This window comes from Megalobrama amblycephala, linkage group LG17 (assembly GCF_018812025.1).
Source record: "Megalobrama amblycephala isolate DHTTF-2021 linkage group LG17, ASM1881202v1, whole genome shotgun sequence".
NCBI lineage: Eukaryota > Metazoa > Chordata > Actinopteri > Cypriniformes > Xenocyprididae > Megalobrama > Megalobrama amblycephala.
The window spans coordinates 33652228-33724316 of record NC_063060.1 but is presented as its reverse complement, the minus strand read 5'-3'; the positions used below and the strand labels follow the sequence as shown (position 1 = coordinate 33724316).

Here is a 72089-nt window from a genome sequence, read left to right as displayed (position 1 = left end):
GAATTAATGAAACAGAGTTATCATAATATCACCACCATATTGAGAAAGCACATGAAATCTAAACACCGGAGAGGAAAGACAGCTGTCCATCACTGCATTCACGACAGGTAAGCGCAACTGTAAGTTATCCCAGAGTGAGCCGAGATGTTAACTTATCTGATAGCAAAATTATTTTGAGACATATGTTTCCTTTAAGTTTCGTCGAGGGAAACATATTTACGAACAGAAAACATAGTGCTGCTGTTAGAAACTTAGCTTAGCACACAGTTATGTATTATTGTTAACTTTGTCTCTGCAACGTCTGTCAGCGCAGCTCGTTTTCTCACCCGAACATGTGGATATTATTGTTTTTCTCAACATGAACATGTGAAAAAATATAAACACGATAACCATATACTGACTCGAGGGTATAATGTACGTTACGTTTTGTACGATAACTGGCGCTGTCTGCTTTATAAGCGTTTTTCCCATTCACGCTGCTTGAGCTTAAATGCTTTTGTTCTTAATATTTTCTGTTTAAACATATTGTTTAATGCTTTCAACTAAAAGAAAACCTTAACATATAATGTAAGCTTGTTGTGTATATTGCCTAATCTTAAGCTTGTTCAGAAATGGTTACAAAATATTGATGAATATAAAACAATAACGTCCTTCTCGTTTAACCTCATTTAAATAAACGAATATTCGAATATTCGTTTTTTACGAGCCCAAATATTCGAATACAATATTTTGGAAAAATGCCCATCCCTAATTGACAGCAAGATAATTAACACTTTCAAATGCCCAGAAAGGTACTAAAGACATATTTAAAACAGATCATGTGACTACAGTGGTTCAACCTTAAAGGGCACCTATTATGCCCCTTTTTACAAGATGTAATATTGGTCTTGGGTGTCCCCAGAATGTATTTGTGAAGTTTCAGCACAAAATACCCCACAGTTAATTTATTATAACCATTTGAAAATGTCATTTTTGGGGCCTGTTTTAAATAGAGCTGTTTTGGTGTGTACCACCTTAAATATAAATGAGCTGCATATCCCCGCCCTGCCTTTGGATGAGGGCGTAACTTGCATACCTATGGCAATAAACAGAGGGTAGAAGCAGAATGGCTGAGAGTGAGAGACCCGCTGTTTTGTATGGCATTCAGCCGTACATGTTTGAACCGGAATCAGACCCAGATGATTAAGAGACTCCGGCAGAAGAAACACAATTGAGAATGGAGCAGGACGTCTCTGAATGGTTATTTGATACATTTATGTACTTATAGAGTTTTAATCGCGTCCCCTTTGCAATTATGGATGTGCAACACACACACACACACTGTGATAACGTTCACACAATTTTTTGAAACTACAAACACAAATACTGTGATAACGTTTACCTAAGTACAAACGAAATTATATTTACACACTATACAAACAAGGTTTAAATTATATACACAGACATTCTACGACGACGACGACGCTTTAGACGCATTTGTTATTGAATTGGCTGACATCGACTGAAATGACTATTTGCTCAAAAAACATTAAATACACTTACTTCTTCTGGAGGTGACGTTGGATCGCGAACAGTAGGCAACGATCCACACTTGAGGATTAACTTTGAAGCAAGACCTGCTTTGAATTGACCCTCGTTCTCAAAACAGTCAGTCAAAAAATGATTCGCGCAAACATAAACGTATTTTGGAATTTTGAGTGGCGCCTTTCTTTCGTAAATAAAATCCATCCACTGCGTTTTCAGTGGCTCTGATGTCGGAAGTAAGTGAAAACTACTATGTTCATTATTACATCCCACAACAGAACACTTATGTTTCTTAGGAGACATTACCGGCTGTCGTTGAAACAATGGAGGATGGTTGACAGATCACCGAGGGCGGGGTCTATGCCAAAACCAGATTGTCAATCAAACCACGTGGGTGGGGCTTAGCGCAATTCTACGTCACAGTGAGAGCAATCTTAGAACAGGGCGTTCTGAGACAGTGCTTATGAATTATTGAGATTGTAAAAAAACCACTGGGTGGATTTTTCTCATTCTAGGGTGGTTTTGCTCACACACTGCCAACACACATTTATGGTCAAACACCATGTAAAAGTGAATTTTGCATAATAGGTGCCCTTTAATGTTCAAAGCTTTAAGAATCTTTTATTTTGAATCAGTGGTTCAGAACAAGCATCAAGCTGCCAAAGTCACATGATTTCAGTAAACAAGGCTTTGTTACATTATAAGTGTTTCAAAATGTTTTTTTTTATATTTTTTAGTACCTTTCAGGGCAATTGAAAGTGTTAATTATCTTGCTGTCAGTGGAGGCCTCACTCAGCCATCGGATTTTATCAAAAATTCAGAAGATCTTACGGGTGTGGAACGACATGAGGGTGAGCAAATAATGACAATTTTAATTTTACTTTTAAAGGTGCTTCATACACAATATTTTAAAGATGACTTGGACTGACTTCAGTCTTTATAGTAACCAGCAGTGACCATAAAGCCATTTTTAGAGGGGGAAAAAAGAAAAAGAAAGAAAGAAAACACCCCTCTCTATAGGCAATGAATGAAATGTTGATTCACAAATATGTAGCATGATAGAAGACGCTTTTTGGATTGGTTACATATTAAAGCATGAGAAATGAACTGTGTGAGAGAAGAGCTGCTGGAGCAGAACAAATTAGGCTATTTGAAGTTCACTTGTCATGAAATTTTCTCAGGTTCACATGTCATTTTATAGATATATTTGGTAATTTGCACAGTGGGAGAGTCGATTGAACGGTTATGCAAAGGCTGCTCCTTTCATCACTCCCACTAACAGGTTAGGCCTCTGATCTTATAAAAGTAGTGAGGTATTCATGATAGTGTGCAATGGTTCATGTGATACACTATTATCATAAGTGAGCCTGAGAGAAACATTTCGGCCATCTATGTGCAGTATATAGTGTTAATTCTAGGTAACATATTTATTAGGGTAAGCTCTTGTTTATGTTTTGCTTGCTTTTCTTACATAGTGGTTTTTAAATTCCTAGATACCTACATAGATTCAGGAGGTTTCAGATTGTTTGTTTTACATTTTTTTCCTCTGTTTTTCTTCATCTTATGTTACATACATCTATAAAATGGACCTTTTTAGATTCAGTCCCAACTCATTTGTGCATGTTGTTGGTGGTTCATGCTGGTACGCAGCTGGCTACTGCATTGCAGCGTCACCGGACAGCCTCAAGCTGCATCTTTTATGGTCACAGAGGCGTTTGCATGTCATAGTTGCTTTTGTCCTATAGCTCTGTAGGGACTGCGCATTAGGGCATTTCATTCTTTTGCACTGCGGATTGCACACATGCTGAGATGTCGTGTCACTCTACATCATTGTTATTGTATTTCTCAATATGACTAACCATTTCTTTAGGGGTCATTTTTTAATTCGCAAAAATGAATGAGTGCATCTTTAAAGACAGAATGGTTCCTAGTTAAACAAAAGAGTTACATGTTTTACATTTATATAACAGCCTATGTTTTTGTCCAAAGTGACTTACAGTATCTGTCTGTCTGTCTATCTATACATTTGTATCTGTCTAAGATAGATAGATTGATAGATGGATAGATATGCTTTTTAACACTTTTTAATCTGTTTTAATCTCATAGTTGCTATATGTATAGGTTTTCTTCCTCAAGATATTTTTTTCAGAGAACACCTAATACATTATTTTATTAATTTTAAATCAAACTATGAAATTAATAATAATTTCTGATAACTTTCGGAGATTTGTCTGAACTTTTCAGACTTCTCTGCAGTAATTTAGCATTAGGGCTGCAACAAACGATTATTTTGATAATCGATTAATCTATCGATTATTAGAACAATTAATCGACTAATCATCGATTATTGCACTGATTAATCAGTAAGCTTTGTTCGATTATTCTACTTTAGCAATTAGTTAAAATATTTAGTTATACTGTACTTTAACTAGTAAATAAAACAATATACACACACACACACACACACACACACACACACACACACACACACACACACACAAACTATCGAGTTTATGGTCATTGAATGGCTTTCCTGAGGTAAATGTTACATTTTGTGTGATATATTTGTTTGCAAGTTTTATTGACTTCTTTCTGCGGTTAAAACTCCGATTAAGTGATTACAATGGAGATGGATTCATTTCAGTAAGTTCAGTAAGTACTTTTTGATGTTCATTCATGTTTATTTCGCACTGTAATAGAGAGGAATAGGTTCATATGCCGCTTAAACCGAGGTGTTACAGCAATCTGCCACACAACGTTAAACAGCGTCACCACCACAAGTATTGTTTGAATCCCGTAGTAATATTGACTGAATTTAAAAGCTTAGACTTCGTTTTATATTAAAAGTAACCTGATCTGTCGGTGCGTTGTCTGTGTCCTCTTTGCTCTGCGATCCATCTTTCACTTTGTGAGAAAATGAACGTGTGGCGTGAGAACAGTGAGTTTGAATGAGAGTTGGTGGCCCTGCATGACAGTATTCTGTAGTTATGCTAAACGTTATGTTTGTTATGTTTATGCTATGTTAATCTCCCCCATTTCACGGGTTCGACTTCGTTTGCACTAAAAGCGCTGACTTCTTTTATTGGATTGGATCCGGGAGGGCTGCATTACAGTATTGCGCTACAGCACCCCCACTGGTTATACACTGCGTTATTGCAGGCCCTTCAAATAGGTCGTATGAGATCAAGAGACTATTCGACAACAAAAATATTTGTAGACAATTTTTTATTGTCGACGTTGTCGATAATGTCGACTAATCGTTTCAGCCCTATTTAGCATCCCACGTAGGCCTTGCACAACGTTCCCTAAAAGTTCTCTAAAGGTGACGAAAATTCTGAACCTTTACAGAACATTTGGGACGTTCCTAAAATGTCCTCTTTTGGTAATGAAAGTGCTGCAGTTTAAGGTTCCTTATATGAGTTTAGAGGGATGTTCTATTTTGGTTATTTTATGGTATAGGACGTTCTGATAACTTCCCAAATGTCCTCTTTGTAACGTTCTCGCGCAACCATAAAATAACCAAAATAGAACATACCCCTAAACTCATATCGGGAATGTTATTAAATGACCAACAGAGGACCATGTGGGAACGTTCAGTTAATGTCCCAAATGTCCTCTTTGTAACATTCTTATGTGACCATAAAATTAACCAAAATGGAACGTCCCCCTAAAATCATATAAGGAACCTTAAACTGCAGCACTTTCACTACCAAAAGAGGACGTTTTAGGAATGTCCCAAATGTTCTGTAAAGGTTCTGAATTTTCGTCACCTTTAGAGAACTTTTAGGCAACGTTGCACAAGGTCACGAGAACATCGCCTTCTTTGTGGGTTTACAGAAAATAATACAATTTGAAGTCACCGTTATGGAGGTGAGCGTTTGCTTTAGTTAGGCTCTTGATTCTTGCCATTTTAACATTAGATTTTCTCTGGCTGTTTTAACTGTGTTTGTATACGCTGAGTGTATTAACTGTTAGTTTTGTATTAATTAATGGTTAGTTTTTTTTTTAAGTTCAGACATCATGAATCAGTGTATGATCCTCAACAATGGTGACAATAAACAAAAATCTTTTTTTGTGACTTTAGTAGCTTGTTTTGTGATGTTCAGAGTTGATCTGTTTATCTGAAAATTTTGTCACCATTGTTTGAGGTTCATACGCATGTCTGTGCATTGATGTCTGTGTGACTCTATGTGATGTTGTCCGAATAATTTCTGCACAATGATAAAATTTTTTTAAATATCAAAGCAGGGCTCCATTGTATGCATAATTATGGGACTACAACATAAAAAAAACCAACATTCAGAGATCAGTGAATAAGGCACTGTATGATGATAAAATCATCAACGATGAGCAACCACATCTATTTTTTTTATAACAAACATGCTTTAGAAAGACACAGTTACAACAATGAGAGAAAAGGTAAAATCAAAGGTCAGAAGCCCAACTAAAGCAAGCGCTTACCTCCATAACGGTGACATTTATAAATTTTGATAAAACATCAACACCTCATTAAGAAGATTTGTATGAAAGAAATAAAGACATAGTGGTTTTAATAAGTGAAGATGCAGAGATCTAGAGAGATCTGTTAGTGTTTAATGTTCTGTTATCTGAGTTTTGTGTGCTTCAGTCAGTGATGATCCAGAAACACTGATGTTCTGCTGCATGTTGCTTTATTTAAAAACAGTAACTGTGTAGTTGCTGATGCAGTGATACAGCAGTTACATTAGCTCATGCATATGCTGTTGTCAGCTAATGATTTACTGCAAGAGATTTGTGTTTTAATGAAAAGGTTTCATAATGTTAATCTAGAAATTACCTGTAAAGAGCTTTTTTTTTTTTTTTTTGTAAGGCACTTAAGAAAAAATAGTTTTTGTTTGAACAGCCACTTTTATAGTCAATTTAGCTCTAATTTTCAATTCAATTTTTTGACAAGGGCAGCAGGAACGTTCTGAGAACATTTCCAAATAAAATATGGTTCCCTAAACGTTCAGAGAACGTCCTGAATGTTCTGTGAAGGTCCGCCAAATAATGTCCCCCAAACCTTAAAAGAACTCCACATCGTGACCGTCTCTGAACATTCTGGGAACGTTACTAGACAACGTCCTTAACACCAGTGGGGACGTTCTGAGAATGTTAAGAAAATACAGTTTTCCTTAGTCGCTTTGGAGCATTTCTCAGATCATCTTTACTATTGACAAACCATTATGTGCATTTCTCAAAACAATTCATACAAACAGCACCACACAATGTATTACAAGCCCTCAAAAGTAAGTATTTATGTCAGTAAACATATCAGTACCATCAGAATTACAAGAAATACAAGATTTATACAATATTAATATTAATACTATATATATATATGTCATTATTGTCACAGTCACCATGCCAGATTGCTTTTGTGCACTACATTTCCCACAATCCTCTCTGATAATCACCTGCACACACTTCCCAATCACACACCTGTCTGCCATCATACTCATCAACACTCCATAAAAGCAAACACCTCATCCTTACTAACTTGGACTATGTATATTGTTATTTACCTGGATCTATGTGCCTGTGTCAGCTCCCTGTGTTCCATTTGTCTGTTCCTGCTTTCCTGGATTCCCATCTCCTCCTTTATTGTCTGTTCAACTCTATCTTCAGCAGTGATGGGAATAACGGCGTTATAAATAAACGGCGTTACTAACGCCGTTACTTTTTTCAGTAACGTGTAATCAAACTAATTACTTTTTCTCCCGTTACAACGCCGTTACCGTTACTGACAAAAAAAATGCCACGTTACTATAATTGAGCTCACTGAAGCGGTTTTCATCCGAGTAGGCTCTCTCTCAGCCATAGGACCTTTTCTCTGGTGTGTGCTGCGGTTAGTCATACACAAATATAATTTTAAACTGATAATAATGTATGATGCGCTGTGTGTGTGTCTGTCAGAGCATGCGCGCGAAGCGCAAGCTCAAACCAGAATACCCTTTTTTAAGCTTGATCGAAAATATGTGAAATGAGTTTTTTTCTAGTCGACTAGTAGTTGTTCATTTAAGCTATTAGTTGACTAATCACATTTATATTAATTTAATTTCTTAAATAGGCTACTGGAGAGAATAAACCATAATAAGGAGCGTTTACATAGCCTAATATAGGCTATATAGCACTCAAGGGCACGCATAATTGCCATAAAGAACCGGCAAATCACACTCATGATTATGAGTGTGACAAAAACAGCAAGGAGACATTTTAATTGTTTATTAATAAAGTAATGTTTTCTGAATCAGTGTCGGCTGCAAAGATGAAGTTGACATTGCTGATTCTCATTGCTGATCATCTGCTCATATGGACGCGCCTAGAGAGATAATGCATATTTCATTCGGATTAGGCTACATAATCAGAGTAGCCTCTTTCTTTTCGTTTTTAATTACTTCATTTTCGTTAAAGTAGATATTTCAAGCATTCTATAGATATATTTCTCATGTCTGCGAGGCAAGCAGCCTCTGAGTTTCGGTTCATTTAGCCTATAAGACACGCTCCAGTTCACGCGCCAGTGATCGCGCCCGCGCCTCCATGTCATGATTTTATTGTCTGCTATATTTGCTTGTTATATATTAAATCCAAGCAATTGGTTGATGAAACATTGATTAAAATTAAGATACAATTTTTACAAAACGAAATTCACTTTAAAGAAAGGCTTTCTACAAAGCAAAACTTAATGAAGTGTTTAAAATCATGTCTGACCCACTCCATGTCTCCCGATATATTTGCGCATCTTATGATGCATCTTACTCATGCTGTTCACTTTTCATAATCAAATAAATGGATTTAAAACATAACATAGGATTATTTAAACATAAATATGAAACAACGTTTTCTTTAATGGCTACCAACACAGTACAGAGAAATGAGCGGATCATGAGTCAGGAGTCGCATCAAGAATAATTTATTCTTAGACTTATATGTAATATTGGGAGCATTCAATTTATTTGGCATATTTTATTTTATTTTATTTTTTTTTTAAAGTAACGCAATAGTTACTTTCCCTGGTAATTAGTTACTTTTATAATGATGTAACTCAGTTACTAACTCCGTTACTATTTGTGAGAAGTAACTAGTAACTATAACTAATTACTTTTTTAAGGTAATGTGCCCAACACTGATCTTCAGCAATCATCAAGGTGTGTGTGGTGTACTTACCTGTTTGGACTGTCTCTATCCTCATCCACTCTGGTTGTTGTGATTTGCTTCATTTGCCATATTATTTCACCCTGTTGGATAATAAACTGTTTCATCACTGTACTCCCCTTTCTCCTGAGTCTGTGTTCTGTGACAATTGTCTCTATAAAGTATATTTACTGTATAACATAAAATGCAAGTGGACTACTGTAATATAGCATTGCAGTATGGTATTACAGTATAGTGAACACTGTCTGTTCTGTCTACAAACATTTGAATGATTGAGGACATGGCTGTTCTCCTAACATTTGACTGTACCTTTCGACCCGCTTCGACCATAAAGTCATGGTTGAGAACATGGTCCACATAGAAATGTCTGTTCATCAGAAATGTCTACAATCTTGACCTCTTCCACTGTTTTGCCTCTGCATCCTTCCACCACACATCCTTACTCTTCTTCCAGGCTGTTGACCCTGTTTGTTTCCTTGTTCTTTCATTGTCAGAATTTGTAACACTGTGTCCTCTGTCTATATATGCTTCCCAAATAAAACTGGTTGATCATTGGTTAATCAAATGCTTTACATTCCCCTTAATTATTGAAATTCAGAAATCACCTCTGCAATTCATCAATTCAGGACACATTCATTAAGTCTAATAGAAATGTAGAAAGTATGGTCGACAGTTTATAACTAGTTGAACCATTTTGCATTTAATGACATTTGCAAAGAACTAATGCCTAGATGTTTTGAGGGGTAAGACTATTAAACAGGAAACTCAACATGATACAAGCAATTGATAATGAAGGAAACGGCAGACAATTGTACATAATTGCATGATATAATGCAATTATAAAAGCATTTGAAATTTGTTTAAAACGATGAGAAATTGCTTTTATGATGTTCAACCTCCACATCTAGTCACTTGTGCACAAGTAGTTGAGAATTTCATTTGTGATCTGAGAAATGCTACAAAGCAACTGGGGAAAAACAGTACAAGTAATTGGCGCTTCTAAGTAACTGGTGGTAACTAGGCCTTGAATAAATACCGATGCATGGAAAATGAAGGGCTATCTTGGCAAAATAATAACATTGTGTACTTGTACAAAGTATACTTGAATATTATATCTTTAAATGCTAGTAGAGTACATAATAGGATATACTTTGTAAATCCGTTCCAACAAAAAACAAATCGCACTATACTGTACGTTAACTTTCTAGCACTATAATCTCCATCACCTCTGTCCACCTTTAAACACTGCAATTAAAATTCAGTCTGGCAGCCTTCAATCACATTTTCTGTTCAGCACACATATTTCAGAGAGACCTGTCACTGCTTTAAAGAGAGGTTTCTTTGAACGTCCGTCACAAAGTTCACTGCAACTTTGATCTTGTCAGTGCAGTAGATAATCTGCCAATAACTTGACTTTCTAAAACAGAGAATGTTTGCACAAATCCATGCTCATTTCAATTAAGATAGTGTTTATATCCTGCAGGCCTGCTTCATTGGTGCATACCCTGAATCAATCAATGTTCTCACTTCAGGAAACAAATTTTTCACAGCTTACTTTTATTCCAGAGATTCCCATCCATGTCCATCAATATGTCACCATGAGGCTGAAGCCAGCTCTAATTAGCAGTAAAGCTTTAGCTGTGCTGTTCCTGTCCTCAAGTGAAAGCTTTGCATGAATGTCTCATCTTCATCTTGACATTTATGCCACAGTCTCCCGCTATAATCAATGCATATAGTGAGTAGTTTATTCATGGAAGAAAAAATAATCAATGCATCCATTTTGGGAAATGTTTCATTTAAAATTCAAACATTACGTGTTATTGCCACTCCAACGTAGTCTCACGGGGAAAAAGAGGTGGTGGTAAAACAATTTTACGAGGCAATGTTTTCACTTGAATTTGAATGATGTGAATCGTATGATTTTTAGAAAGAAAAAATTAAGCATGAAGGTCTACCCTTAACACAATCTCAAAACATACTTTATAAAACGGTTAGTTCCTGTCCTTGATTCTGATTGGTCAATAGCTGTGTTTTATTCATGATAAAACATGGCTATGACCACTTCACCCAACGGTTCTGTATATCACTACACAACACCCTTAGCAACCACACTTAACAACTTAAACTGTATGTTCTCAATTGATATTGTTCATTGATGTTTACTGTATTATGTAGAAGTGTATTGTGAGAAAGATCGAGTGAGCGAGTTTATTACCTGCATTTAGATTTAGCATTTTCCTTCAGGTCAGTCGTATGTTCATAAGAAAACATCTGTTTATGTCCGATGTATTATCTTGTCCTTTTAACAGTTAAGGGTTTTTTCCATGACTGACAGCGCTAGTCAAATCATTTGTCAGCTGCATCTTGTTTTGTTTTCACAACAATTCAGTCTTTTCAATGTAAAAGTCTTTGCTACTAACTGACACACTCATAAAGGCAGTCTTTGCTGCCATCTAATGGCGTAATAATGTAACTTCTGTTGCTGTTCAAGGTCAGGGACTATTTTTTCAGGCGGAAGGAAAGCTTTTGGTGAAAGTTTAATTCATGAACGTTGCATTGATACATTTTGGCTTTAATTTTGTATTGTGTGGTAACCATCTTATAAAAGCAATAAGGTACTCAAGGCTAGTGCTGTATCGTGCATAAGTCACGGCTGAAGGGGTTGTTTTGCGTCGTGCCTAACAACGCCCTTCAGCCGTGACTTATTCACGATACAACACAGCCTCTCGTACCTTATTGCTTACATAACCGTCACTGAGGTGTAAGATGGTACGAAAATGTACGATTGAGATTGTATGAATTCATAAGATGATTCATAAAACAGTTACAAATTGCCATGAGATTGTGTTGGCCACTCTAACAACACAAAACAACATGTGCACATTATAATTCCGTGCATGTGTAACACTTTATTGGATTCTTCCATTCAACATGTTTTACAGCAAGGATTATCAGGAAGCAGAATAGAAACTAATGGCGGTAAGTTAGCTGGAAATACTCACTTGCTAGGATTTTAATGGACACAGTTAGGACCTCTTTTTATACACATATTTATACAGCGTTCCTTTCAGAACTGAATCGTGAGGATAATCCATGCAGACTGGAGGGAGAGCACCCCCTGCTGGACCCTCAAACACTTAAACACTTAAACATGGGTCTCCCATGCAGGTACTGATCATCATCAGGCTCAACCCTGCTGATCTTCTGCGCTTCAAACCCGTCAAGAGGTGTAGGGTGAATTGTTTTCCTACACAAAAATTTAAATAATGCATTATTTAAATGCTTAGCTGTGATTCTGCTTACAGTGAAATATGTTATCATGTTTGGTTAATTTTAAAAAGGAAGATCAAACATACAGCACTCCACTGAAAAATGTGTTATTCAACACAGATTTGGAATGGTCTCAAAAATCATGTAATACTTGTGAGGTAATACTGCCACCCAGAGTTCATCTGTGCTTATGTTGCCGCCTTAAATAATTTGTCATATAAAATGGTATGTACTTTATATGAAACCAGGAATGCTTGTTATACAAGATTTTATAAAAAAAAAAAAAAAAAAAAAAAAAAATATATATATATATATATATATATATATATATATATATATATATATTGAATAACAGCATGTTACTGTTGCTCTGATATGACTTTAGACTTTGGTTGCTCTCTGTTCAATTGTACTTGCATATTTATTTTTTTATTGATTTTATTATTTTATTCATTAAAAAAGAATATTGAAATTGAATGAGAACTGGGACTGTCAAATAAATAAACAATTTTTTAATATTTTTGAAAGAAGTCTCATGTTCTCCAAGGTTGCAGTTATTTGATAAAAAATACATTGAAAAATAAATATTGTAAATTATTACAACAACATTACAACTTTTGCACAGTTGTGTGTGTGTGTGTATTTATATCATCATCATTATTATTTAATTTTCATATGCAGGTGGTTGACAAACAACATGAAAAACTAGTTCTAATTAAATAATAATGATAAATAGAGCTGCAAAGGTGAATTACAGTTGGTCAATTAGCTGTTGAACACCATTAAACGCATTCACAAATGCCAGGAACCTTACATGAATTTCTCAATCACTGCATGTCAACAATACTGTGGTGTCAAGGAAAGATCTGGAAAACACTGTGCAAGAAAATTTCATCCTCTTTCATCCTTCAAAGAACTGTAGGGGTTTCCTCTTGTGAAATATCCACAGAGTTCTGGATTATATGATAGCATTCCATACCATAGGCAAACATTGTTTCTGTCTAATACTAAGAAATAATCTTATGAATGAGTGCTGCTTCATTTAAGTTTTACTATCATTTATATTTTCATTTACATTTTATTTCCATTTGAATTAATAAAATAATTAAACAAGTTACAGTGTTTGTCAAACACTTTCACAGAAGCAAAGAAAGCTGAAATGAGATCAGATGATGATTTTAGCCTATTGACAGTTTTATAATCATTGTGAAATAACCTGAATCACTGCTGTTGTTTACTGTAACATGAAATCACAATATATTACAGAAATCAGTTATAAAATTGAAGATTAAAACAAGCAAAAAACAGTAAGCTATAATGACAAACACAGATATGAGCAATCAGCATATGAATCTCAACAATGGTGACAACAAAATGTTCAGACAATCATATCAACTCTGGACATCAAAAAATCTACAAAAAGACAAAAACAAGCAAAAAATAAAAGCATATAGAATTAAAGAAAATAATAGGACAATTCAGCTGCATAATTTATTCATGTTGTGATGCATGCTGGGAGTTTTGTACTACTCCCAGCATGCATTGCAAAATGACACTTTTGATTGTCAGTATTGTTGAGATTCATCTGCTGATTCTTGATATCTTTGTGTGTGTGTTTTTAATCTTCTAACTGATTTATGAAATATAACGTGATTTCATAACACAGGGTTTCTAATATAAATGTATTGTAATTGCACACCACAATTATTAGATACAAATGACTTCAATGATTCAGGCTCTTTTGCAATGATTATAAAACCATTAATAGCTAACTATCATCATAACTTACTTTGACTTTCTTTGCTACTACAAATGTCTTTGACAAACACACTGGCACAGAAGGCAGAAATAAAAAACTTTTAATAAGAGTTAAGAGCCCAACTAATGGAACCATTAATCACCGTTATGGTGACTTTAAATGAAAAAAAAGTTACATTTAAACTTTTTTGTGTTGGGTTGTGCATGTTCATCACCTGTCAATCATAACTGCTTATGTCACTCCAATGAGAATATTCTTGCAGCATCACTCCATCTCCACCTTTACCCAGCAGGCACAGGATGTAGACATTGGATTTTGGTTAAAAATGAAAATCGGGTTGACGTCTTAACCCAACGTTTGTTTGATGTCAAGGTCCAGTGTTAGGCAGATGTTGAATTTTGGTTGGAATAAAAATAAATAATAATAAAAATAAATAAATAAATTAATTAATTAATTAAAAAAATAAAAAAAGGAAAAAACTGTGAAATCTATGGCAGTACAGGGTGACAAAATTTTACCATTAATGGAGCTAATGATTAAAGATGGTATAACTGACTTTAGCCACAGCCTTTGATGAAATCAACTGAAGATAAAAGAAGACATTAATTACTAACCAGATTGACTTTATTTCTGTCAGATACCTACATAATTTTTTATTGAGAATTTGCAGCAGTCAACCTATAGCTTTTTCCTGCACACCCACTGAAGCTAAGCAGGGTTGAACCCAGTCTATGTCTGGATGGGAGACTGGATAGCTGCAGGAAGAGGTGTTAGAGAGGCAAGCGGGTTTGATCAACCTGTTGTCTGAGTGGGTCCTAATGTCCCAGTACAATTACAATAAGGGTATAACCCTGGAGCAAAACAGTCTGTACATCACCCAATGCCCCAGTACAGTCATCATAAACTGTACTGAATAAAGAGTTGTAACCCTGGGGCAAAAATAATCTCTACATCACAAATGATACAGTAATTTATTTAGTTCTTACAACTTACATGGAAGCACTGATTTTTTTTCATTACTTTTAATGTTTTTGAAAGAAGTCTCATATACTCATCAAGCCTGTATTTATTTGATCAAAAATACAGTAAAACTGTAATATTGTGAAATATTATTAGGGGCCAAACCCTATTCCCTATTGTAATTGTTGGTTTACTTTATTATTATCATTCCTCCCCAAGGGTAGTTTATGGCAGCCCTATCAACGAAACATGGAAAATTATGAATTTTGGCACAGTTGTAGAGATGGTAATGAATAATGATTGGATCAACTTTGGAGAATCTAGGACCAACTCTATAGCACCACCACCAGTTCAAAAATTCACATTTCTAAAGGTTATAACGTTTGAACGCTGTGTTCTACAAAAATGAATCTTAGTTCACCTGATTCAATATCTTACTTTAAGACTCCACCCATTACAGTAGTGGTCATTTTGAAAAATACCGTATTCATTTTTTTTTTCGCTACACCTCCTTCAAAATGTGTACAATTTTATCCAAAATTTCATCAGATGATCTTTGGTCTGAGCCGCACAGAAATGACTGAGCATATTTATTCATCTTTGTTCAAAAGTTATGATGTCGCAAACTTAACAAGGTCAACCCAAAATTGGTTCACAGGCTGTATTTCGGCCAAACTTTGAGCAATCAAAATGAAAACTGGTACACTTCATCAGAACCATGATCTCCCAGCCAGCACAGCATGGTGGGGCCCAGATGGGTGTCACCTGGGCTGTCTAACTGGGGCCCAGCCAGTTTTGTCTACAGCTTCCATGGAGGCCCCACATGGGTTAGCCCAGATGAAATGAAGACTGCTCAGTGTGCACACTACAGGCTGGAGTTAATGAGATAATTTGGTGATAACGAGCAGAATCACCAAAGGACAGAGGAACAACAAGAACCAGACTGTCCAGACAAATCTCTTAACCCAACAAAACCGTCTGTCATTAAAATTTCATAAACAAATAAAGCTGACCATCATTAAAATCTCATAAAAGAACAACACTGATCATCACTAAAAACTTATAAAGGAACAAATCCGACTGTCATTGAAATCTTGTAAATCAACAAAACCAACCATCACTGAGACTACATGAAGGAACAAAACTGATTGTCAATGAGGTCTCTTAAAGGAACAAAACCGACCATCATTGAAATCTGTTAACCCAACAAAACCGTCCATCATTGAAATCTCATAACTGAATAAAGCCAACCGTAATTGAAATCTTGTGAAGGAACAAAACCAACCATCATTAAAATCTTGTAAAAGAAAAAAACTGACCATCACTGAAATCTTGTAAATTAACAAAACCAACCATCACTGAGACTACATGAAGGAACAAAACTGATTGTCATTGAGGTCTTATAAAAGAACAAAACCGTTCATCATTAAAATCTCATAAACAAATAAAACTGACCATCATTGAAATCTCTTAACCCAACAAAACCGTCTGTCATTAAAATTTCATAAACAAATAAAGCTGACCATCATTAAAATCTCATAAAAGAACAACACTGATCATCACTAAAAACTTATAAAGGAACAAATCCGACTGTCATTGAAATCTTGTAAATCAACAAAACCAACCATCACTGAGACTACATGAAGGAACAAAACTGATTGTCAATGAGGTCTCTTAAAGGAACAAAACCGACCATCATTGAAATCTGTTAACCCAACAAAACCGTCCATCATTGAAATATCATAACTGAATAAAGCCAACCGTAATTGAAATCTTGTGAAGGAACAAAACCAACCATCATTAAAATCTTGTAAAAGAAAAAAACTGACCATCACTGAAATCTTGTAAATTAACAAAACCAACCATCACTGAGACTACATGAAGGAACAAAACTGATTGTCATTGAGGTCTTATAAAAGAACAAAACCGTTCATCATTAAAATCTCATAAACAAATAAAACTGACCATCATTGAAATCTCTTAACCCAACAAAACCGTCTGTCATTAAAATTTCATAAACAAATAAAGCTGACCATCATTAAAATCTCATAAAAGAACAACACTGATCATCACTAAAAACTTATAAAGGAACAAATCCGACTGTCATTGAAATCTTGTAAATCAACAAAACCAACCATCACTGAGACTACATGAAGGAACAAAACTGATTGTCAATGAGGTCTCTTAAAGGAACAAAACCGACCATCATTGAAATCTGTTAACCCAACAAAACCGTCCATCATTGAAATATCATAACTGAATAAAGCCAACCGTAATTGAAATCTTGTGAAGGAACAAAACCAACCATCATTAAAATCTTGTAAAAGAAAAAAACTGACCATCACTGAAATCTTGTAAATTAACAAAACCAACCATCACTGAGACTACATGAAGGAACAAAACTGATTGTCATTGAGGTCTTATAAAAGAACAAAACCGTTCATCATTAAAATCTCATAAACAAATAAAACTGACCATCATTGAAATCTCTTAACCCAACAAAACCGTCTGTCATTAAAATTTCATAAACAAATAAAGCTGACCATCATTAAAATCTCATAAAAGAACAACACTGATCATCACTAAAAACTTATAAAGGAACAAATCCGACTGTCATTGAAATCTTGTAAATCAACAAAACCAACCATCACTGAGACTACATGAAGGAACAAAACTGATTGTCAATGAGGTCTCTTAAAGGAACAAAACCGACCATCATTGAAATCTGTTAACCCAACAAAACCGTCCATCATTGAAATATCATAACTGAATAAAGCCAACCGTAATTGAAATCTTGTGAAGGAACAAAACCAACCATCATTAAAATCTTGTAAAAGAAAAAAACTGACCATCACTGAAATCTTGTAAATTAACAAAACCAACCATCACTGAGACTACATGAAGGAACAAAACTGATTGTCATTGAGGTCTTATAAAAGAACAAAACCGTTCATCATTAAAATCTCATAAACAAATAAAACCGGCCGTCATTAAAATCTCGTAAAAAAACAAAACTGACCTTAATTGAAATCTCGTAAAAAAACAAAACTGATCTTAATTGAAATCTCGTAAAAAAACAAAACTGATCTTAATTGATATCTTGTAAAGGAACAAAACCGACTGTCGCTGAAATCTTGTAAAGGAACAAATCTGACTGTCATCGAAATGTTGTAAATTAACAAAACCAACTGTCAATAAGATTACATGAAGGAACTAAACTGACCGTCATTGAGGTCTCGTAAAGGAAGAAAATGGCCGTCACTGAAACCTTGTAAAGGAACAAAACCAACTGTCATTGAAATCTTGTAAATTAACAAAGCCAACCGTCACTGAGATCGCATGAAGGAACAAAACTGTATATCAATGAGGTCTTGTCAATGAACAAAACTGACAATCATTGAAATATCATAACCCAGTAAAATTGCAATGAAACAAAAGTGTCTTTGAAATATTGTAACATGAGAAAAATGATTAACAAAACCAACCATCACTGATATCACATGAAAGAACAAAACCGACCATCATTGAAATCTCATAACCGAATAAAGCTGACCATCATTGAAATCTCATGAAAGAACAAAACTGACTGTCATTGAAATCTCGTAAAAGGTCAAAACCGTCTGTCACTGAAATCTTGTAAAGGAACAAATCCGATTGTCATTGAAGTCTTGTAAATTAACAAAACCAACCATCACTGAGATTACATGAAGGAACAAAACCAGCTTTTATTGAAATCTCATAACCCACCAAGACTGATTGTCATGAAATCTCATAATGCAACAAAACCAACCTCATCAAGATCTCGTAAAGGAACAAAACTGACTGCCATTGAGATCTTGTAATGAAACAAAAGTGTCTTTGATATATCGTAACATAAGAAAAATAATTAACAAAGCTAACCTTCACTGAGATCGCATGAAAGAATAAAACCAACCATCATTGATATCTCTTAACCCAGCAAAACCATCCGTCATTGAAATCTTATAACCGAATAAAGCCGACCGTCATTAATATTTTGTAAAAGAACAAAACCGACCGTCATTGAAATCTCGTAAAGGAACAAAACCGACTGTCACTGAAATCTTGTAAAGGAAAAAAACCGACTGTTATTGAAATCATGTAAATTAACAAAACCAACCATCACTGAGACTACATGAAGGAAAAAAAATGACCATCTTTGAAATCTTTTAACCCAGCAAAACCAGCTGTCGTTGAATTCTCATAAGCGAATAAAGCCGACCGTCATTGAACTTTCGTGAAGGAACAAAACTGACCGTCATTGAAATCTTGTAAAGGAACAAAACTGACCGTCATTGAAATCTTGTAAAGGAACAAAACCGACTGTAATTTTCTTTATTCTCACTATAATTTAATTTTGCTGTTTTTCTGTGACTTTTTAGTAGCTTGTTTTCTAATGTTCAGAGTTGATCTGTTTATCAGAATATGTTGCTTGTCACCATTGTTGAGATTCATACGCTGATTCTCGATGTCTGTGTGTGCCTAAAATAAATATTTTCCTTGTGATAAGGACAAATTAAAAAAAAAAAAAAATTGTATTGATAAAGTTGATTTATCTCATTATTGCTTCAGTGGGTGGAATAAAAATATGGCAGGACTTTTACTCTCTGACCCCTGGACTTCCCACCTCTGCTCATAACCGAATAAAGCCGACCGTCATTGAAATCTCATGAAGGAACAAAACTGATTGTCATTGAAATCTCGTAAAGGGTCAAATCCGTCTGTTAATGAAATCTTGTAAAGGAACAAAACCAACCATCACTGAGATTACATTAAGAAACAAAACCGGCTGTTATTGAAATCTCATAACTCACCAAGACTGATTGTTATGAGATCTCATAACACAACAAAACCAACCGTCATTGAGATCTCGTAAAGGAACAAAACTGACTGTCACTGAGATCTCGTAATGAAACAAAACTGACTGTCACTGAGATCTCGTAATGAAACAAAAGTGTCTTTTAAATATCGTAAAATAAGAAAAATTATTAACAAAGCCAACCGTCACTGAGATCGCATGAAAGAACAAAACTGACCATCATTGATATCTCTTAACCCAGCAAAACCGTCCGTCATTGAAATTTTGTGAAGGAACAAAATTGACCGTCATTAAAATCTCATAAAAGAACAAAACTGACCGTCATTGAAATCTCGCAAAGGAACAAACCCGACCGTCACTGAAATCTTGTAAATTAACAAAGCCAACCGTCACTGAGATTGCATGAAGGAAAAAAAAAACAACCATCATTGAAATCTTTTAACCCAGCAAAACCAGCTGTTATTGAAATCTCTTAACCCAGCAAAACCGATTGTCATTGAAATCTCTTAACCCAGCAAAACCATCCATCATGAAAATCTCGTAACCGAATAAAGCTGACTGTCATTGAAATCTCGTAAAGGAACAAAACCGACCGTCACTGAAATCTTGTAAAGGAACAAATCTGACTGTCATTGAAATCTTGTAAATTAACAAAGCCAACCGTCACTGAGATTGCATGAAGGAAAAAAAAAATGACCATCATTGAAATCTCTTAACCCAGCAAAATTGTCTGTCATTGAAATCTCATAACCGAATAAAGCCGACCGTCATTGAAATCTTGTAAAGGAACGAAACTGACCGTCATTGAAATCTCATAAAAAAACAAAACCGACTGTCACTGAAATCTTGTAAAGGAACAAAACTGACTGTCATTGAAATCTTGTAAATTAACCAAACCAACCGTCACTGAGATTACACGAAGGAACAAAACCAGCTGCCTGAAATCTCATAACCCACCAAAACCGATTGTCATTGACATCTCTTAACCCAGCAAAACCATCTGACGTGAATATCTCGTCCGACCATCGTTGAAATCTTGTGAAGAAACAAAACAGGCTGTCGTTAAAATCTCGTAAAAGAACAAATCCGACCGTCTCTGAAATCTCGTAAAGGAACAAATCCGACTGTCATTGAAATCTTGTAAATTAACAAAACCAACCGTCACTGAGATTGCATGAAGAAATGAAACTGACCATCACTGAACTCTCTTAACTTAGCAAAGCCGGCCGTCATTGAAATCTCATAACCGAATAAAGCCGACCGTCATTGAACTCTCATGAAGGAACAAAACCGACCGTCATTGAAATCTCACAACCCAGATAAACCGGCCGTCATTGAAATCTCATAACCGAATAAAACCGACCGTCTTTGAAATCTTGTGAAGGAACAAAACCGACTGTCATTGAAATCTCATAAAGGAACAAAACTGACCGTCATTGATATCTCGTAAAGGAACAAAACCGACTGTCATTAAAATCTCGTAAAAGAAACAAAACTGACCGTCACTGACATCTCATAAAGGAACAAAACTGACCATCATTGAAATCTCATAACCCAGAAAAATCTGCCGTTATTGAAATCTTGTAACGGAACAAACTGACCAACACTAAAAAAAACAGACCGTCATTGAAATCTTGTGATGGAACAAAACCAAATTACACTGAAAACAGTCTGTCACAAAACCAAGTGGCATTAAAATCTTGTTATGGAAAATGGCTATTATTTAAATTTTGATAAGAAATCTCATAAAGGAACATAACTGTCTTTGAAATCTTGTAACAAAAGAACAACGCCCTTCATTGAAATCTCCTGAACAAAACCGATCACAAGTAGGAGTGTGCTATGGCTCTATATCAGCACGGCTGTGATTAGGTCATAGGCACGAGGCCACGGGCCGAATACAGTAGTGTTTGTAAAATTATAGAGGGTTTGCTCTTCCACCATTGACAATTGCTGTGAGAAATGCTGCTAGAATAGATCCAGAAGAAACAAGTGGAGTGATATAAATTGTGAAATGGTATTAGTAGAATATCACATGGCTGATAAAGGCTCTCATTCAATCAGATTCGAGAACATATGGGAGCTTGTTTCCACCACTGAATAAAAAATAAAGGTAATTGCGATTTTTTTATCTCGTTGTTCTGTTTTAACTGTTCATAATTTGTTTTCCTCATCTAAACTTCTTTTTGTAAGGTCTATTATTCATTTACAGTCCAAGAAAATGAATAATTGCAAACAACTAAATATATTATTTATCTTCTTTTCCCACTCAAATTAAAAATTGCTTTAAACTTAAGCATTTTGCAAATTAATACTGTAAGTCCCAGTATATGATTATAGCATTGTGCTGGTAGGTGCAGCTTGTATTGAAAGTTTGTGAAGGACACTTCATACAGCAAGCTGAAGTGTTTTATTTATGGAGCATCGTTTGAAAGAGAGTGAGGTCCATCCCTCCTACAGCTCCTCAATTACTGCATTTTTTTTTCTGAAATGCCCTGCCTACATGCTGTACAGATCAACCGTCATCCACAGATATTATAAATGATCCTACTCTAAAAGGTTTCGCTAAATGTTGCATTGCTTTGAAGTGGTCATTTGGATTTCAAGAGCAACACACAATACAGTACTCCATATAATCAGATGTAGTGATACAGTATGTTTGTGTAGTCCATTAATGGAGATTACGCAACATGTTCTGTGTCTTTGTACAGTAGACTTCTAGTGGAATTTTACATGTAATGCAAACCATTTAATGACATATCACGCAATATGACATTTTACTCTGTAATTCATTGAAGAGATAACTTTTTCATCAAAGCAACCACTCGACCGCTCCATAGTTTAAATTAACTGTCTAATCTTAAGGCCTTAAGCGGCATTAAATGTATCTCTGTTGTCAAGCTGGCAACAGGAAATGGCTTGCTTTGCACTGTAATTTACTCCCAGAAACATATTTTTATATGCCATGAAGTACCAAACATGTTAGAAACACATTATATCATGCAACACTTGGCTAAGTGCTAAAGTAACTAACGCCGCAAAACAGGAAGTTGTTGTAACTCAGGCATACAATGTCAGATCTGCTCCAAACTTCACGTTTGATAATAGTCCTGGCTTGAAGACATCTACATAGCAATATTCAGTAATAGTCAAAGCGCCACCTGTTGGTAGCAGGAAGTGTGGCACGTCGAAATGACTTTGCCATATTTCTCCTGTATTTACTCGCTTACATGCATGTCACCCACTATTCACTGTTTTCCTAAGGCCACCGGGTGGCAGTAGCCCCAGGTGTGAGGGCCCTTTCATTGCTGCTTGCAGCTTTAATTGTATAGGTTTCCACACATAATATAGACAAAAATGTAACATTCCTCTACAAAATTGCTATTTATGTGGCTCATGAGGCAGAGTTCAATTAATAGCTTTTTTATGGTTTTGCTAACAAGCTAGTCAACAAAATGTTAATTGCTTACCAAGATAGAGCAAAGTGTGAGAGGGATATTTATTGCCTGTGCAGAGGTCATGTGACCAGAGACACTGTTGGATATAAAATAAAGATAAGCAGGCCCAGACTGAATCTATAGATTTTATCTCAACCTTTCACATAAGTATTATTTTTGGGCAAAATCTGTGGGATGAACATGCAAATGGTGGATAAAATGCAGAACTTTGTGTCGGGTGTTTTTCAGAAATCTGCTAAGCTCTCGGCTGAGTTCTGTGGGCGCAGATTCTGTGTGGGCCTGTTGATCAATTTAGCTGACCAATATTGTAGGCTGATCCACCTTCTGTACTGTACAGACCATAAAGAACAAAGACAGTATTGCTTGTGAGTTCAATTCAGTGAATCAAGCACCTCTATTGTACCATTTATAAATGTTGCCTATAGTTCACACAGACAGCGATTTGATTTCTGGAGCTCAGTTGTTAGTAGGTGTTCATAGTGCTGGAGGATCCAACATCTGATTTTAAATGCATTATTGACAGTAAAAATAAAATTTAATTCTATTTTGACCAGTGTTGGGGAAAATTACACTAAAATAATATATTATAAATATATTATAATAATATATAAATAAATATTGTGTTACTCCCTTAAGAAGTAACTAATTGTGTTACTTAGTTATTTTTAATGGAAAGTAATGTTACATTACTTTTGCATTACTTTTTCTTACATGGGCTGAGCTTGCTTGTTTGTTTGTTGTTGTTTTTTTAAATAATAATAAAAGTTATATTTCTGGCAAATGTAAAGGCCCTTTCACTCCAAAATTGAAATAAATAATGCCATTCTGGGTTGCAAAGGAATAGAAGCAGAAAAGGAAAGTTTTGTGCAAGTTAGATGAGTAAATGCATGTTTAAATTTAGTCTAGACAATGCACACAACAGCTCTGCACCTTACTCACGATCTTTCAACATGGAGACAGGAGAGGTGTCAGTGGGAAAACAAAGTAACTTGCATTACTTATTTGAAAAAGTTTCTCAGATATTTGGTTGTAAATTTAAAGGTAATGTGTTACTTTACTCGTTACTTGAAAAAGTAATCTGATTACGTAACTCGCATTACTTGTAATGCGTTACCCCCAACACTGACTTTGAAAGTAAATCAGTTTTGTTGCTGCTTAAAATGAATATTCTTCGGAAGAAAGCATTTGCAGAACTGCTGCACGAAAATTGCAGTGATGCATAATATATCATTTCATGAACAAGATTGCACGAATCAAACTCCCTCAGAATGACAACGATTTCTGACTCGGTTTTCCATGGTGTTATTATATTCTGTATGTGGGTAGAAACAAATCATACAGAACAGTGAAATCACTCACCGTAACATTGTCTTCTCCATCTTGCTGACACTGGTGTCTCGCAAGAGATGGATCACTTGACTGCTATACTGTCTTCATTCCTGTTAGCATTTAGGACCTGCTCATTTGCATAAAGCAAAACTTTTATCTACTCTGTTGTGTTGTTGGACACAGCACCATCCTGTCACTGATGCTTATGCTGCTGAAAACCATCAGGTCTAATTGAAATTTAATGAGTTCTGGGTGCTTTGTCACCTTAGATCAATGTCATTGCGAACACTGCTGCAGACTCTATAGACATGGTACCCTGAGGTTCTAAAGGTTCAAATCCTGGAGAAGGGTCATAAACTTTTCTTCTGTGGTTTCCCATCACCATGACCTCTGTTTATTACTGAGTAGAGACATAAGAATGAAAAAAGCTTGATCATTCAAACCGAAGAGAGTGCCGCTTCAGGACACATTTCTAGAACCCTAGTTTTGTACAGTATGTAGCACTTACTATTCAGTTCTGTATTTGTGTGATTAATTTTCAGGAATTATTTAAAGTTTTAATTGATTTATAGTCCTAACAAACCCCCAACCCAAAGCTTGATAACCCTCTTGATTTTTTTTAAATTTTTTTTACCTAATTTGTTTCAATATATGAGCCCCTATATTCTGGTTTTAAATTCAGCTTCCTTGGGAAGAAATACCTTATTTTTCAGCATGAAAGTAATAATTTTTTGTGTATGTGTGAGACGACTTCTTCATTAGCTGCAGCACATTGTGGCACCTCTCATCTGGTGTGCGACTGGCTGAACAAAGTGCAGAAAACAGTGTTAGCGCTACAAACTTTATTGTTTATGAATTAGATAGTATATTAAAATATGATAATAAATACCAGTTTGCAACATCAAGCATTTTTTGTTGTTGTTGTTTTTGTAGCAGCTGAAACTGGAAAACTTGGCCATGTCCACTATGAATAAGGTGGAAAGAAAATAAAAATGAAATAATTTCCACATGTCCAGTCTTTTTCCACCTGTTTTTTTAAAGTTTAAATCAGGTCTCCTCTGATGGTGCAGAATTGGCTAGGTGGCACTGTCACAGTCACAAATGAGGTCCTGAATCTACAACCTCCAGAATTGCACGATTATATTATTGCAAAGAACAGATGTGTCTCATTTCAAAGACTGTGCCTTTGCATTTTGTTGGCAGCGTATGTCATTGAGGCTGCCTCATTTGAAAAAAGAAACATTACATTGCAAAGTTAGAAAGACAGTAATTTACACCTCATGCAGAATAACAGTCAATTTTAGAATGGTTACTTTTCTTAAATGATAAATGCGGCTGACAAATGCGCCCTCCGGAAGGCAGAGCCTTCAAATTGACAGTTGTAGTTATGTTTTTTGGGAAACAGTCATGACTAGTTAATTTCTCAAACAAAGTATTGTACTAGTATTTAAGTAGCGAGTTACGTCATTGTATGGCAAACACAGCCAAGATCAATAAGAGGTCTTTTTTCTGGATGTTCTAGAAAGTTAAATTTACCACAGCAATTTACTATAACTGCTTGCAGCAATTTAAATTTTTTTAAAAATGCATTGCTCAAAATGAATTCTGATTGTTGAAAAACAATGATATTGTGCATGTTCTTTCTTTCTATGATAAACCATCACAAATAATATGAAAGTATATTTGATAAAAGAGATCTCACTGTGTTCTAACTTGGCTGTAGACACAGAACAAAAGCATTTGTGAAATCAAAGTTGACAACACAAAGGAATTATTACACAACAACAGCATTTGGTATTAAACATTTGCAAAACTTCTGCATTGAACATACAGTGGGTGCTCTAGACAATGCTGAAACTTTTAAGTTTCCAATGGGGAAATTAAAATGAATTCTCACAGCTATAATCCAGTTCAAGTCAAAGTTGCAGACTTTGGCGTGCCACAATGGATCTCTGACAGTGAACCCTCGTTATCTATTTACCAGCAAAAATCCTCTTTTATCTGTTAACCTTCAGTTCTTGGCTTTAGTGAGTGACAGAGATGTAATGAGACCTAAACAAAAAGTTGTAGAAAAGAAAGTTAGGTGACCAGATGTGCATTCATATTTTTTATTAAAATATATACTTAAAAAAATGTGGATATAAAACACTTTGACAACATTCATTCACACAAGCTCAGTGTGTTGCAGCATTCCTTGTGACACTTCTGTTTGATTTCAGTGTAATCTGCAGTTTTGCAAATTAAGCAAACTTCACACAAGCAAATGAAGTTGAATTGAACTACGTCTCATACAGATGTAGAAATACTCCCCTGTTCCTCTGTAAGCTTTCAGTGCTGTAATGATAATGCTGCAATTATGTTTCAACAAGAGAGCACTTCAAAAGATGTGTAGAGAGGCCGAGTCTGTGAAGAAACATTCCTCCGCTCACATTCAAATGTAGCCAATATAACTGAAATCCCTTTATGTAAAGTCCTGTTAAAGAAACAGTTCACCCACAAAAATGAACATTCTACCATCATTTACTCACCCTCATATCACTCAAAACCTGTATGACTGACTTTATTTTGTGGAACATAAATTCTGAAGACTGCCCTGATTGCTCTATTCCATACAATCACAATGAATGAGAACTGAAGAATTCAAGGTTCAAAAAAAAAGAAAGCAAAAGCACCATAAAAGAATCCATACAAATTGTGTGAGATATATAAAATGTAAAGATTGTTTGCCAGTAATCTTCCCCTCATTGAGCCAGTGAGTAGAGAGTGTGTGGAGTGGATCAATCAAATTTGAATCATTTAAAACCAATTTTGTAAATTAAATCAACCAATTAATTGAAAAGATCTGACTGACTGATTTTAATTCTTAAAGACTGGCTTAAATTATACTCATACAAATGATTTCATAAGACAGTGAGTTTGGGAGTTAAATAGGCAAATACTTAAGAGCCTATGGCTTAGTCCACACGTACATGGGTATTTATATATATATATACATGTAGTTTTTCCTCCATTAAAAAAAAAAAAACGCGTCCACATGAAAACGCAAAAACGCGCTATGAAGTGCTGCCAAGAGCATTCCAAACCAACAGGGGGCGATATAACCCTAACCGTAAAGCCATGTTGGCCAATCAGAAGCCTAGAAAAAAGGTTATTACCAGTTCCGGTTCCAACGTCACAAGCCAAAATCTCCAGTTTCACCGTCTACACGACAACACTGCAACTGGAGCTTCTAAAAATCTTCACCCTGGTTTCAATGACCGGATACAATGATTGCGTGTTGATGATCGCCAAATCGCACAGAAAAAGCTGCGGTTTTGAAAATTCCACTGTTCATGTGGACAGAGCCTCTGACAGGATCATTATTGCTGTGATTATTATGTTTCTAGCATGTTATATGTTCGGCAACCGTTCTTTTAATCCTAGCTGAGGAATTACATAACTTTTCATTTCTTAAACAACCATGTTATTTCCATCAAAAGGTGCATCAATTTTTGGTCAAGACATTGTGTTGACAATGCAAGAGTCAAGCACTCTGTAAAGTCTCCTCCAGCACATCCCAAAGATTTTTAATGAATTAGAGGTCTGGCCAATTCATGTGTGAAAATGATTCTTCATGCTCCCTCTCAATCATTCTTTCACAATTTGAGCCTGATGAATCTTGACATTGTCATCCTGGAATATGGCCATGATGTGTCTTCCTACATGGTTGTTTAAGAAATGAAAAGCCACACACTCAATCAATAAAATAACTGTTCCCAAACATATAACATGCTAGAAACATAATAATCATTGCAATAATGGGGCGACTAATCATTTAAAAAACATCAAATGAAAAAGAAATGCATTTGTAGAACTTATATATACCCATTTCATTTTTTCCATGAATGCCATGAAACATGGCATTGTAGCACAACATGAATTCCTGGATACACCACCATCTTCAAAGCATGGCCCTGTCCCAAATGGCACACTTCATGTGCACTTGCGGTCTTGTGAACTTACAATGGCTGCCGCATACGCATGTCCGTATGTTGTCCCGTTTGTCCTTTTACATTTCAGAAGGGTGTTTGAGAGCGTCCACTTTGTGGATGATATGCGTTCTCGATGCGCACTCAGCAGACGTCTGCCCGACAGTCAAAGCGGCATTATGTCATGAAGGCGTGACTTGGAGGAAGATCGCAAGGGCTTAGGGTTACATTTGGGACAGGGCTGAAGAGGAACAGGGAAGAGTCCTTTACAATCTGTCATAAGATGAAGGCAGTCTTGTCATTTAAAGTCACAAAATCATCCATTCATTTTGCTCCTCCGTCAAGTTTTTTTTTTTCTGCTAGTGAACAAAAAACAAAATCACCATCACTTCTCTTATTAACACAAAGTCACCTTACAACAACACTGTCCACACAAAAAAAATCCATCATAAAAGTGAAATTCAGCTTGTGTTGGTAGAAAACAAAAGAAAAAAGACTTCATGTGTGAAGTATCCTTTTGTTGTTCTTCTTTCAAGTTATGTCTCACAACCCAGAGTGAGATCAGACATACAGAGAATATCAATGTCATTGAATGGCAGTCTAGTTGGCAACTCCCGTATCCTTTCCAATGTACATGTCAGCGAGTTTTTTAAACTGCGGCCCCCAGTTAGAGAGGTAATCATATTCATGGTCTCCCTCAGTCACGGAGGACTCCAGAGAGCTCAGTGACTCAGCGATTGATCCATTGCCCTCATAAGCATAAGTGGCGAGAGAGTCATAGGGAGGTGCGAAAGGGTCTGTGTCGTTTTCCTGCAGTCTGCTAATAATGAAGTCTCTGACATCCGCGCACTCCTTCATGGGTGAAGGCCTGTGATAGGGAAACAGCATCTCGGGGATGATGTCGCGCCGCAGCTTGTTGCTTTCGATGACCTCCGGGTGGCGCAGTGTGCCGATGTCAAAGGCTTGTGTATCTTCCTCACCACCCCCTTCGTCGTTGTAGCTGACTACGTTATCCCTGACGTCCTCTTTGGAGATGATCAGAGGTTCCTTCCTCCTTTGCTTCTTTAAAGCTGAGAACATCACCACAATCACTGGAAAAGAGTGAATAGATATGCTTTGGTCAGTGTTATTATTGTTAAAGTTGGCATCTTTTTTTCTAAATGCATGTTATTGATCTTATTGTGAAAGGTTCATTTTTATTATTATTATTTTTAATTTGTCATTTTTAGCCATAACTGGAATGTCTAGAAATTAGAGACTTTTCTCTGGTGACGTATGCGGGACTTTACCAATTATTTAGTATGCTTAAACCCTGCAAGCTCAATCGACTGCAAGCTTGCATTCAATCTGTCTCTATCCTATCAACAACCAATCAATACTTAGATGTACGTCACAATACAGAAAAAAGATCTGTCACTACTTCCGTTCAGTGTTGAGGTACTGTATTACAAGTAACGTGACTTTTGTAATCAGATTACTTTTTTCAAGTAACGAGTAAAGTAACGCATTACTTTTAAATTTGCAACCAAATATCTAAGTTACTTTTCCAAATAAGTAATGCAAGTTACTTTGTTATTGACTGACACCTCTCCTGTCTCCATGTTGAGAGAAACCGTGAGTAAGGTGCAGAGGCATTGTGTGCACTGTGTAAACATGATGGTTATTGTATAAACCCGATTCCAAAAAAGTTGGGACACTGTACAAATTGTGAATAAAAAAGGAATGCAATAATTTACAAATCTGATAAACTTATATTTTATTCACAATAGAATATAGATAACATATCAAATGTTGAAAGTGAAACATTTTGAAATGTCATGCCAAATATTGGGTCATTTTGGATTTCATGAGAGCTACACATTCCAAAAAAGTTGGGACAGGTAGCAATAAGCGGCCGGAAAAGTTAAATGTACATATAAGGAACAGCTGGAGGACCAATTTGCAACTTATTGGGTATAAAAATTGGCAGTGTCTCTCAGAAGTCAAGATGGGCAGAGGATCACCAATTCCCCCAATGCTGCGGCGAAAAATAGTGGAGCAATATCAGAAAGGAGTTTCTCAGAGAAAAATTGCAAAGAGTTTGAAGTTATCATCATCTACAGTGCATAATATCATCCAAAGATTCAGAGAATCTGGAACAATCTCTGTGCGTAAGGGTCAAGGCCAGAAAACCATACTGGATGCCCGTGATCTTCGGGCCCTTAGACGGCACTGCATCACATACAGGAATGCTACTGTAATGGAAATTACAACATGGGCTCAGGAATACTTCCAGAAAACATTGTCGTGAACACAATCCACCGTTCCATTCGCCGTTGCCAGCTAAAACTCTATAGGTCAAAAAAGAAGCCATATCTAAACATGATCCAGAAGCGCAGGCATTTTCTCTGGGCCAAGGCTCATTTAAAATGGACTGTGGCAAAAACTGTTTTGTGGTCAGACGAATCAAAATTTGTAGTTATTTTTGGAAAACTGGGACGCCATGTCATCCGGACTAAAGAGGACAAGGACAACCCAAGTTGTTATCAGCGCTCAGTTCAGAAGCCTGCATCTCTGATGGTATGGGGTTGCATGAGTGTGTGTGGCATGGGCAGCTTACACATCTGGAAAGGCACCATCAATGCTGAAAGGTATATCCAAGTTCTAGAACAACATATGCTCCCATCCAGACGTTGTCTCTTTCAGGGAAGACCTTGCATTTTCCAACATGACAATGCCAGACCACATACTGCATCAATTACAACATCATGGCTGCGTAGAAGAAGGATCCAGGTACTGAAATGGCCAGCCTGCAGTCCAGATCTTTCACCCATAGAAAACATTTGACGCATTACAAAGAGGAAAATGCGACAAAGAAGACCTAAGACAGTTGAGCAACTAGAAGCCTGTATTAGACAAGAATGGGACAACATTCCTATTCCTAAACTTGAGCAACTTGTCTCCTCAGTCCCCAGACGTTTGCAGACTGTTATAAAAAGAAGAGGGGATGCCACACAGTGGTAAACATGGCCTTGTCCCAACTTTTTTGAGATGTGTTGTTGCCATGAAATTTAAAATCAACTTATTTTTCCCTAAAAATTATACATTTTCTCAGTTTAAACATTTGATATGTCATCTATGTTGTATTCTGAATAAAATATTGAAATTTGAAACTTCCACATCATTGCATTCTGTTTTTATTCACAATTTGTACAGTGTCCCAACTTTTTTGGAATCGGTTTTGTAGTTCTAGACTAGGGGTATCCAATCCTGCTCCAGGAGGGCCAACATTCTGCAAATTTTAGCTCCAACCAGCTCCAACACACTTACCTGGAAGTTTCTGGTAATCCAGAAGACCTTGCTTGGATGATTCAGATATTTAATTATCGTTAGAGCTAAACACTGCAGGACAGAACCCCTTCAGGAACAGGTTTGGATACCCCTGTTTTAGACTAAATGTGACTTGAACAAAAAAATGATTCAGTATTCCTCAAAATGAATAAAACAATGAAATGCAAACTCAGAATATTACACAAACCTGCGATAATTAAATATGTTAAATACAAATAAACCTCATGTATTTAATCTCACTTTATTAAAGGTGGGTTAAGCCATATTTCAAAATCACTGTTTGGAAGTTAGTCGGGCTGACACCAACAACAAACGTCTAACCAATCAGCATTAGGGAGTCTATGACGGTCGAGGAGACAGAACGAGCAAAAGGAAGATTTGAAGAAAGGCTGCAGAAAGAGCGATGAGACAATACAAAAGAGCTCAAAAGAATATCACTGGAATGCAGGTTTGACTGGGCAAGATCTTTAGGACTTGTGTTAATATTAGAAAAGCTTTCCAGCGCTGGAGAGAGCTAAGCGGGAAGGCCTGAAAACAGGCGGAGGCTTCTTTGATTCCGCTTCACACGTGAGAAACACTGGGTGTCATTGATTGTTTGGAGCTGCTGTGCTGTTGGCGACTAACAATCAACTCTTGTTTGTATTTACTGTTGTGTACTGTACATACGTTTTTGTGCTTCCTTGTTGTTGTTCTTTCATCATCTGCGCTTTATTTTTCTTGAAGCATTTTTTTTTTTTTTGCAGACAGACATCCACTCAAGCATTGCATGTGTAACAGTGGCCAGCTAGTGAGAGTTGTGCAGGTAAACCACTGCACAATGACGACTGTTAGAGAATGCTGTGTTTAGCGTCATTGTTAGTGCACTCGCCTCGCCTGCCAGCAGCTGTCGGGGTGAGAGGGGTGGGTTTGTTTGGGTTGATTTCTAATATCAACAATGTCCAACAGCATTTTTGAAATATGGCTTACCCCACCTTTAACCAGAGTCTTTGCTGCTTTCTAATGATGAAGCAGAGTGTTGAACTTTCTTCTCCTGCATCCTATTCTTCTGCAATCCAGAATGGCAGCACAGCTGAATGGTTTGTTTTAGCTGCGCCCTCTACTGTACAGGTGTGAATTTGCATTTCCTTCAGCCTAAGGCTTATGCGTTTCATTTTTGGTGTGAAAAGGCCTTTACATTTGCCAAAAATCACCACTAGAGTGAAATAATACTAGACTTTGCTGTGTATCTTAACCTTTGGCAGCCCTAAAATACTAAAACCAAAATAATAAAATACAAAAAATTTAATAAAAACGAAATAAACTGAAACTAAAAAACTTAAAAACTAAATTGAAAAAATAAAAGACACTATAATAAGGTTGCAATGGGTTGCGATGTGAATGAAAAATAAAATCTAGGACTTTGCTAAGCAGGATACAGTTCGGTCAGTGGGTATAAACTCACTAAGCAGGATAAGCATGCAGAGAAGTATCGCCACTAGCGCCCCAGTGCTGAGGCCAGCAGAGAGCAGCAATGCATCGACACTGCAGGAACGCATGTTCCCGGTGGCGTCACAGCTGCACACACGGATGGTCAACGTGCTGGTGCTGCTCTGGATGGGGTAGTCGCTGTCGGAGATAACTACTGGCAGATAGTAGACACTCATTTCACGCCTGTTAAATCCACTTCTTCTGGTCAGGATTCTGGCTGTGTTATCTTTGGGAGAGGTGGGGGTTAAGAGAACATTCAAACAGTCAGAGCTGAAGATATTATCTCATGCTGAGTCAAACAACAGGAAAAATAAAGCTGTTTTTGTTAGTGCCAAAATAGAAAAAAAGATTGAACATGCATTTTCCATAAGCTTCAAGATTTAAATGTCAAAGGAAAGATTTATTCACCTTCATTATCAAAGATGGTGAAGTTTGGATTCAACAAACTCAAGCTGAATACAAATTTGTGACCCACAAGAGGATCGTCTGTGTCGATGGCGCTGATAGTCTGTATAAGCTGGAATAGTAGACACGTTTTTGAATATGCAGAATAATATGTTCTGTTTCCAACCATTTTTTTTTATATATAGAGAGAGAGCATTAATAATTTTATGAAGCATTCATAGTCATACAGTCAAAAGCACATATAAAGTATAAATACCTGCCCAGCTTTGACATTCTCACACACAAATGTCTCATAAATCATGGCAAACTCTGGCGCATTGTCATTCACATCCAAAACTTTTATCAAGACAGGAACACGGCTTCTTTGATGAGGGTTATCTGGTGGGAGTATCACAGTGTAAAATAGCCAGGAAAGATATTTTCATTCTCATACTTATTTAGGTTTAAAGAAATAGCTTTTCCTGACACATCATACACACACACACAGATACATTATATGTATATATATATATATATATATATATATATATATATATATATATATATATATATATATATATATATATATATGATGTGTCACCATGCAAAGCTATTTCTTTATGCATGTATTTACTTACTCATCTCACTGGCCAGGACTGAGATGTTGTGCCACTTTGACACTTCCCTGTCAAGAGACTTAAGAATTGTGATGGATCCATTCTTGGGGTCGATGTGGTAGAGTCTCTCTGGGTCTGTGTGGTGATCTATTGCATATCTATGAGCAGGTTTAAGAAAGAAATAAAAATAAGTTGAATAGTCAATGACATTCCCTGAAGTGTGAAGAAGGGGTGGCATTGCATAGCTGTATATAAATAAGCAAATATATGTTTCATTTTATAGCACTGTCCACTATGAAAACCCATACAGTATATTAATAAATAAATAAATAAATAAATACATAACTGCCACTTTATTTCTCATTATTGCAACTTTATATCTCATAATTGAATCTTAATTTTCTGTAATTCTTCAAATTTGTATGAACTGACTATCATATGACTTTATATTTCACAATTTCCACCTCATTTCTCAGCTTTTATTTCTCATCATGCAGATTTCCAAAAAAAAAAAAAAGTGACTTTGTATCTCACAATTTTTTTTTTTTTAATTGTAAACTTTCACATAATTGTGTTTTCTATGGAAGCTTGTTTCCACCATGAAATAAAAAATAAAAAAAAGGTAATTGCAACTTTTAAATCTCACAATTCTGACTTTTTTTCTCAGAATTGTGAGATATATCGCAATTGCAATTGCATTGTTATAATGTCCAGTTGTGAGGGAAAAAAGACTGCCATTTTTTCTCAGAATTGCGAGTTTATATCTCTATAATATCTAATTATATCTTTATAATTCTGACTTTATAACTTTCAAGTTATAAAGTCAGAATTCTGAGATATAAACTCGCAGTTCTGAGAAAAAATGTCGGTCTTTTTTCTCTTGCAATTCTGACTTTGTAACTCGCATTTGTAAATTTAAATCTCACAATTCTGAGAAAAAAGTCAGAATTGTGAGGAAAAAAAGCCGCAATTACTTTTTTTATTTAGTGACGAAAACAAGCTTCCACAGTTTTCACTGGGGCAAATTCACCAAACAGTTGCACCCCATTTTTTTTGCTGTATATTTCAGTGCAAAAAACTGCATCTCATTTGCTAACCAGACAAAATCCAGTCCCACCATGCGCTACCTGCATATATAATACTGTGACGTGTATTTAAATTGTCATTCGTTTCACTGCACACAAATCTTCTCTCTGTAAATTAGGCTTATTACAAATTGTGCCTTATACACCAAAAGTCAGCACTTTTGGTGTTTGTGTACATTTTCTAGACATCATGGCAGCAGTAATTCATCAAATGATAATCAAATGAAGAAGAAGAGCGTAAACTTGGCATATGTCCAAACACACTGTTTGGATATATTTTTTTTGCAGTCGAGTGCATTTTTGTCATTTTAAAGAGTCGATTCAGGCACTGGAGCAATGCAACCCTAGTGAAGTATGTCAGATGCTGGTAATGTGCTGTATCTTCCACAACCTAAAGCAGAATCAGCCTGCAAGATTGGGAATTGCAGTATGCAAATTGCGTTCAACAGATTTTTTGGGGGGTGTGTTTGTGCCGTTATCTGATTTGCATAATTTATTTAACGATTCAGATGTGGTGCAGACTGTGTGTGCAAATAAACTACTGCCAGCAGGTGCAAATCTTTTTAGTGAATTCCCTGCAGCAAGTGTTAAATTATTAAATATTTCAAGTGCTCACTGGATTGGGTAATCTGTGGCATCGGGGTCCCAGGCTGTAATGGTTCCAATTGCTGTTCCTTTTGGTGTGTCCTCATTGACCTCAAAGACATACTGAGGCCTGCTGAAGATCGGAGGCTCATCCACATCTTTAGCTGTGACCTTGACGATGGCTGTGTCTGAGAATGGGCCCAGATGAAAGAAGTTGGGGTCCTGGTGTGTGTTAGTCACCTCCACTTTCACAGTGTACACGCGCTTGCTTTCATAGTCCATTTTCTGGATGAAGAACAAGAAGAGTGGTTGTACATATTTTCACAGCGTTATAACACTCATAAATATTGATACAGGGTTTTACCTTTTTGACAACGATAACACCCTCTTGGGATATCTCATCTGTAATTATATCGAGATATTCTTTGCCGTCTCCATCTACAATTCTGTATTTCATTTCAGCGTTTTCTCCCTCATCACCATCATTGGCTTTTATTCGACCCACAGTTGAACCGATTTCTGCTGATTCATAAGTGCTTAGGTGGTAAGAACCTTAAAAAGGAAAGAGGTTGCATTAATTTCAACAATATGCAGTATTTTTTGCCCATTTTAATCTTAATTCTAAGGGTTTCATGGCTTTTAAAGTCAACATTGACTCTATTTAATTACTTAAAGGGTTAGTTCACCCAAAAATGAAAATTCTGTCATTTATTACTTACCCTCATGCCGGTCCACACCCGTAAGACCTTCGTTAACCTTCGTTAATTCGTTAATCAGAACACAAATTAAGATATTTTAGCTGAAATCCGATAGCTCCGTGAGGCCTGCATAGGGAGCAATGGACACTTCCTCTTTCAAGATCCATAAAGGTACTAAAAACATATTTAAATCGGTTCATGTGAGTACAGTGGTTCAATATTAATATTATAAAGCGACGAGAATATTTTTGGAGCGCCAAAAAAACAACAACTAAATAACGACTTATTTAGTGATAGCCGATTTCAAAACAATGCTTCAGGAAGCATCGGAGCACAGATGAATAAGTCGTTATTTTGTTGTTTTTTGGCGCTCCAATAATATTCTCGTCGCTTTATAATATTAATATTGAACCACTGTACTCACATGAACCGATTTAAATATGTTTTTAGTACCTTTGTGGATCTTGAGAGAGGAAATGTCATTGCTCCCTATGGAGGCCTCACGAAGCCATCGGATTTCAACTAAAATATTTTGTTCTGAAGATTAACAAAGGTCTTACGGGTGTGGAACGGCATGAGGGTAAGTAATAAATGACAGAATTTTCATTTTTGGGTGAACTAACCCTTTAATGCATTTGATGCATGTATTAGACAAAAGACAAAAATGATCCTCATTATATTTTAATCAAATTCTAGTAAATTCTAAAACTTGTTTTTCCTCTAAAATTTATTTAATGTACAATTTTTACAATCAATCCCACCCGTTAAATATGCTATCTTACTTGGAAATATGTCAGAAATACAATTCACAGTTCAAGAAGTACAATACTTCAAACAATTCAAACAGTAGATGGGTTGCAATTGACTGTGACTTTTAAAGCACTTATAAATTAGTGACATCTTACTGTAAGCAAAACGTGGTGGGCTGTCATTAACATCTGTGAGGGTAACGTTGACCATGGTGGTTCCAGACAGACCACCCATCTGTCCTGCCATGTCTTTGGCTTGAATAACCACCTGATACTCCTTCCGTACTTCCCGGTCCATATTGGAAAGGGCTATTCTGACAATTCCTGCACAGAAAAACACTGATTAACCATCAGGCATAATATATGTGTGTGTATATATATATATATATATAATATGTATATATGTGTGTGTATATATATTCATCCCAGCAAAAGCAATAATACAAGCCTAGCATAGTAATTTGTTCCTTTTCAAAGTTTTACATTAATATTACATTAATATTAAAATACATTACTATTAATCTATTTTTTTTTAAAAAGTATACTTTTATACAGCAAGGAAACAACAAATTGGACAAAAGTGACAGTAAATACATTTATAATTTTCTATTTCAAATACATTCTGTTCTTTTGAACTTTCTATTCATCAAAAGAATCCTGAAAAAATTATGTATTACGGTTTCCAGAAAAAATTAACAGTTTTCAACAGTGAAAAAATCTAAGCACATGTAAATGCTTATTCATTTTTATCTATTAATTTTTAATAGTTTAATGCAGGACAGCTATTTTTGCAGTCCCACATAAATTACTGCATAATAAAAAAGAATTGTATACTTCCATTTTTCATTTTATATAATAATATATTTATTAATTTGATTTATAGCTCTACTTTTTTTTTAAAGGGCCATTATTTTCTGTCTCTGCTTAGGCTTGCGATTATACCTTCATCTTAATATTTTGCATCCCTAACCTTTATATTGCTACATTTATCAAGCTTGCATTCTTCTCAGCAAAAGCAATAATACAAGCCTAGCATAGTAATTTGTTCCATTTCAAAGTTTTATTCCATATTGTGTAAAGCAAATATTCTAGTAGTAGCTGGATCTGTTAAGCAGGCACAGCGGTGTGTGATCTTCATGCTTCAGACATTCCACATAAAAAGTCACATCCCCGCCTCACCTTGTCAAATGGCCTCAGGCATACATCATAGTAACATAGTACATCATAGTAGTTTGTCAGGTGGAGTTTGTAGTTTGGAGGTCTCACCTGTCTCAGGATCCACAGAGAAGTAGGGCTGCCCTTGCAGGATACTGTACACGAGTTTAGCACTGTTTCCATATGTGGCATCATCTGCATCAGTGGCATTGACTTCTATTACAAAAGTACCTACAAATAAGAAAAAAAAAAAAATGAGTTTTGAGAATAGAGATGAGAGAAAATGGACATGCCCTGCTTCTCTTTTATGCTGACACATACTGTACACACACACACACACACACAAAGAAAAAACATCAAAAATGTTGTAAAATGTCCTCAGATTTGCCAAAATACCAAAATCTGCAATCAGAATCAGTAACTTCACTAGTATGAACTCTATTATTTTGCATCAAATTATTCTAAAACCTAAATACGTTAACTTTATTGACACACTGCATGCCGATATTTATTTCTTCTTATAGGAGTTTTAGAATAAACATCTGAGACAAGTTAATATTTCAATCAAGCATAATTGAGAACATAACTGAGTCTGCAGAACTATGAAAGACCAACCTCTGAGCAATAAAATATTCCTTTGTGGTTGCAGTGGAGAAGATACAGTCACTTTAATATTAAGATTAAAGCAATGAAAGATTGTGTAGGGAAGGATTGTGTTTGGCAATATATTTATATAAGATTAAATTTCTCAAATGTGAAGAACCAAGCTCACAAAAAAAATGGGTACAGTCATGAAAAGAAATAGTTGGGTCGTTGTTTTGTTTTCAGCACTGAATTATTAGCATTCATTATGGTTCAATGCAGTGCCTCTTCACCACCATTCCTTAAATTAGAAAACACAGATGGAATTGGTTTTGTCCTAGGGTTGTGTGTCAGAGGGTAATGAGCGCTTCATAATGTGATGGCACTTTCACTTTGATTGAGGGCAATAATTTCATAAATACAATGTACAGTCCCTTATATTAGATTCCAGCTGAACATGAGAGCCCATATCGGAGAAGGAAGAACATCATTAGATTTTCTTTGGGGAGACGATACCAAACAGACTGCTTCACTGCTTGACGACTGACTTGATTGGAAACGGGATAACCAGAGGTTATTATGATATTACTGAGAAGCAGCATGAATCTTCTGAATATTCATGCGCTGTGAATATGTATGGTGCAGTGTCACTGCTAGCACAGAGCCACTGATTGTGTGAGACAGTGGTGATAGATGATGTGCGAATGGGAATTAGATGTAAATAGAAAATGCGATAAGATGAGCAAATAGAATCTCTTCCATCAGACACTACATCAGGACTCAAGAGAGGCAGTGCCTTGCGGGCACTGCTTTTAGTGTTTACATATATTTGCATTTTACTACCTGCAGTACGTATAAATCAACTGTACATTCCTAGAAAACTGCTACTTTTAGGTAACATGGTTATTTCTGATTATTAACAGAATCGTGGTACTCGTTTCATTTATACATATTTTTTAAGTATGTGCAGCAAACACCAAGTAATATATAGAAACTTGTATAACTAACTAATATATAACTAAATTAAACAAATTAGTTCAGTTAAATGAACTGTTATGAGTATTTAGAACTTCCCTTTTCTTCTGAGTTCACAGCACTGACATATTTCAAGTAAACTGAACTGTTTCATTGTTTTGAGTTGTATGAACTAATTTCTTTTAATTTAGAGAACTTAAGAATTTAAGTTTAACTGAAACTGGGCTGGGATTTCTATTTCCCAGCATGCTTTGCCCATGGCACTCGAAAGGGAGAGTAAATGCTAAAATGAAGTGTAATATAATGTATATGGGTTTATAAATAACCAACGCTTTCTCAAGACCAATTCGTACATATTTTACGATGTGGCAAATTCGTACGAATTCGTATGACCTCACTTGTACGAATTCATACAATTTGTCCAAACCCCAGTGACAGGTATGTTTCGGGGCGGGGTTAGGGGTAGGTCATTCGTATGAATTCATATGAATTTGGCAACTCGTAAAGTACGTACGATTTAGCAAAAAACTTACTAATTCGTACTAGTGAGGTTGAACAAATTCGTACAAATTAGTACGACCTCACTCGTACGAATTAGCCACCTTGTAAAATACGTACGAATTGCCGTGAGATCGGGTTGAAATGACTCCTTTGATTTGCAAGAACTCAAAAAAAAGTTAATTAACTAAATATTTTATGTTAATTGCTATCAAAACGTATGAGTTAGCTAACTCAGTACTTAGAGTTACTTAAAATTGAGAACATCATAACTCTTGAGAACATCATAACTGATTACCTCAATTTTTTTGAGTTAGCCCAACTTATTTGGGTTTACAGTGCATTTATTTATGTCTTTTTTATTTTTTAAATTCAAGTGCGCATAAAAATAAAATACAATAAATCATGAACAAAATCTTGAGTAACTGTGGGTCAACATTATATAGACTTAAACCCAAGCCAACAACAAAATAAAACAAAATGTAATGAAAGTCTAGCTCACTTGTTTAAATGCCACACTCCATAACAGTACATGCTTCAAAGGCTTGTCAAATGAAGAAGAAAAAAACCCTCTAAAAACCAATAGCACTGAGCCATCCTTGACCTTAAAAACACTGCAGTGACAGGAATATCACACCCTGGTGCAGTATTCCAGCATGACAGTAAATGCACTTCAAATAACAACAACGGGAGAAAAAGTAATTTTCATTCACTCACCGACGTCTGACATTTCAGGTACGCTGGCAGTGTAGACAGCCCTGGTAAATTTGGGCTCATTGTCATTGATGTCATGTATCTTGACAATGAATTCAGTGGCAGGCTCCAAGGGGAGGCCAGTGATCTTGTTGAAAGCCTGGGCCTGCAATGTGTAAGAGGCCTTTTCCTCTCTGTCCAGTCTCTGTGTAGCATGTAAATCCCCAGACTTCTCATCGATACGAAAAACTGTGCCTGCTCCTTCCCCAGAGAGAACGTATCTGGCAGTTCCGTCCCCTTTGTCTTTGTCTGAGCGAAGCTGCATGGAAAGAAAGCAGACATTTTGATATTTTGCACATGATTTGTGGATATTTTTAAATCAAACACTCTTATCACCACAGTAGAGTAGCATGAAGTCCTTCCTTCAGCAAAATGTTAATATAATATGCTACCATGTTTTATTAACCAGTGGATTTCAGCTAGTCTTGTTTTCAATCATGGTTAGCAGCTTAGAAGAAGAATCTTTTGGAGGGAAAGCTCTCTAGGGACAATGGAAACTCATAAAAGCCACAGAGTCTTAAAAGTACAAGTCTTCAGAACATATTCCATTAAATACTAATGAAGCTTTTAGTCCGTTTTTACCACTGTTTTTTTATTGCATTTCCATTTGAATTTCTAAAAGTATGAAATGTTCATAGGCCTTTTAGTACATGAATGATTTCCATGTCTTTTCACTTTAGCAGTAATCAGAATTGTAATTATTGCCATCTTTGTCCACATTGTCATCCTGCCACTTCGAATAAACTCATATAACTGGATCTCATCATTGTCCTCTTTATAGTATTACATTAAAATTGATTGTGTTGTTAGAAAACAAATCAATAATGCAGTAGTCTGCATTTTTTAAAAATAAATTTCTGTTTTAATTTCTGTTTTATTCTGTTAATATTTGATGTGATAATAATGACACTTTATTTGAGAAAAAAACTACAATAACCTTGGACTTGGATTATTTATTTATTTATTAATTATTACATTTTTTATTAAAAGTTTAAAAGTCTTGGTTTAAGAGCAAGTCTAAAATAGAACATTTTAATTTCGACACTCTTAAATGTTAGGTAAAAGTCATTAAAAAGAGAAAGTATTTTTTTTTCTTCTTCTTTATAATCTTAGTAGGGGACAGAAAAGTTCCCCTAATTGAAGGATCACCCTGATACATCCCACTAGTTGGGTCATTCAGTTCCACTTAAATGAGTTTATTTCCCCTAAAGCTGTTCAACTGTCACCGCCTGACGCTTAATTAAATTTTAACCAGTGGGATGGGACTATACTGGTTCTAACAGGCTTCAGTGAATTTTTAATAAAATCAAATAAGCAGTTGTTTCACGTGTTTATGAGTGCAGATGCAGGTCCAGCATCTGGCCAGAGTCATGGCCATTTAATGCATTTATCCTGGGCTCTAAAGGCTGATTTTAGAAAGAGCCAGTGGTCTGATTCCACCAGCTGACCCCTCAAACACACTCAGCAGGATCTCATAACAAACACTTTATATCATCCACACTAACTGATAGAGAGTTCAAATGAAAGACATAGGAAAACAACACAAAGCGAAATGTTACAAAAACAGCTTTTTATTCACTCTAACATAAAAGCTGTTCGAATTCACAGGGTCCCTTAATAGTGTTCACTACATACACACTCCCTACACTCATACTCCCCTCAATTAAGAAATAAATGTCAATTGCAGTGCACTTATTTATTAAACAATTCATTAATAAATATAATAATTTGTTCATATTACTTCTAAACCTTTATGAATCTTTTGTTTTGATTCACTTTGTTTCTATGCCTTGAGTACGTACCAGACTGACCAAGTCACGTGACTTGGGCAGACGAGAATTATTTAGTACGGTTTTAAGCTACAAAATTAATAAAATACTACATATTACATATATTATTAGATTAGATAGATATTATTAGATAAAACACTTGCTATTTATTTGTAGAATGTCATGATGTTTTTGTTGCATTTATCCTCAGCGCACGAAGCTTCATACATTGAGTGGTATTTTACCGCGTACTGTCATTTGAGTCAAACACATCTGTCCCCTGATTGCAGTCAGAAGTCGGTTAAGTTAGCGTTTTGCATTTAAACGGCAAACTAATCAATAGGAAAATCAAGTAGTCTCAGCAGTCAGTAGCTATCAGTAGTTGTTCTGGAATTGAATTGTCAATTTCCTGAATACAATCATTTTGGACCCTTGACTCCTTTACGCTGCTGTAACTGGTTGGTAAACTCTCTCTTCAATTCCATGGCAAGAGATATATCGATGTGTGTTCCCGTTTGCACTTTGGAGTAGGGTGACCACCCGTCCCGCTTTGCGTTGTACTGCACAGCATTTTAACTCCTTGTCCCGCACGTCACATATTGAGAAAATGTCCCGCATTTTCATTAGTCTGTTCCATAGACTGTGGTCTGTTCCGACGAGCATACAGCAGCCTGCTGGAGCAATTGTGTAGTGATCATGTTCTCCAACAGAGGGGGCTGTGCAGCTACACTTGGTCGCGCGCGCGCTGCTACTTCATGAGGAACGTAATCTGGATCTGGACCAGAGCAAAGCGCCATTATCGTCAAATATCAAAATAAACATCGTTATCAGTTTCAAGGTTAGTAACATACTAACTATTCAAACTGTTTGTATGTTTTATAACAAGGCCTCAACAGGGTGCGAGATTGTTTTGCACAATTTTAAACGTCCACAAAAGTTCCGCAGTCATAACGCAGCAATTTCCACACACACGTCTTAACTACCTTAAGGTACACTCAGATATGAATAAATAAAAAATAAAATAATACACATACTTTTTGCTTAAAATAAGTCTAAAATGCAAAATAATAGTTAAAATTAGTTAAAAGTTAAAACAGTTGTAGCCTAATTTCTGTACAGTAGCTAAAAACAGCATGTGAAAATTAAAATAGTAAATTCAATAATGTTAAAACATATTTGTTAAATATTTATCTTCTTATAGGCTTATTTATGTTTTATTTTTGAAATGTAATATGTTTTTGTAAATTACACGAATGTTAGGCTATAACAGTATTGTTTAGAACTGCTTTTACAGTGGTTACTATTAATCGTGTAAAAGTTTTTTTGGTTGTATTTAAACCAGAGCAAAAATCCTAATAATAAAACTAAATCATTATTATTCATGTAATAATAGCCTATAAGGAACCCACAACAATTAAAAACAAAAACATAAAAAAATGTAGTGTCCCTGTTTTTTAAATAGATAATAACAAATGAGATTTTTGTTCACCTAAAATAGGAAATGTCCCCAGTTTTCATTTCAGAAATCTGGTCACCTAATTCAAAAATAGTTATCTGCATGATGCCTGCTGCCTTTAGGGTCAGTGATATTTAATTTAAATGACATGTAAAATAAAGACATACATTATGTAATGGTGTTTTCTGGAAGGGACTAAAGAACAACGTATTTTTATCAGCTGAAAGGCAGAATACAAATGTTGTTATTAAGTTAGATAGACATTATATAATAGCTTCAGGTTATGTTTTAGTGTTGGAAACATGTCCCACATTGTCCCACACAAACTTAGTAATCGTCCCACATTTGGTTTGTTTGATGGTGGTCACCCTACTTTGGAGTGTTTATATGCTTCCTCCAAATTGATTCAGAGCTCAATTTTCTCCTTGCAGCCAAATACAGTAATTTCCCTATCAAGTCCACTTATGGTGCATTCGTTTAAGTCATGTCGAAAAGATTGTATTTTTTCGAGTTGAACGCACATTTTCTGAATTCATTGCAGTGTGTAAATTTTAGCGGTATCTAGCGGTGAGGTTGCGAATTGCAACCAGCGGCTCAGAACCTTGCTCACACCTCCATTTCGAAGCACATTTAGAGGCTACGGTGGCCAACACAAAGACAAAAATGTTGTTGTCTGAGACAGCAGATAGCAAGGCAAGCAATGAGGTTTCTTCTTACTTCTAACAAAGAACGGTCTCTGCTTCTAATAAACCAGACGACTACTACTTCTTCTTCTTCGTGCGTATTCAACGTAGTGACGATGCAAGCTGCCTCTAAAAACACCAATGAACATAAAGATATGCTCTGTAGAGCAGTTTGTCCGTTTAGGGTTGCTGTAGAAAGTAACATGCCGCGCAAAATAACAACTTGACATGGAGTGGGAGATAGAAATGGCTCATTCTAAGGTAATAAATACATAACGGTGCATTATGTAAGGTCTTTATACACCACTCAAAACATAGTTATGTATATTATACTGCATTTCTGTCAATAGATCCTCCTAAATTTGACACATTTCACCTTTAAGCCTCGATCTTTACGAGCTGTGGGCGTGTCAGTGAGGAAAAATGTTGGAATACCATAATATTTAGCAGTGACATTGTCAGCCTTCTTTATTTACAACAAATTAAGCTAATTCACTGAACAAAATATACTAGCATTGTAATATAACAATATAATATGTAACGATAAAGTTTACAAATTCTTTGTTCTTCGTTTTCTAGAAGTAGATTTCAAAAACCTTGCTGTATTTTTGTGTAGTTAATGAAGAGAAGGTACACTGCCATCTTGCTCTGACGAAAGTGACTTGAACGCACCTGACATCGTAAACACAACTTCCCACCTGGTAAATACGAACTTCACCAGGAGGACTTGAACGCACCATTAGTCCAAGTTAATGTGCCCAAAGTTTAGTAGATGCGTTCCAATCGTGTACATGTATGTGCACAAGTAACCTTTTGACCAAGTTATGCAAATACTCTTTTATGGTGGCATTATTAGTGTGTGCTAAACAGTAATTAAATATTGAAATAAAAATTGTACGGTTTCGAACCGTATTCTATGCATTTCCCCCACGTTTGTACGTATACAACAAAGTCAGTGTTTTAATAACAGGGACTGTGCAGCTGAATGTCAGTATGGACTCCTCTTTCATGTTTAATGCGGCATAAATATAGCATGCCTCTGAACTGCGACTTGATGAATTGCAGTCCCTTCCTTCACACAGCCACTGCAGATGGGTTGGAAGTCAATGGGGGGGAATGAAAAAGAGTGAGTGAAATAGCCCATAATTGTTGATTCCTGTCAGGTCTCTGCGGAGCCACTTTGTCCTGGAAATGAGAGCGGTAAAAAACTAAACCCTGGTACAAAGTATTCTGTCTCGAAACGTCTCTCTCCCACTCTCATTCACTTTCTGTCTTTCTGCCTCTGTGAATATTCATGCCTCAGTGAGTGTGTAATTCATATTTGCGCTACTTTATGTTCTTTGATGATGGCATCAAGTTTTTCGAAGTGCCTGCCACACAGCACCGTGTTCAAATCCAGTGTCAAACCATATAAAGCTCAGAAAAAAACGAAAGAGGAATGCAAAAATCAGGCTTTTGCATCTCCTCCAAGCCCTGTTTTGCTAGACAAGGAGGCTCGTTCGTTCTGAGCTTGTGTTATCGTGGACTCTCACCTTGCCGACATACTGATAGTTACTTCCTGTGTACTCCTCCGACAGGAAGAACTGCCTCCACATCCAGTCTCTTTTGGATCTGTGCAGCACCGTTTTATCTCCATTCATCAGATGGTTCCAGTTGTGAAAGAGATTCCCATCGTTCCTCTCTAGCAATATGACTGGAGAGCTCAGGTGCGGAAAGACCAGTGGAAGCAGCCAGAGGAAGTGATTCATTATCATTGCAGCCAATCGATCGTTACGATGACAGCGACTCCTTATGAATAAGCTAAGTAGGGTGGGCAGTGCTGAATTGAAAGCGATGTAGATGGCAACATCAGCAACCCTGACATTGTAGAATCGCCTTTGATCTTCCTTTGATTCCCTATAAAAAATAATCAAAGCAAAAAAGTTACAGTGTGTTGGAGGTCACTGCAGCCCTTGTCAAGATGCAACACTCGTTTCTTCTACTGTAATCCTTTTGTTGTTTGCGGAGTATATCCCACAGGGCCTTCATGCAATATTCTATTCACAGAAGATCAAACATGTAGCCTCACACCAAACCTTGCATATAACATGCCGGTGTAATTAACAGAAATGCTTGCGTCGGTAAACATGGCTAAGATGGCATTCTACACCAGGTCTGGGTTAAGGACAGGGCAGACTGTTATCATGGGTTAACCAAAAATGTTCTGTTATTTACGGAATTTTAAAGACATTGACTACGGGTAAATAAAAATAATAGACTAATGAGCAGTAACAGTATATAGATATGGGTTGGGAATCAAAAAACAATTCCAGTTCTGGAATTTCGATTCCGCTTATTGATTTCTGAACTCAGTTTGGCACTGTTTTCCGTCTAGTCCACGAATACTGAATTGAGTTCTCTTTTGCTTCTTCTTGCACTTGGACAAATGGACAAATTCACACAAAATAATTTCAAAATATCCTCGTACACACAGTCATTTATGTCTTAAGTGAACATAAAGAGTTGAGAAAGAAAACGCGTGTGTAACAGTATATTGGATCCGTGCATTCAGTCTTAAAGTGAATGTTAATGTATTTAAAATTATTGTTAATGTTAATGTATTTCACTGAACAAAATTTTGTGACGTAACTTGTGTTTTCACTATGAAATCAAAATTGACAGTATTTTTTTTTTTTATAGAAGATTGCAGTACTTATTATAAATGATTTATCCTTAACTTATAATTTAAGTACATAAGTTCATGTGCCCTCATAATCTCTAATTAAACCTGTCACTCACATGAGATAGAAATAGCACAGAAATAGCAAACCACATCGATCCAATCAGTTTCCAATGGACAAAGTCAAATCCCGCCCTACATTTTTTCTGGTTTGAGAAGCCATGTCACTCAAATATATATCACAATAGGGAAGAAAAGTTTATTGCAACTTTCATTTCATGCCGACTTTTAATGTAAATTAATTATAATATTCTGTCTTGCCAGCAGGTTGTGATTGTATATAGATGACTAGACTGTCCATATTCCTGCATGCCCAACATTAAATGATGAAATCAAAAATTTCCATGAGCTAAAGGGTTAGTTCACCCAAAAATGAAAATTCTGTCATCATTTACTGACCGTAATGTTATTCCAATCCAAACCCATAAGACTTTTGTTCATGTTCGGAACTCAAATGAAGATATTTTTAATGAAATTTGAGTGCATTCTGTCCCTTCATAGACAGAATAGACATAGACTTCCTACACAATTGAAACTTTGATGCTTCAAAAAGTTCATATAGAGATCGGAAAACTAATCAACATGAATTGAGTGGTTTAGTCCAAATTTTCTGAAGAGACTCGATTGCTTTTTATGATGAACAGTTTAAATTTAGGCTTTTATTCACATATAAACATTGATCAGTGAACATAAACTGAAGCTCAACTGAACCTGAATGATGCATGAGAACAAACATCTTCCGGAAGCTCAAACATGCTGCGTAACCAGTGAGGTTCATTTTCGTTATGAACTTTTTGACACGTCAAAGTTTCAATTGCGTAGTTGTCTATGGAGGGACAGAAAGCTTTAAGATTTCATCAAAAAGACCTTAATTTGCTTTCCAAAGATCAACGAAAGTCTTACAGGTTTGGAACGACTTGAGGGTGAGTAATTAATGACAGAATTTTCATTTTTGGGTGAACTAACCCTTTAATAAAGTTGCCAAAAAATAATTAGGCTATAATGGGAAACTAAAAATGATGGGGGAAAAATGTCATTATGGAAATTTTACCACCCAAACTTTCATGGTGACAGTGACCAATTATTTCCAGCACAACCGCCGACTGGTATTCGGTTGAGATCCGCAGCATCATTATTGATCGAGATAACGTTCACATCTCATGTGGATTTATTTCTGCAGCCACAAACAATGATTAAACAAAGTCTGCAAGTGAATGAAGTAACAACCTTTACAAATTCACAAATTGATTCTTATTCCAATGTCATCTTCTTATTCCCTTGTCTTCTTAATATGTTCCACATCCAAATCGATTTCCAGAGGGAGTACTATAGTACGGGTGTTATAGCTACATCAAAGCCAAAAGAAATAAACATACGTAACGGGATCAATAGCAGACCTTGATTATATGTCACAGAATGACTAGGGTTGGATTCAAATGCTAGTCACACAACCTAAAAGCTCTTGCTCGCTGCTTCAAATAGTGATTGCTGCTGGCAGAGTGGCCTGCCGCTGTGTTTATTCCTGAGCTTTCTGAGTGTTTAAGCATGACAGCCGATGTGAGATACATTCAATTAACTGGGACTAAGTGAAACATTACTCACCTCCTTTTCACCTTTTAGAGAGGATTTTTCACTAGCATCTCCTTAAAAGTAGCAAACAGAGTTTTAATGTCCTTAAATGTTTGAATGCCTGTCCCGAGAGATATTTAGCACCGCTATTATTTCTGAACCGATGTAAGCAAACACATCAGTGTTCGACATGGCCAGCTGGCTTCAGTTTAGCTGTCAACTTACACAGCTATACACCAAATAAATAAATAAATATGTGTACAGTATTGATTTGAGTTTATCAGCCTAGCAACAATACAAACACAGCAACAATACAGTAACAGTAAAAGTAACATCCTACAATCAATTATTGAGGCAAGATGGAGCCAGTTGCATTTGTATTTTAACGAGAGAAAGCAAGTCTGTATTTTGTAGGAATTGCGCTAAAGAGAATTCTTTGAGCCAATGGGATTACTTGGGTTCCTAATTGAGACATGATTTGTCATGACGGGAAGTATTTTTAAAAACTGTTTGTGAAAGAGTTATAAGGAATGAACCAAAACCAACCAGCTACAAGGTGAATCACAACATTGCAAACTTTGATTTGAACCAAAAAAAGTATTTGAAAATCGGACAAAGGGTCTAGCTAATAGACTATGTTCTCAATGGCTTTAAGGAGGGAAAGAACTACAATCTCATGAAGCACTGTGAACAATATAATAAAAATAAAAATGGATAAATATAAAACTGTCGATTTAAAGATTTTGCTTATAGTGTTATAATGTCTATTGTAATACATATTTAAGTAGCTTGAGAGCGAAGGGAGGCTTCTATTGCGTTATTCGTAGTGCTTCATGGGAGTGGGTGGGTGCTAAAGAATTTAAGTTTGTGCAAAGACTTCAGGTGTGATTTGCTTTGCAGAATCATGAATAATTAAATTTTTCAACCAAGAATTACGCTGTTAAACATGATTATTTAAAAAATACGTTAAAACAATGCGGGCTGATGGCTTTAGCTAGCCTGGGTGCCAGCCCGAACCCCGCCCACAACATTTTTTGGACGGGAAGTTCGGTCTGGATTCGATCCATTGTGGAGTAATTATGCTCGGCTTCCAGAAGGCAGAGCCAATCAAATTGCCAGGGCGGGCTTTAATCGATGATGGACAGGCTATCTGCGGTTACGTAACCACCCACGTCATCAAAGAGCGCTTGGGTTGAATTGGTTTTCACCAACGATGACTGCAGCTGGAGAAGTAAGATGTTTAGATTCCGCTATCACGTCTGTAATAAAAGAAATCGACAGCACATTAATTTTAAAAGACGAACAAAGAACCGCAATCAAGGCATTTGTCGATGGGAAAGATGTGTTTGCCGTCCTTCCAACGGGATTCGGCAAAAGTTTAAGTACAAGTTCAACATACGTCACTTACTGCGTTGCTCTGATTGGTTGTAGGTCTATCCAATTGAGTGCATAGTTTTTTTTTTTTACTGGTTCGGTTAAGACACGCCCCATAATTCAAGTGCAATGGAGCAGTATTAGACTCACATTCTGCCTAGAATATGAGTATGACGAAGTCAGGCTAGGCTTTAGCATGTAGCTCACAATGGGTCTGACTTTAAAGGTTTATTTTTAGCAAGTTATTGTTAAAAATCAATTCCCCTATATATTCATATTGAAAATGAATGCGTTTTTAACCAGACTGTTGCACTGGAAATGTCCTCTGAATGCCTCGATTGACCAATCAGAATCAAGTATTCCAGAGCGCCCACTTCATTTCTGACCTCTACCATTTCAGAACATTCATCACATTCCAATTTTCTTTGTCTTTGCACACAATAATTTCAGATCAACTAATTTTTTGTCAATATGAAAGGAATTTTCAATAAAATACCTTCCAGTTGAACATTTTTGCAGAGTGATTGAAATTACATGTCATACTCATCATTCAGCTTGACAACAGGCTATATGGCTGTTTGTGCAAATATCTTTTTCACCGTTTAATATCGTTTATTAAAGCGCTGTGTATTTCCTTGTTAATTCCCCGTCTTGCCCCCGGCTGCCATAAAAACCATTTCTGTTTTGTAACATGTAATCCACTTTGATTATTATTATGATTAAATGCTGCAGTTATAATTTAAACTCTTTCCATGAACCTTATTAGAATATTAATCCTAGATGTGCACTGCATTATAAGCAGCCTTTGACATCTCATGAATTTTAAGGTATAAGTGGTCAGTGAATTGGCCGGGGAAAGAGAGAGATGGGCATTAGATACACTCTCGGGACGTGCCATATATCTCCTATTAATTAGAGAATTAGCATTAATGCCCGCAGCTCAGAGTCAAGTACATTTAGTCCTTGTATCTAAGCTATCGAGGAACCGATTCTAGGCTCCCTAATGACACATAACACCTTGTTTTTTTTTTTTATTATATTGCCTGAATTCTGGTGCTATACAGGTGCATATGCAAATCTAATGCAATTTTTTTTTTTTTTTATGCCCATGACTGTCCTTGCCATATGTTCAGCAGTCTAAATCACCTACATAAATGCATATATTTAAGCGCTTGTAAGAAACATTTACATTTAGAGGGACTGGAGACACTCTTATCCAGCATACTTTAACATTTGACACCAATAACAAGCCACAGATGCAACAGTTACCACTTGGGGGAGCTCAAGACCTTTTTCTCTCCTCTCTTCCCTGTATGAATCTCCCCATCACTCCATACCTCATCCTGGACGGCTCTCACAGCTGGCCTCTCCCTTGCAATATTAATGCCCTGTCTTCTTTGTTTTGAAACTTTGGTACAGATCAGATATGCACCATGTTGATTGCCTGCCTGGAGGACCGGCTTTGATTTTGCCAGGTTCACAGACTCAAGGCAATCATTTATACCCTGAGTTATTAGACAGAACACTTTCTCTGATTTCGTGTGGCTCTGAGAATCTAATGAATTCAAAAGCAGGAGCTGACGGAGGTCCTGTCTGATTAAAAAAATTATGTGTGTTGTCAGAGAAGGGCAAAAAGGAAGGGAGGGCTGCTCAATACACAGTTGCGGATACTAGAAATGCTCGCTCACAATGCTAGAGATTTAACTGTTATGACATTCCCTGTACAATTCAGATGTATTCAGACTAGAAGATCAGCCCTCGACCTCCTAAAATGCTTTTTTATAGGTCACTTCCTCAGGTCAGGGCGTAAATATTATTACAGTACATCCCTGAAAAGAAATACATTGGTTGGATCTTTCACCTCATTATGAGGCAAATTGCCTCGCATTTCGAGGCGGAAAGAAATAGAGGGAGATGATATCAGGAGACAGAAACAGACCTTGAGTAGAAGCATGTGGGGCTTTATCTCATGATTTATCTCTGTGTTGAAAGGCAATTATACATGTGACACTGGCTCAGAGGAAGTGTGCGCTTTAATTTGTGTGAAACAGTCATGCCTTTATGTGTTCGCGTCAGATGTATAAATCATAGTTTGCATATTGGCTTGAGTTCAGAAGCACCAAAACCTTAAAAATCTGATCTAAACACCTAAACTAAAGTCTAACAAGAACGGTTTACATAGTCAATGTGCAAGGGCGTTTTTAGGTAACAACACGTACACACAGACAAGAAACAATCCTTATTGGCGATACCACACTCAGAGTGATTTGTCTACAGTCTTACATTTGACTTCCACAGTCACAATTGGTACAAACAATTGAAACGAAAGCTGCAAAACACTCATGGCTGTCCATCCCTACATGAACACTTAAAACACAGAGCGCTGCTTATGCAGGTTTAGTGTTACAGCTTTGCCAACATACTCCAGAATCTGCACCGCTTTAGCTAAAACCCCAGGTTAAGGATCACAAACAGAGACAGTGGTGCATGAAAGCAATTTCCCTTTGTCGGCCGTGATATGTTTTATGTCAAGGATCAAACAAGCACGCAGACCTCTAAACACGTGTGCACACCTCCTTGTAAAAAGCGACGGGGCGATTAAACGCATAGGTGAGAGGGAGGATTTTAGAAACTTCAGCTGCAGTGATGACTCCTGTGGGTGGGAAAGTTAAACTAGATGCGGTGGATTGGTTTGAACAATGGCACACTTTGTTTACACATAAGTAAATGTATTATAATTTAATATATTTCATATATATATATATATATATATATATATATATATATGCCATTGTTAATACATAAACAAATATTTACAGCAAACTACAATTACAAATGAATCAGTTGGAAAACAGAGAAGATAGATAGATAGATAGATAGATAGATAGATAGATAGATAGATAGATAGATAGATAGATAGATAGATAGATAGATAGATAGATAGATAGATAGATAGATAGATAGATAGCTCACAAATCAAAGGGGCAGATGACTGGCATTTCATGCAAGATTATATGGCATGTAAGATTATATGGCAAATCTATGCCATTACGACAGAGGGCAAAAGTCATTCAAATCTATTACATTAAAAATCTAGTCTATGATGAGGTTGTTACAATGAAAAAAATTAAATTCCATGCAGATGGAAGTATTCCAAAATATATCTGAGTTGACTGTTGTCAGTTCCACGGCAACAATTTGGAACTAGTAATAAAATTGCAATGCTTTTTCCATGCTATTTAGATTAGCTGGTGTTATCTAAAGAGTAAAAAGCGTACGGCTCTTACCTTAACAAAACAGCCTCCTGTGCTCTTATGAGAGCATGTCATCCTCATGGAAGTACGACACTGGCTTCTATGCTCGCCTCTTGGCAGCGCTCAGATTCCAAGACTGACTACAGTTGTGTGTGAGACTCCAGCTGCCTCCCTCTCTCTCTCTCCCTCGCTTACACATAAAGCCCTCTCTCTCTCCAGCTCTATCCTTTCTTTCTTGCTCTGCTGGACAAGGATGCAGTTTGCAGAGGGGAGCAAGCTCTGATTGGCTGCCATTCATAAGATTGTGATTGGGGATGGAGTTGACTGGGGGGAGGGAGCGAGGGGAGAGAGACCAGTGTTGGCTACAGACCAGGGCATTGAAATGAGGACAGTGGGTTTAACACAGCAGGCATGATGACTTTTAAGAATGAAATCTTCGACTAAAACATTGGTAAAGAGCAGGAACCCGAGGCATATCCGTGACATGCTTAAAACGGCAAATCCTAAATCAGCCTAACAATGTTTTGTTGGGGCAGTTGTTTTCATTGCACGCATAAGCGCAAACATAAGTGTCAGATTTTTCTGTTGAATACATGAATCAGATTACTGAGAATGCAGAAAGGGTAATACATTCAGGGATTTTTATATATATATATGTGACCCTGGACCACAAAACCAGTCTTAAGTCGCACAGGCATATTTGTAGCAATAGCCAACAATACATTGTATGGGTCAAAATGATCGATTTTTCTTTTATGCCAAAAATCATTATGATATTAAGTGAAGATCATGTTCCATGAAGATATTTTGCACATTTCCTACCGTAAATATATCAATTTATTTTTGTGAGTAGATATGCATTGCTAATGACTTCATTTGGACAACTTTAAAGGCGATTTTCTCAATATTTTGATTTTTTGTTTTTGCACCCTCAGATTCCAGATTTTCAAATATTTGTATCTCAGCCAAATATTGTCCGATCCTAACAAACATACATCAATGGAAAGCTTATTTATTCAGCTTTCAGATGATGTATAAATCTCAGTTTCCAAAAATTGACCCTTATGACTTTTTGTGGGTTTGTGGTCCAGGATCCACATACTGTATATTCTCAACATTGGTGATAATAAGAAATTTTTCTTGAGCACCAAATCAGCATATTAGAATGATTTCTGAAGGATCATGTGACACTGACTGAAAATCTTTGCTGTCACAGGAATAAATGTAATAAATTATATTTTAAAATATATTAAAATAGAAAAGTTATTTTAAATTGCAATAATATTTCACAATATTACTTTTTTTTACTGTTTGTTTTGATCAAATAAATGCAGCCTTGGTGAGCAGAAGAGACTTTCAAAAACATTGAAAAACTGTACCAACCTCAAACTTTTAAATGGTAGTGTGCAGTTATACAATATACACTGCCCGAAAAAAATTGCTTGATGCACCGTTTGATCGAAATAACATCACACCATTTATTTCCATCAAGAGGTGCATCAATTTTTGGTCAAGATCTTGTATTGACAATGCAAGAGGTGAGCACTCTGTAAAGTCTACTCCTGCACATCCCAAAGACTTTCAATGAATTTAAGGTCTGAACTTAGAGGTGCCAATTCATGTGTAAAAATGATTCTTCATGCTCCCTCCTAAACATTCATTCACAGTTTGAGCCTGATGAATCTTGGCTTTATCTTTCAGAAATATGGCCATGATATGTCTTCCTACATGGTTGTTTAAAGCTGCAGTCCTCTTTGTCGCCATCTCTGTTTGGAACCTGAAATTGCAGTTGTTTGCGGAATTATCATCTTTATGTGCATTGTGCCTCGGCATGACTCCTCAGTGCGGATGAATCTAATGTTTGCTGTCAGTCATCGCACCGGTGTGGATGCTGTACTTTGGAATCACAGATTGTAGTCTTGAAGCATGACCAAAGTAAGAATTTTCAGCGGAAAATGTCATCTGAACAGCAAGTAACATGTCTGCCACTTTTGTTCTGACCAACTGAGGGGGAAAAAAAGCACTACAATAAATTGTGCTGCCTATGGTGATTAAATCTAGCTCTGATCACGTCAAACCATGCAAATTATTACTATTCTTATACTTTGTTCTCAAATTGTTAATGTTAACAACATCAGCATTGCGTGACTATGTGTATTTAGTGTGTATTAGCATTACCTGTAGGTTTCAATTTCTGTACAGTCTAATCTCTAACGTTAATTTGTCATACCATACAATCCGCCATCATTTAATTATTGCAGCTGCTGTGAGAAAAGGCTATAAATGATCTGCCTCACATGCGATATAGCCTACTAGCTGGGACTCATTCTTTATGTAAACAGACGTGACGCAATGACGCAGAGACAAACGGCGACATAGTCGAATTTTCCACCAGTACCACTGAATTATAAAACATTATTACAAGCTTACCTTTGTCAATAGGGCTAAGGTAAGGAGATAATTTTGAACACTGGCTGGTTATGTACTTGCTCTTTTAACCAAAAAAAGTTACAGACAGCAGCTTTAAGAAATGAAAAGCTACACACTCCATCAATAAAAGAACTGTACCCAAACATATAACATGCTAGAAACATAATAATTACAGCAATAATGATCCAGTCATACTCTTAAGTATCTGCCAATTTAAATCCAAACAGTGATTTTTATTTATTTATTTTTTTTTTGGTGCAAAGCCAGATATTATTAACCATATATTATACAAAATCTGAACAGTTGAGCCTGTCGCTCCAACATTATGTGATTTTCCCAGGGAATGCATGAACTGATAAAAAATGTATACCTTGAATGCAATGTAAGCCGCTTTGGATAAGAGCATCTGCCAAATGCATAAATATAAAATGTCAACTATGTACATGTGCATAATTATATCATTTAGAATTCAATCTGAGCTGTATATTTAACAATGAGGATAATATATAATACTGATATAAAATGTGATATAAAAAATCTGAATGCAAAACTGAAAGAATGTTGCATCAAACCATGCATCTATGTAGATTTTCTCCAACTACATACAGTATAATTCATACAGATCAACGTTTCACTTTCTTTGTATAACAAAATTGCTTAAATTTCACATACAAGTCCTCTATTGTATGTATAGCATGCAGTTTGAGGATAAGTGTCACCGTGGATAAGTGGTGGAGATGAGAGCGCATTGAATACATTCTGACTGTCTCTGAGCTAGAAAGAGCCAAGGTGGGGATGGCAAATAAAGCTTTTCATTTGAGCCCTGCTTTGATGTACTATATGAGGTGGATCAAAGACCACACTGATGTGCCTGTCCTACAGCACAGATGTTGGGAGAAATTTCAGTCAGCGTATTGCGAAAAGAATAAACAAATACGTTTGTAATATGCCACGAGCCAAGATGAATGTTTGTTTTGACTTTTTTAACAGTCTCATCATTTAAAGTTCAAAGTATGCATATTTCAGCTGAACAGAGCTTGTAACAGAATATATATATTATATCTAATCTGAAAGGGTGAAGATGAGCGATGATAATTAGTTTAATTTGAACTCATTGTTTTTACAATAATCTGATTGTTTCTGTTTCACTCTATGAGCAGTTTGCAAGGGTCCTTGTGTGCTCTTGAGGGCTGAAAATTGCCACAATCCAGGTGCTTCAAGGATGTTAATGTAACTGATTTAATAGATATGATTAAAATGGAACCTTGCTCCATTTTTATTGCTCTACTTTAGTACATTTATTTAACCATATCCAAGTAATTCAATATATCCCTCACCAATACTGTTTGATACTGTGAATTGTCACTGTGACGTCACATGATCCTTCTGTAATCATTCTTATATGCTATAGTTGGTGTTCAAGAAATGGTTCTTATAATTAACTGTCATTATACTGAAATATATTTAACAATGTAAAAGACTTAATTGTCACTTTTGTTCATTTTTTATGCATTCTTGCTAAATAAAAGTATTATTTTCTTTAAAAAAAAACTTCCTGACACCACACTTTTGAATGGTAGTAGCGTATACAGCTTATGTTTCATAATGTCCCTGATCATTTCAGACACCCACAACAGTTCTTCTGGCATATTTGAGCACCGATTGCATTCTGGACCTACCACAATGTACTAAAGGATGGAGCAGTGCCAACTATTGTTTACTGGTCCCTACGGCATACCTGCAACCCGTGAGTAAGTGTTGTTACTCATTTCAAATATGAAGAGGGTGATGCATAAGACTCTTAAAATTACCTTAGCAAAAAGTGGCCTCTTTAGTTCTAAAGGTTACAGAGACAGTGGGATATTGTGCAAAACTAAATTATAGACTTATGTTATGCTGGAGGGAAAAAAAAAGAAAAGAAAAATGTTCAGATATTTGTAGGCAAATGTCTTTTTTTTTTTAACATGCTTTCCAAGTGATGCACACTTTCACGCTTTGACCGTGTAAACAATAACATGGAGAATGAACTGCAATCTTTTAATTCTGCAGCTGTCTACATGCGCAAGAGGCAACTGTTTACACTTGTACACGCATGCCCAGTGTGCATGAACGGTCATGTGACAAATGCGTTTTCGGTCGTGTAGTATAGACCTTATGTGCCAGAGAAACACGCATCTTTAGAATTTTGTCTCTGAGCTTCCGTTTTTGCGATTGCCCTGTATATTTATAAGGCATCGCTGTCAAAGAATAATTAGCTGGTGAAGCGGATTTACTTATTGTAAAGTTAACAAAAGTTATTATGAGCATTGTAATGTTTAAAGCAGATGTCTTAACAAATGTCAGTGGACCGGGAAGATTTTAAAATGAACAGTTCATTCATAAACACGTAACATCGCTGTGGAAATACAAACCGGAAGTCAAAAGACAATGAGCGCAGCGATAAAAAGGACGGGGCTACATAAGGTCAATAGATAGAGATCGTTTCTGAAACACTGTGGAAACTCTAGTGTAAACGGGCCTTAGTGGGTGCCATGTATCACCAGAAAAAAAAGAAGGTTTTTTAGGTAAATAAAAAAGGTGCATTTAAAAAATAACTTTAGTTTAAAGGTGCCATCGAACGTGTTTTTTTTACAAGATGTAATATAAGTCTAAGGTGTCCCCTGAATGTGTCTGTGAAGTTTCAGCTCAAAATACCCCATAGATTTTTTTAATTAATTTTAATTAGGGCCCGAGCACCGATGGTGTGAGGACCCTATTGGAATTGCTCAGCCAATTATTCTTATTCCAAAATGAATCGCATTTTTGAGGGCCTAAACGTTCTCAAAAACTCATGAAACTTTGCACACGCGTCAGAAGTGGTGAAAATTTACATCTGATATGGGTTCCAGAATTAGGTGTGGCAAAATGGCTCGATAGCGCCACCTACAAAAGTGCCCTTCGTGCTACATTTCACGTACAGTTATGAAATTCGGTAGACAGATGTAACAGCCCAATACCTACAAAAAAGCCCCTGGGTGCAAAGTTTGTAAACCCAACAGGAAGTGAGATATTTTGAATTTTCTCTACAAAATTTTGGCAGTTTTTGCCATTTCCACATGTTGTACTTTAACGAACTCCTCCTAGAGCTTTAATCAGATCAACATCATATTTGGTCAGTCTAATCTAAAGGCCTTTGAGACGTTAAGTTTTCGCTGAAGGGCGTGTCCGTGGCGGCCTGGCAAAGTTCGATGTTTCACCATGAAACAGGAAGTTGTTGTCTTCCCCAAACTTCACATGTTTTATTAGAGTCCTGACCTGAAGACATCTATATGACAATATTCAGTTACAGTCATAGCGCCACCTGGGGGCAACAGGAAATGACATGTTTTACACTGTGATTAACTCCTCATAGAGATTAAACCAGAAGCACATCATATAAGGCCAGTCTAATCTTAAGGCCTTTGAGATGTTAAATTGCAAAGATCTTGAGTTTTCGTTGAAGGGCGTGTCCGTGGTGACCGACAAAGTTTGATGTTTCGCCATGTAAGGTGAATCCCTTTTTTGAGGGCCGAAACATACTCGAAAACTCATGAAACTTTGCAGATACGTCAGAAGTGGTGAAAATTTACGTCTGATATGGGTTTCAGAATTAAGTGTGTCAAAATGGCTCGATAGCGCCACCTAAAAAATTTCAACGAAGTGCCCCTGACACTATGTTTCACGTACAGGTATGAAATTTGGTACACACATCTAACAGCCCAATACCTACAAAAAAGTCTCTTGGAGTGAAATCTGAAAACCAACAGGAAGTGAGATATTTTGAATTTTCTTTGCAAAATTTGTGCAGTTTTTGCCATTTCCAGACGTTGTACTTTAACAAACTCCTCCTAGAGCTTTAATCAAATCAACATCATATTTGGTCAGTCTAATCTAAAGACCTTTATGACATTAAATTGTGAAGATCTAGAGTTTTCGCAGAAGGGTGTGGCCGTAGCGGCCTGCCAAAATTCGATGTTTTGCCATGAAACAGGAAGTTGTTGTAACTCAGGCATACGATTTTGGATCTGCCCCAAACTTCACATGTTTTATTAGAGACCTGGCCTAAAGACATCTTCATAACAATATTCAGTTACAGTCATAGCGCCACCTGCCAGCAACAGGAAATGTCATGTTTTACACTGTGATTAACTCCTCATAGACATTTAATAATAACAACATCATATATGGTTAGTCTAATCTTAAGGCCTTAGCGACATTTAATTGCAAAGATCTTTAGTTTTCGCTGAAGGGCGTGTCCGTGGTAGCCTGACAAATTCTGATGTTTCGCCATGAATGTTGAAGCTGTTGTAACTCAAGCATACAATGTCCGATCTGCTCCAAACTTCACGTTTGATAATAGTCCTGGCCTGAGGACATCTACATGGCAATATTTGATTACGGTCAAAGCGCCACCTGTTGGCAGCAGGAAGTGTGGCACTTTGAAATGACTTGGCTATATTTCTCCTGTATTTACTCACTTGCATTCATGTCACCCACTGTTCACTGTTTTCCTGATGCCAAAGGGTGGCGGTGAGCCCGGGTGTGAGGGCCCTTTCATCGCTGCTTGCAGCTTTAATTAATAATGAAACTGCCTATTTTGGGGCATAATTAGAAATGCACCGATTCATGCTGCGGCCCCTTTAAATGCTCACGCTCTCCGCCCCCGGAGCTCGCGCTTGCCTTAAACAGTGCATAAACAAAGTTTACACAGCTAATATAACCCTCAAAATGGATCTTTACAAAGTGTTCGTCATACATACTGCATGCATGTGTCGGATTATGTGAGTATTGTATTTATTTGGATGTTTACATTTGATTCTGAATGAGTTTGAGGTTTTGCTCCGTGGTTAAAGCTAACATTACACACTGTTGGAGAGATTTATAAAGAATGAAGTTGTGTTTATGAATTATACAGACTGCAAGTGTTTAAAAATGAAAATAGCGACGGCTCTTGTCTCCGTGAATAATGGTAACGTTAACCACATTTAACAGTACATTAGCAACATGCTAAAGAAACATTTAAAAAGACAATTCACAAATATCACTAAAAATATCATGTTATCATGGATCATGTTAGTTATTATCGCTCCATCTCCATTTTTCGCTGTTGTCCTTGCTTGCTTACCTAGTCTGATGATTCAGCTGTGCACATCCAGACGTTAATACTGGCTGCCCTTGTGTAATGCCTTGATCATGGGCTGGCATATGCAAATATTGGGGTCGTACACCCTGACTGTTACGTAACAGTCGGTGTTATGTTGAGATTTGCCTGTTCTTCGGAGGTCTTTTAAACAAATGAGATTTATATAAGAAGGAGGAAACAATGGAGTTTGAGACTCACTGTATGTCATTTCCATGTACTGAACTCTTGTTATTTAACTATGCCAATATAAATTCAATTTTTAATTCTAGGGCACCTTTAAATAGTATAGTATTTGTTTCTCAGTTCAGTATATTTTCTCAAACTTTTCTCTATTCAAATATCATTGCAGGAAGCCTTGCCTGTTTACATCAGCTCAAAGCCACTAGTGTATAGCTGTCTTCTCTTACAGAAACTACTTTATATTTATTTTCAATGCATTCTGAAGTATAAATCATATTTTATTAGCTGTGAGGACAACTATGATGCATTACAACCGCAAGATTCTAAGAACATCTTAAGATCAATAATAAATAATCAGTTTTAAATAATTTTATATTTAAATATAAACAATTTAAAAAAAATAAGTTTAGTGCATTGTTGGGGAAGCTAATTTGGTATGGTTTTATTTCTAAATATAATTATTTAAATTTGTAACTTAAAAGATGGTAAATGCTACACAGGAACTCAAATCAGTGATTTGGTTCATATAGTTTAATGAACTCTTGATGAATTGATTCACTCGATTGAATCAGACTGCAGTTGAGTCAAAAAAAAAAATCATGTGAAAAAACAGCTACATCAAGGCTACATCAGTTTGAAAACTGCTGTAATGTTCCTAGACAATTTACTTAGGTTTAGTTTTAGTTAGATAGTTTTAGTTAGGCTAGATAATCCGCAACTCTGGTTCGATGCAACTAGCTCATTTTCTCTCGGAAGTGCTGTCAGCATAGAAACATGCTACCAAGAATTGACGACAGATGGATGGTGAATGAAATGTTAATGGATTCATACTCCTTACCCCATGTCTGGGCACCATTACAGAGATAGAAATGTGAAAACATCAACTGCTAAAATGATTGCATGTCACAGTTAAAAGTCAAAGTAAAGACAAAATGTGTAGAGAAAACAAAAGCAACATAACTATATCCCTCCATATTTGGTGCTTGGCATATTGCATTATTGTAGCATGTGTTATTTCATACAACGCCTCCTCTTTTTCCTCCTAACAGTACCACGCCTCCACCTCCTTGTCTTTCTCGCTGTGTGCCTTCCCTTACATTACTCTTGGCCAGTTCTCCTGCCAAGACTAATGATTGCACATGGACAGTTTTTTCACACCCATGAACCTGTTAGCATTTCAAGCCAATGCATAAATGTACAGTACGTTCATTAGCATTATGTCATGTTTCTTGCACCTTTTGCAGTGTTTTGCAATGTCATTGTAACCACATCAATATTGTAAGCAAACTCATGAACAGCTTCACTAACACTGCCTTAAACTGTTCCCTCATATGAGTGCCGGCCAATGCATATTTGCACACTTTGTGATGAATGCACTAAATTATTGGCTGCCAAGTGTAACCTGACTAATTTTGTGGACTGAATTAATCATTGCACTTTAATGCATTTTCAAACACAGAAAGACAAAAAGCAGGTACATTTTGTCAGCAGAAATGTGAAGTCAGCATTTCATTTTGTGTATAAAACTCTAAAACTAAAAGTGATTTTGTACATGAAATTCTTTTCATTTCATGCACATAAGGGTGAATGTACTTCGCAGATAACAGAAAAAAACAACTTTTGTGAACAAAAAATTGCCATGACATCATAAAATGCTTAATCTGACACATAAAATTAGATACATACTGTATTTTGCCTATTAAAGTTTGGCATGAAATGGAAGTTGGCAGAATTTCATGTTGCGATTAATTGAAGAAGCATTTATCACGGTATACGGTATTATCACAATATTAAAATAAGTTGCAAAAAAATGTTGTCATAGTTTAACAGGTTTAAGAACTCTTTTTGTAATAAAACAAAAACAACTCTGAATGTTTAAATACAATAATACACTACAAAAAATATATATAAAGTGAAATTTTCAAACAGATTAAAATGCAAAAGAATTAGGCTATAAAGAACAACAGATAACACTTTACAATAAGGTCTCTATTTAATGCATTAACTAAGATTGAGCAACAGCTACATATGTTACAGAAAGTGTTATTTTTTGTTAATGTTAGTTTAGAAACACAACTGATCATTGTTAGTTTTATCTCAGGTCCATTAAATAAGTTCTTCTGATTTTAGTAATGTTATTAAACAGTAACTAAGAAATGAACATTAACTAAGAATAATTAATGCTTTATAAGTATTTTTCATTGTCAGTTTGGTAATAATGAATTAACATGTTAACTAATGAAGCCGTATGACTTTAAGTTTTACTGAACAATAACAAATAATCAGAACATTTCTAATCATTAGGGCATGTTGTAGTCCAGATTAAAATATAAACATGTTTAGGTTTGAAAATAAATATCCTTTTAAGTCTTTTTTAATTATTCAGTTTTTGGTGCTGTGATGAACAACACTGAGATTACAAAAAAATTAATGGCTGTTTGAAGCATTTTAAAAACTTCACCAGCGCAGTTACTTTGTTTGCACGGTTTCCGTGGTAACCGCTGCATGCTGCTGTTCCATCAGTGCCCTCTGCTGTCAGAGAGTGAACATGCACTTTCATTCAGCGCGTCTCCTTCACTCGTTCCGCCATGTGCTTCTCATGCACGATGGGCTTGTTTACATCTGAGCACGTGTCCTTTTGACGCAGAATACAGCGGTGTTGTACATTTTATACGAGTGATGGGTAAAGTATTCTTAATTGCATTATAAAAAATTAAAAATTGGTAATAAATTATTATTTACGGTATTCTGAAGTGGCCACGATTACAATATCGTGCATATTCATTATCGCGATTTATCGCATTACCGAATATCGCAGAAGTCTAATACTGACTCGTTCGCTGAACTGAACATCTAATCAGTGCTATCTCTCACCGATGGCCCCGACGCCGATTCAACATGCTAAATTGGGTAAACTGCCGCTGATGAGAGCCGATGTGTGGAAACAAACCACAAAACTAGCTCGACAACTAGCTCTGATTTTAATGATAATTCATGGGTAGGGTTAGGTTTATGGATGGTTAGGATTACATTTTCAGAGAAGAATGTTGTTCCAAGATCAACAAAAGACATACGTTGACCCAGGGATGCGTTTAACTGTATGCGCACTGTATTTCATGATCTAGACCAGCGGTCGCCAACCCATCGATCGCAGTCGACCGGTAGATCTTTATCTATGATCTTATTTATGAGTACAAATATACATTACATTTCTCCATTGTCTGTACTGTGTTTTTGTATTTATTTTTCTGTTATTTTTGGGAGCTACTGGGACAGTGATAAAGGTAAATTGCATGCCTGAGTCTGTAAATGGGCATTAACAAGAGGCCAGAGACACTGAAAAAAACTGAAAATCCTGTAGCAGGCAGAGCAGCTCACTGTTCACCATGCTCGAAATATAGGAAGAAAATATAAATATTGAATTGGGGTTGAGGGGTTATATGAATGTACCTCTGAAGGGAATTGACTGTCTTCAGAAAAGTTTTGATGGCAATGGCGTTTTATTTTCCTCTTACCTCCAAATAAAGTAGCTATTTATAAGCGCAGTGCTGCTTTGTTTACAGCAGTAGCCAAGGAAACGCTGTATCACTGCTCTTCCATTAGCGCCACCTGCTGTCAAAGAGTGAACTTGTGTCTCATTCAGCCTGTCTGAGGTTTTTGTTTCATGCTTTTTTTGTGTGTGTAGCATATAATTTCACAAATATAAAGTTAGACCGTTCTGTTTTTGCTTTAAATATTGAAATTAAATCTTATTCAAATCAAAAACAACTCTTCATGAAACGTGTATAGCATCTTTGTTTATTGAGATTAAAATTCAGTGGTTACCTCTAATTTGAAATAGCTAGATATTTTTATTTATAATAATAATAATAATAATAATAATTAGGGGTGTGACGAGACCAGTATCTCACGAGACGAGACGAGACTCGAGATTGAGTTCACGAGACGAGACAAGATGGCGAAATACATGACTAGAAAAAATATTCTGCAGGTGTATTTGAAATGTTTTAACTAATCATTTTGTAATCAATGTCATTTCAGTTCTACTTTCTGAGACTGAATTATCATATGCAGTAAAAGACAACAATACTCAAGCACTGTAAAAGGTTTTGCCACTAACTCAACTGACTGGCTTCTCTTCAGATCTTACTGTACATGAATTATGAACTTCTACAACTTTTGACCTCCTAACTGAACTCCTCTCCACAAACTGATCACAGAAATAAAAACAGTATAAATAAAAATGGTAACACTTTACAATAAGGTCTCATTTATTAACATTAATGTATTAACCGACATCAACTAACAACGAGCAATATATTTGCTACAGTATTTATTAATCTTTGTTTGTTAGTTGATAAAAATAGTCATTCATTGTTAGTTCGTGATAGTTCACAGTGCATTAACTAATGTTAACAAATGAAACCTTATTGTTTGTACTAGTAAATAATAAGAAGAGAAAACTGTTATTCATTTTTATGGTAACACTTTACAATAAGTGCAACCATAATCGCACTCTCTCAATATTCAAAGATCAAATAAGACCAAATTTTTCTTTGATACAGAGCTAGGAGATGGTTACAACTACACTGCCCAGCCTAAAATAGGTTTCATATTGAGAGATATTTGCATTCATCAGGGAGCCGCTTTCAAATGCGGGGTATTGAAATCACGTTTGAATGCGCGCGCGCGTTTACTTTCACTTTCAACGGTCGCGCGTACTCTGTAAATATGGAGCGGCGGCGACCGTTATCCAACTGAATTAAATGTTTTTTTTTATTTAAATACAAAGCAAAACGACAGTGGAGGCATAATGTAAACGTAGCGGTGGCATATTCTTTCCTAATCATCCTAACACTCTGTCATGGCAACATCACGAGACTACTTTTCGCCTCGACGAGAAATCTCGTCACAGTTTAGTCTCGCGAGATCTCGTGCCACGAGATCTCGTCACACCCCTAATAATAATAATAATTGCAACCAGTATCGGAATTGGCCAATTTGCTTGTAAAACTAAATAAATAAATCAGAATCTGAATTGGACATGAAAAAATACAATCTGGGCTGTCTTTTTCTATCAATTTTTCAATAGGTAGATCTTGTCTTTCATAAAGGTGGAGGTCAGGTATCTTGGGCTTAAAAAGGTTAAAGGTGCCGTAGAACGTCTTTTTAAAAAAGTGGCTTTACTGACTAATCTAATGTTTCAGTTCTGCGTAAAATTTGTGTTTTAAATGCATTAAAGGTGCCCAAGAATGCTTTTTCACAAGATGTAATATAAGTCTAAGGTGTCCCCTGAATGTGTCTGTGAAGTTTCAGCTCAAAATACCCCATAGATTTTTTTTTATTAATTTTTTTAACTGCCTATTTTGGGGCATCATTAAATATGAGCCGATTTAGGCTGCAACCCCTTTAAATGCTCACGCTCCCTGCCCACGGAGCTCGCGCTTGCCTTTAACAGCATAAACAAAGTTCACACAGCTAATATAACCCTCAAAATGGATCTTTACAAAGTGTTCGTCATGCAGCATGTCTAATCGAGTAAGTATAGTATTTATTTGGATGTTTACATTTGATTCTGAATTAGTTTGATAGTGCTCTGTGGCTAAAGCTAACATTACACACTGATGGAGAGATTTATAAAGAATGAAGTTGTTTATGCATTATACAGACTGCAAGTGTTTAAAAAATTAAAAGAAACGACAGTCTTGTCTCCGTGAATACAGTAATAAACAATGGTAACTTTAACCACATTTAACAGTACATTAGCAACATGCTGACGAAACATTTAGAAAGACAGTTTACAAATATCACTAAAAATATCATGATATCATGGATCATGTCAGTTATTATCGCTCCATCTGTCATTTTTTCGCTGTTGTCCTTGCTTGCTTACCTAGTCTGATGATTCAGCTGTGCACATCCAGATGTCCTGCCCTTGTCTAATGCTTGAACATGGGCTGGCATATACAAATATTGGGGGCGTACACCCCGACCGTTATGTAACAGTCGGTGTTATGTTGAGATTCGCCTGTTCTTCGGAGGTCTTTTAAACAAATGAGATTTACATAAGAAGGAGGAAACAATGGAGTTTGAGACTCACTGTATGTCATTTCCATGTACTGAACTCTTGTTATTTAACTATGCCAATATAAATTCAATTTTGAATGTCAATAAAATAAAATAATTATGATTAATCAGATCAAGCCTGCCACATGCATCCTGAAAAGTGAAGCCAAAGCATCTTGATCGCCCCCAGGTGGCTGGATGCAGTATAGGTCATAAACCCCACCCTCTCCATGTATTGTAATGGAACGTGAGACAAATTAAACAGTCAAATTACACGTCAAAATATTTTTTTTTCCAAAGATGGTTTCTGTCATTTTAGGCAGTTTTTATCACGCAGATGTTATTTAAAGTGTTCGTTCTTTAAATAAGCCTGTTTTTAGTTAGTTATTGATGCTCTAAAAACACGGATTTCGACGTCACGATTGACAGCTGAGATTGACAGCACCAACTGATTTTTTTTCTGGATCTTTGGGAGGAGATTAGAGCTTTAACTTTAATTTCTACATTTCCAGAACTGTTTATTTCACCGCAACATAATGATTTGGGCCTGCTTTATTAACTGATTTTGTGGGAGTATGGGCGGGACCTTGATATCGTGGCTCCACTTCACTCTCACTACTGCACAGACTCAGGCTCCAAGTTCACTATGCGCAGACTCGAGACTCAAGATGTCAGCGCCATATTGACACACTGGCGGCTTCAGTTATTACAGTGGAAGAGAATGAAGATGTGTTGTCCATCTTTTTTACAGTCTATGAATCAGATATAGACAATGCTAACTAAATCTTTTTTTTAAATTTGTTTTTTTTCTTCTTACATTTCATGCTTTTTTATTATTTTTCTTTTAACTTTTCCACAGACCCCCTAGCACCCTCTTTTGACAACCTCTTTCATGGGCAAAATACTGTGCTGTACAGTCCACACAAAGTATGCCACATCATGGTAGTCTGCTGCATCCTCCATAACTGTACAAGATCAGGACTTTTGAATTTCATTCAACACAGATTTTAGAGCTGCGGTTTATGCCATTACCTGATTAACCTTTATTGAAATGGACATTAAAACAACGCAGAGAGCATATGTGCAAATACACAGCGCTGCCATCGGCGCAGTTCATTCTCTTTGAATTCTCCTTATGATGCCATTTCGAACCCTACATCTATCATTCTTACTGTCCGACATTATCTTTCTAAAAAAATCAATATTCTTGATTTATCAGTTTAAAATTGAGCCGAAATGGAAATGAATGCTCTCATGTGACGCTGAGCTTTTCTCGTCAACAGGTTGTAGCGGCTTTGCATAATAAATTGCAAGGCTTAGCAGACATGGCCAATTGATTAGCAAATTAAGAGGTGTTTGGTTATGTGCGCACAGACAAAGGCGTTTGGTGCCTGGCAAAAGCTGTCGAAGATTTTGACTGATTGTTATTATTAGTGAATTTCAGTCACGAAGCACGATTTATCAGCACCGCTGTAGCATCCTGCTGACAGGACCTCTTCCTCTCCAGAAACACAGCATTAGCGGTGGATCTGACTCACCCTGTCTCTCCCTCCTGCAGGGCTTCACGTGAGGCTGTTCCGAACAGACTGACTGAATGTTACTGCCAGATTACTTCTGCTCGATTCTCATATCTATGCCACAATGTTTGCCGTCTGTAAGGTATTTTAATATTTAGAGTGAACAGCCAATTACAGATGTAAATTCTTAAATGAGACTGATTAGCATTGGGCTACATTACGTTTGAGGCTCAAATTTGACATTTCTTGCCAGCGCTTAATTATATAAGAATCTGAGGCAATCCTTTCACCACAGAGGAACCCCACTAAGCTCCCAATACCCCATTGATTGAAATGATAATTGTCTGTTTGCAGAAAGAGCCCAGGTGCAGTGACATTCTGCTGGTTTACCATGAGCATCAGAATTGCCCAATCAAGGCAGTGCTCCAGCTGACAGACCTGGTGAGGAAATTACTAACACTTGAGCAACAGATGGCTTTGGCCTCCACACAGTCTGAGTGGCCATCATGGATGCTCCATTTGGAAGGGTTTTGGAGGAATTCTCTCTGTGCCGGCAGCGCTGGCTTTCTAATACAGATTGTGGTTACAGTTTCATCAGTGAGGGGTACAGTAATTCGATAACAAATCTAGTCGATATTGTTGAAAATATGATGGAATATTGCAACACTTTTCACACATCAGTAATATACTAAACTGTTGCTGTTCAGTTGGATGCCTCAGTAGACAGTGAACATATATTATGTATTTTCCCTGAAACTGCTGGAAAATGTTTAGAGGAGATGAAAGAGCCTGGCAGACTCATTTTACTCCCGTAATCTGATATATTTCTGAGTGGCACAGGATACTCAACAAGAAAAAATATAGAGCGGAACTGTCTGCAATTGATTGAATCATGAAAAGTGGGCTTACTTACCAGAATGGAGCCAGGTGGTTGGAGCGGATGGTTTGAAAAGGATTGGTAATGTCAGCCAAAAGGATCAGAAGTAAGCACATTTTTTAAAAAGATTATGAAGACAAGATTTTTTTTTTCTTTAGAATAACATACACTGTTGAATTATGCACAATAAGACCTGGAAAGTGTATTAAGGGAGTAAATTTCATGTTGATTTTCAGTATTGCTGTTTGTTTATGGACACTGCAGGAAGTGTAGTACTGGGGACTTTTAATTTGGTGAATCTGACAGGAGGAAACGTGTAGACATTTTGAATGAATGGAGACAGACTGTTTAGGGAAAGACCTGTAGGTCTTTTGTTAAACAATTTAAACTGACATATATATATATATATATATATATATATATATATATATATATATATATATATATATATATATATATATATACACGTGACGGGTAATTTTTTTGTCTAAAGGCCTTAAAGGGGAGGTTCACTGTGATTTCACTTTTTTAACTTTAGTTAGTGTGTAATGTTGCAAAGTTACAGCGCTGAAAGTTCAATGCAAACGGAGATATTGTCTTTTAAAGTTATGGCAGTTTAATGCCTACAAAAACGACCGGTTTGGACTTCAACGAGCTTCTTCCTGGGTTGGTGACATCATAACCCTGCAATTAACATAAACCCTGCCCCCGGGAACACGCAACAAAGTGGGTGAGGCCATGTCGCGTGCATACAAGTCTTCTTCCTAGGGATGCTGGACTTCGGGAACAATGTATAAAATTTATGTTTAATTCTGTTCCTGACAATTATAATGCTAATTTAGCTGTCTGTGCTGCGCATTTCACGGAAGACAGCTTCCAGAATCTACACGAGTTCAGTGCTGGATTTACACAAAGGCTATTCTGAAAGATAAAGCAGTTCCCACTTTAAAAGCAGAAGCTGCTGTTTATGGGCCCCAACCTGTATGTATGTTTTTTTTTTTTTTTTTTAGAAAGTTATATAGCTTCTGGGATGTAAACAAAGACCAACACGGTTTGGCTTTACTAGCCAGTTAGCTAAATTCTGTTTCATACTTCAACAAACGCCTACAAACACCAACACACTTCTATGTAATCACACCAGCGAACTTCTGTTGGCGTTTCTGTTATCAGTGTTCAGCATTGTTTCATTACAACTTTTGTGTTGTGTTTACTCACATGCTCGTTCATGCTATAACTTAAACAACACCTTTGCAAAAATGCTACTACTCAGTCATGTATTCATAACATTATAGTGCAGCAGTAACATTTACAAGTGACAGCATATCTAAATACTTTGACACAAATACAAACAAAAATACTTAACATTCATAAACGTCCATTGAAAGCCGTGCAGAGGTTCTGCTTGACCCTCTTCATCATTAGGGTCTGATTCGGGCTCAAATTGATACGGCAATATTGACGCCATTATTTACATTTCCACTGAAGCAAAGACTGGACTTTGACCGAAGCACATGCGACATTTGCCTGTAATGGTAAGGGGTGTGGCGTTTCCGGACAACGTGAATCATGACAACGTATTCCGGACAGCGAATCACAATACACAGGGCCAACTAACCAATCTCAGTCCATTGCGTATTTCTGAGGGAGGGGCTTCATAGAACCAGGAACTCAACAGAGCGTTTTTAGGAGAAGGGAAACAGCGGTGTAGAATAAAGGTAAAATATATGAAAAATACAGCGTTTTTTTTTTTTTTTTAATGAAGCATTAAGACATGTTAAACTGTACCCCATAAACACAATCAAGCCTAGAGAAAAAAAACAAAAAAAAAAAAACAGGGAACTACCCCTTTAATAATAATAAAAAACAAAGGTAGGACAT

The 72089-nt window shown here is 36.3% G+C and overlaps 1 protein-coding gene across 2 annotated transcripts; it reads right to left on the bottom strand.

Moving 5' to 3' along the window:
- Positions 1-27913: 27913 nt before the first annotated feature.
- cdh10a (cadherin 10, type 2a (T2-cadherin)) lies at positions 27914-54682 on the bottom strand. 2 transcript variants are annotated; one of them, XM_048163743.1, is made up of 12 exons: positions 54014-54682; positions 46597-46960; positions 41121-41415; positions 38460-38579; positions 37350-37517; positions 36111-36298; positions 35778-36031; positions 34098-34234; positions 33737-33858; positions 33484-33592; positions 33050-33301; positions 27914-29369 (listed from the first exon to the last, which is right to left on the bottom strand). In XM_048163743.1, exons 2-12 carry the CDS (start codon positions 46816-46818, stop codon positions 28879-28881), a joined length of 2358 nt encoding a protein of 785 aa, XP_048019700.1. In that variant the 5' UTR covers positions 46819-46960; positions 54014-54682; the 3' UTR covers positions 27914-28878. The 2 variants fall into 2 exon arrangements, with proteins under 2 accessions (XP_048019700.1, XP_048019701.1); XM_048163744.1 differs by lacking the exon at positions 54014-54682 and having other exon boundaries at positions 46597-48323.
- Between the last annotated feature and the right edge of the window lie 17407 nt (positions 54683-72089).

Coding starts and splice junctions, on each gene's coding strand:
- cdh10a (XM_048163743.1), bottom strand. CDS start 46,818: ATGATAATGAATCACTTCCTCTGGCTGCTTCCACTGGTCTTTCCGCAC. Junction 37,518..38,459: donor CTCTGTGGATCCTGAGACAG/GTGAGACCTCCA, acceptor TTTTCTGTGCAG/GAATTGTCAGAATAGCCCTT. Junction 36,299..37,349: donor CCCACCACGTTTTGCTTACA/GTAAGATGTCAC, acceptor TTCCTTTTTAAG/GTTCTTACCACCTAAGCACT.